The following is a 52,743-nucleotide window of genomic DNA, read 5'->3' as shown; positions in this document are numbered from 1 at the left end:
TCAAGTATTTGCTGAGGAGCTGAGCCAGTGACCCGGCCGTTCAGCGGAACAGCAATGTGGCAAGGGGACGTAACGTCTCCGTTCCCTCCTTCAGTCGGTCACGTTCGACGTTACGAATGGAGTCCCTTACAAAACGCCACATGGCTGTCTTCCAGCGACCCGTGTGAGTGATAAGCACCCTGTCGTGAGGCCAGCACGAGTGAGGGCCTATAGCTTACACAGAATACACTGGGTAGCTTATTCCAGCTGGACGTATGCTAGCAGGCTGCAGGCATCCACCAGGGTGGTGATATATAAGAACTCTGAGGTACCCAGCCCGCAGGGTGGAAGTTTAAAAGTAAAAGCTGGACTTTAGCTGGAGGGACCGGTTCTATCATGCCCTTTGCCAGTAGGGTCGTGACCTCCGCGCGCATGATAGGGGCATCTTTGCCCACCATTGTTGCGCGGACACCCCGAAACCTGGGGGGACGCCGGGTGAACTGAATCGCGTACCCGAGCCTGAGCGTCCGGATGAGCCAGCGGGAAGGCCTGGGGCGCTCTAGCCAGGCTCCCAGAAACCAAACCAGCGGGATCGGTGGGGCACCGTGAGTAAAGCAGAGTTTTTTTTAAAAGGTGTGGTTCCCTTTTAGGCAAGTTGTAAATAGATTTGTAAATGGAATTTTATATAATGATGAGTGTAATTGGAAATCCAATGTAATACATTTATATATATATATATATATATACACACATACATATATACAGGAGAGCACGGAGCACTACCAAGACAGGACGCCGAGCACCGAACACCCAAACCACCTCACAGCACCGGCAGTTCTCACACGGATTCTTTAATAAATGCACCCTTCGGGGAATTTACCCTCCTTTACGTGTTGTGTCCTACTTCACCCCGCCACAATGGTGGAAAATGCGTGCAACTCAGTGAAGTGGACACCGATGACACTACCCCTCACCACGTGCAACGAGTCAATTGGTTTGGATTTCTTTGTTTGTTTGTTTTTTCCACTCACAGTCTCTACCTGACAAATCTTCTCTGGTTCCCCAGGTGGCGCACCTCCCCCGACGATGGAAGAGCTGCTAAAACATGTCACCGTGGTGAGCATCCGCCAGCAACAAATCATGGAATACATGGCCGCCCGGCAGGGGGAATCCGAGCGAGAGTTGGCCATGCTCCCCCTGACCGGAGCCCCGTGCACTCCGCTACCAGACCCCCGTGTCCAAGCAACCCAGCTGCTGCCCAGGATGACTGCCCAGGATGACTGCCCATGATGACGTGACCCTTCGAGGGGATTGGGATGGATTTGGTCGGGCCGCTGCCAAAGTCCGCCTGGGGGCACGAACACATCCTGGTAGTTGTGGACTATGCCACCCGTTACCCTGAGGTTATCCCCCTCCGGAAGGCGACAACCAAGGCTATAGCCCAGGAGCTCTTCCTCCTTTTCAGCCGGGTCGGCATCCCGTCACAGATCCTGACTGACCACGGTACCCCCTTCATGTCCCGGATGATGGCAGATGTCTGCAAGCTACTGAAGGTACAACAGCTCCGCACCACGGTGTACCACCCCCAGACCGACGGGCTCGTCGAGTGTTTTAATCAAACCTTGAAGAAGATGCTGCACTGAGGGGCAGCCGAAGACAAAAGGGACTGGGACCAGATGCTCCCCTACGTGCTCTTCGGCATTCGGGAAATCCCTCAGGCCTCCACGGGCTTCACCCCCTTCGAACTGCTCTTCGGCCGACAGCCCCACAGACTGCTCGACGTGGCCCGAGAGGCCTGGGAACAACAACCGGCGGTACACCGAACCACCATCGAGCATGTGCGTGAAATGAGGGAACGGATTGATAGAGTGATGCCCGTCGTCCGGGAACATATGGTGTGAGCACAACAAGTGCAGCAACGCAGTAAATCGGGCGGCCCAACCACGGGAGTTCCAGCGGGGAGACCACGTCCTGGTCCTTGTGCCCACAGCTGCATGCAAGTTCCTAGATACCTGACAAGGCCCTTATACAGTCACAGAAAAAGTTGTCCTCGTTATGTACCATGTGCGGCAGCCCGGTAGGAGAAGATAGGCTCAGCTGTATCACATTAATCTGCTGAAGAGCTGGTCAGTCAGTTTCCGGATGTGTTCTCTCCCCAGCCTGGGTGGACCCACGTACTGGAACACGATGTCCGCACACCACCGGGAACCATCGTCCGGCAGCGGCCCTGCCGTGTCTCGGAGGCTCTGTGACACGCCATCGAGGAGGAGGTACAGGAGATGCTGAGGTTAGGGGTGAACGAACCATCGCACAGCCCATGGTCCAGCCCCATCGTCATGGTCCCGAAACCCGACAACACCCTCCGCTTCTGTAACGACTTCCGCCGCCTGAACGAGGTCTCCGAGTTTGATTGCTATCCGATGCCCCGCGTCGATGAGCTGCTGGACCGGTTGGTAAGGGCCTGGTTCATATCAACTCTCGACCTTACCAAGGGCTACTGGGAAGTCCCACTGACGGAACAGGCTAAACCTAAGACGGCCTTCTCCACCCCAAGCGGCCACTGGCAGTACCGGGTCCTTCCCTTCGGCCACGGGGCCCCAGCCACCTATATATATATATATATATATATATATATATATATATATATATATGTATATAAATAAATTGAAACCCTCAAATAAGTACTATATATATATATATATATATATATATATATATATATATATATATATATAGTACTTATTTGGAACAAGCGCGCTAATAGACAGAGCAGCTTTATCTCTGTCCAGTTTTCCTATCTACTGTATTAATCAATGCATATGTATTATACAGTACATTCATTGTGGAAGTTACTCTAATTATATTTGTTTTGATTACAGTTAATTGTTATACTTGAATATTATTTGTATATCTTTATTTGGTAGAGACACCACACACACATATGCGTAGCAGAATTTCTTCATGACATTTTCCTTTAGTGTTGTTCTATGATTAGACTTGTATTTACAGGCACAACAGTCACACTGGTGAATTTCACAAATCTTTTGCCTCTTTTGTTATTATTATTGAGAACTGGTGCAACTTGTCCTAAAAAAAAAGCATATTTCGTAAGCTTCTAAAACATTTCAGAGAAAAAAAAATTAATACTGCAAGAAAAAGTAATGCTGTGAATTGTTTTTTTAAGCTTTTAGCCAGTACCCCCATTCCCATGTGTTCCATGGGACACACAGCTGAAAGTGCTCTACCTAACTTATAATTGTAACAGTTACCTACTTCAGTGTGTTACAAACATAATTTTGGTGTCTTTGGAAAAAATACCCTTTAGGTTTTACTTTTTATCAACCAGATTTGATAATGCTCAAAAATATTAAAAGTTTTAGACACATACATAAAATACATGAAATGAGTCCTAGAGCATCCTAGAAAAGTAATGGTTTGAAAGTCACGTCTCATGAGTTTCTTTTTCAAATCTGAAGAAGATATCATGATAAATGAGACTCCTGCAAATATTTTTATAAGACTATGTCAAATCAACGTAAAACACACTTTAACATATATAAAAACTGTTGAAAAATAAAACAAAGAAAAAGACGATCGCTATAAGTACCGCCTCCATCAGCTGACAGGTGCGTCAGAGCGGGTCACGAGGGAGCGCAAAAATTCAGTGGACCCTTAGCTTTCTAACGGAACCGGGATTTACAGCTGTGGATGTGTTTATGAATCGTTATTACGACGGATCTGGTAATACTGTCTTTATAAGCTTTCCATTGAAAAACAGCGATCTGTCGTCGATGCTTGAGGCTTAAATCTTTTTATAATGATTCATAGTTTGTCAAGATTAAATTTGTCCCGTTTCATTTAATCTATTCGTAAACACTGACACGTGCGAGTTTAGGGGCTTTCAGGACGCCTGCATTCTGGTGCTGGCTAACAGGTTTATCACATTTGTGAATGAGACAAGCCATCTGCACATGCTCAGACCTGAGAGACCTTGAATGCAAACCACATCCTGATTTGCTCAAGATACAAGATCTGCTGTAATATTTGAGGATTTTACCAAATCAGCTCACCTGTTCAAATAGATCACTTCAAACTCCTAGACAAACCATGGATTTTGAGAACAGCAAAGAAGGATGTAAAAACTGCAAAAAGAATCGCAAACAAAAGAAGCATCTCAAACTAAGCAAGCCAAAGGCAGACGTGAAGAAGAAACCTTGGGGGAGAAACCATGTTCAGTCGTGTGTCCAGTTCTCCTCTGGCCTGTCGAAACCAAGCCATGCTGGTTACACGGGTATTTTTATAAAAAAATTTTCATTTAATTTTTCGTTTTAAAAACAATCTCCATCCACATGAAAATGCAAACGCATGCTATGAAGCACAGTCAAGAGCATGTCAAACCAACAGGTGGCTATATAAGCTCAACCATAAAGCCATGATGGCCAATCAGAAGCCTGAAAAAGTAGGTGGAAGTAACAGTAAGGCCCAATAAAATAAAATTTTCTCCAAATTCAATTTTTTCCGTTTTATTTTTTCTTGACCCTTTTTAATGGTAAAATTGAAATTGTATTAATCAAAAAGCACAGAATTATTGTTGCTTAATTCTGTGTTAAGTAACTTTATGGGGTGCTGGCACTGGAGGGTCAGGCACAGCAAAGCACTTTGGGGATGGCATGCTTGACTGAGGAACTGTCGGCGGGCTTGCCACATAAATGACTGGCTGATTTGATTTGGGAACAGCCGGCAGGATCGACACGGGAACAACAGGCTGATTTGACTGGTGAATGGCCGGCAGATGGGTCCTTCATCAGAGGCTTTCCAGACACCGGATGACTGCCTCCTTCCAGCCGAGGATCATGGTTCATTCCTCTATTTCATCTTGGAGGTATGAACGGGAAAAACAAAACACTTTAACAAATGGAAAAAAAATGGAGAGAAAACGTGCAGCTTACTTTCAGTTTGTGCCGGCTGTTCTTTCAGGATACACAGGAGCAAGGAACTAGGAGAAGCAGGAGTATTACCATCAAACAGTCTTAAATCACAGACGTGGAATCACATGGAGAGGAGGGAAATTACATATATAACAGCCGACAAAGGAGCTCTCATCTGTGAACACTATTTATTCACAGGATATGATGGGAAGACGAAGAACACCTGGAACTAGTGTTCCAAAGTCTTTCTGCTGGGAGACGTTGGGCTTTACATTCTGCAGGAGGGAATCTGCAGTTTGGAAAAAACAAAACAGGAAGATTACTTAGAATGGCTTACATATAGTTATCTCTACTTGTTAATCCGGGGTAGGATGGCACAGAAAAAGTGGTAACACTTTAGAACAAGGAACACATTCACTATTTTTTTTTTTTTTTTTTTTATTGTCAGTTCAATGATCAGAAGTACACAGATACAGTGTCAGACATACAAAATAAGAACAAAGCAAAATACAATGGAAAGGAAGAAGGAAAAAAAAAAAAAAAGGTCAAATGATAAAATACATTACAAGTACAGGGAATCACAAATTAGAGAGTCAAGGAAGGTTCTTTATATAATGCCAAAGAGGTGACCATATCCGCCAAAAGTCATCAGATTTTCGGTGCACGTCATATGTAAGTTTCTCAAGCGGGAGTAATATAGATATTTTAGACATCCACATTTTGAAAGAAGGAACCTGAGGAGATGACCATAATAGTAGTATGCATTTCTTTGCCAGATACACCAAAATTAAGAACATATGTTTCACATGAGAATCAAACACTGTCTCAACTCCAACAGATAACATGTACAATTCCAAGGAGAAACAAAACTGTAACCCAAAGAGTTCTTGTAAAAAGTTATGTATTTTGTTCCAAAAAGGGATGATTCTGCAACAGTACCAAAAACAGTGAAGAAATGTTCCCTTATGTTTTTTGCAATTAAAACATAGGCCAGTCGAATTTCTATAGATTTTCTTTAAACGTAATGGTGTGAGATAAATTCTATTGATGAATTTGTAGTTAAGTTCGTGAACTCCCAATGAATTACATTTAAAGTATAAGTTGTTAATTAGGGCGATCCAATCATCATTGTCAATTTCATGACCTAAGTCCTTTTCCCAAACGTTCTTCAAACTATCTAATGAGGAAGTACATGTATCAGAAAGGGCATCATATATCACTGAGATTATTCCCTTGGAAAAATTGTTTGTCACAATTTGTTCAATGGCAGTAAGTTTGAGTCTTAGTTTACAATTATCTGATAAAGGTTTTATAAAGTGACGCAACTGGAGATATTTGAAAAAGTTTGCTTGTGGTATATTATATTGACATGAAAGTTGTTGGAAAGATTTTAATGTATTCTCTAAAAAAAGGCAAGATATAGTTGAGATCCCTAATTTAGACCAGTCTGAAGAACACATTCACTATTAACTACTAAATTTTCCTCAATAAATAAATTGTTAAGTTTAAGTATTGAGTAGAATTAGGGATGTAGAATAAGGTAATATAGAAAGCATTAATATGTGCTTAATAAGTACTAATAATTGGCTAATGTTCTAGTAATATGCATGCTAATAAGCAATTAGTTAAGTGATCCTACAATAAACTGTTGCCGAAAAAGTTATACCTCGGATTTAATTCTTAAGATTAATTCTAGACACAGGTAACATTTTAAAGACAAAAAAATAATTAAAATTTTGCTAATTGTCATGCTATCATTAAATAGTTGGCAACTTACCATCAAAATAAAAATGCCACAGCATGACCCATCTGTTTGGACTGTAACATGAATCAATTCCATCATCTAATGATCCACATACATCAGTACTCGACATACAAAACACTATAATGTTGAGAGTCAACAAATAATAATAATAAAAAAAATCTTAACATTACAAAATAAGCAATACAAATGGGTAAAAGTGAACCAAAAATAAGTTCAGTAGCACCGATAAAACCAACAAGATTAAACTCCAATGCATAATCTATTCATGCCGCACTGCATGCTGGGTACCTTCAAGTCAAGTCAAGTCACCTTTATTTATATGGTGCTTTAAACAAAATACATTGCGTCAAAGCAACTGAACAACATTCTTTAGGAAAACAGTGTGCAATCAAGTCAACAATATCGCTGTAGATGAAGTGACCCCAACTAAGCAAGCCAGAGGCGACAGCAGCAAGGAACCGAAACTCCATCGGTGACCGAAGTGAGAAAAAAACCTTGGGAGAAACCAGGCTCAGTTGGGGGGCAGTTCTCCTCTGACCAGACGAAACCAGTAGTTCAATTCCAGGCTGCAGCAAAGTCAGATTGTGCAGAAGAATCATCTGTTTCCTGTGGTCTTGTCCTGGTGGTCCTCTGAGACAAGGTCTTTACAGGGGATCTGTATCTGGGGCTCTAGTTGTCCTGGTCTCCGCTGTCTTACAGGGTTATACTGGTCCTTTCTAGGTGCTGATCCAACATCATGTCTGGATACGTACTGGATCCGGGTGACTGCAGTGACCCTCTGATGGATCTGGTGGCTACGGTGACCTCGGAACAAGAGAGAAATAGACAAATATTAGCGTAGATGCCATTCTTCTAATAATGTAGCAACTATATTGGGTGTTATGCAAAGTGTTCCCGGTAATGGTTTACCTAATTAATGCAGCTTAAAAATCCTTTAACGGATTTGAATATTAGAAGCATATTAGTGTGTTATGTGTAAACCAGGTTAAAGAGATGGGTCTTTAATCTAGATTTAAACTGCAAGAGTGTGTCTGCCTCCCGAACAATGTTAGGTAGGTTATTCAGGTTATTATTAAACCATTCAGGTTTAAAAATATATATAATTATTTAATATATTGTTTTTATACTAGGGTAGGTGTTACATCCTTAGGGACGTTTAGTGTTTCTGTGTGTTTTGTTTTTCTCTTTTCTGTGTTTTTTTGCATCCCTCTTACTGTCACTAACAGGATGTTACTGATTTGCTGTTTTACCTGTCAATCATCTATGATGAGTTGATTGGCTGTGCCCTGTGAGGGCATGATCCTCATCATCCAGATGCTTGACACCTGGGGAAGCGCTATTCAAGGGAGACGCTGCTATTGCAAGGGAGAGACTTTTCGCCTTGTGATGTGGCCTGTTTTGCTTTGTTTGACTTATTTTTGTTAAGCGACTTTGTTATGTGAATATTGCCTGTTGTGACTGCCCTAATAACACCTTATGTGTGAGCTTTGAAAGTTTTAAACCGCTCTTTTAAGCTGGGAGGAGAGGGGCTTAGATAAGCATGTCACATGACATACATTTACACATTTAGATGGAATTTTGTCTATGCACACTAGTTTAGGGATTTGTTCCACCCTCTGTATTTTTGGTTTGGTTAGTTAGAGCAGCTTAGTTTTTCTTTTCTTTGATCTCTTAATTTTAGTTTAGGAGTAGATGGAAATGGTTTCGATAGTTTCCTTTTTGATTTTGTTATTTTATTTTGTGTGGCACAATCCAGGTTTACCTTTTGTTCTCCTCAGTTCCTAAAAAAAATATTTGTGTAAATATTATTTTTCTTTATTCCTATGTAAAATAGTTGTTTAACATTTATTAAATTAACTTTATGTGAATATTTCGTGTCTCTCGTTTTTCTAATTTCATTAAGTAATAGTGTTGACAGGTGCCTGGACTGGTTTAATGTTCCCCTTCTCAATCCCTAGATTGTTAACAGCCGAAGAAGGGTCGTAACAGTAGGCATAAACAATAAAGTAGGTTCTACACTATCAAGTCAACCCCTGAATATTGAATCAGTTTATAATAACTTGAAATAACCAGTTAATAGTCATTCATATTCAGTAAGAATACAATTGTCTAGATTGGCAATATGCAGGTAAAAATACGTTTTTTAAACATTACTTTAAAACTACATTTAAGCAGTAAAAGTACATTTAAAAAAAAAATTTTCATTCATGAATATAACATGGAAAATGAGACATGGTTAACAGTATGTCTCTTGGTTGAAAACAAGAACACTTCTAACATAAAAATGACATTAAATTATCACAAGGGATTTCCAGTAGATGGCAGCAAAGGACCAAGCATTAGCTTATTTGCTATATCCACTCCCTTTTATAATTGTTTTAGTGTGTTTTAGAATTTTTTTGGACTTAAGCATAGCAAGAGTATGAAATGTCATTAAATCTCATGATATTTAGATTAACTTTTAGATGTATTTACATGTACTTCCGGATGATGGCAACGCGTTCACAAGCAGTGGCTTCTCTCTGTCCCGTCATGGTGTTTTTTTGTTTTGTGAGTTTTGTATGCCTTGATCACGTCTACTTGTATTTATGCGCACAAACAGCTGTGATTGTTCTGCTCGATGGCAGCAGAAAACTCCGCACACGTCGAAGAGCTGCAGGACCTCAGTCTGCTCTGGAGGCCTTCACCATCACCGATCCCCGCTGCTGCATCTCGCCCACAGCAGAAGCGCCACAAGTGGCTTGAGAGGAAGCTGAATAGGGGTAAGTGCGGAGGTATCCGGGCTAGGCTAATTGCTAAACCACACAAGCCAGCTATCTCCACAATAATACTGGCTAACATACACACTTTGGACAATAAACTGGATTATATCCGATTACTTCACTCAACTCAAAGGACTGTAAGAGACTGTTTTGTTTTTGTGCAAATGGCTTTGCAACATGGCTGAGCCCCCTCCTCTTCACTCTGACCCATGACTGCACACAGTCACACAACTCCAACCTCTTCATTAAGTTTGCAGATGACACGACTGTGGTGGGTCTCATTAGCAGCCGACAAAAGACAAACTACAGGAGCGTGGTGTGCCACCTGGCCGGGTGGTGCAGGGACAACAATCTCTCTCTCTGAACATGGAGAAGACGAAGGAGATTGTTGTAGACTTAAGGGGAGCACACACTCCTGGGTTCCTGGGTGTGCACATCACAGAAGACCACTCCTGGACTGAAAACACCACAGCACTGGCCAAGAAATCAAATCAGCGTCTCTACTTCCTCCGCAAACTGAGGAGAGCCAGAGCCCCACCCCCCATCATGTACACCTTCTACTGAGGCACCATCGAGAGCATCCTGTCGAGCTGCATCACTGTGTGTTATGGTGCCTGCAATGTGTCCTGCCGAAGACCCTTCAACTCATAGTGAGGGCAGCTGAGAAGATCATTGGTGTCTCTCCCCTCTCTCCAGGACATTTATGGAACCCATCTCAACCATAAAGCCCTCTGCATTGCAGGTGATCCCACACACCCACCACACAGCTTCTTCAGTCTGCTGCCATCAGGGAGGAGACTGCGTTGATATTTGTTGTTTTTAGGTTCAGCCAATGAACAGTATTAATATTTAATAATACTAATAAAACCTGTCAATTAGACAACGTTATTATATTTTACTTTTCTGTCCCCCCACTTCTGAAATGATTGAGAATCACAATTTTTTTTTCAAATAGAGATCACATATCTCCCACTATTCTGAACACACAACTAAACAAAATAACATGTAATTTACTAAAATGTCAATTGATGCAGTATATTTATTTATTTATTTATTATACAAAATCTGCACCTATTCTGTGGATAATGAGATTTCTTAATTCAATTCTAATTTATTTGTATAGAGCTTTTTACGATACAAATCATTGCAAAGCAACTTTACAGAAAATTAAGTTTCTACATTATTTAGTAGTGGCTTATAAGTGGTGACAAAACAGAGAAATTATCTTTACTGAAGCAGCAGAAGTTAAGTAACAGATTGCAAACACTTCTGGCCCATTTTAGAGTGAACTAAATATGCAAGACTGGTTTTATATGTCTCTGTTTATAACAAGGTGTTCATCCTTTGCTGGGCTGTTTTATAAATAAATGGGGGCATAAATTAAAAGTATACCCACTTCTCCAGGCACCACTACACGACTGCTAATGTCAACCCATTTTTCATTCTCAGTCAGAATGCATTGTCTGTTTGACGTCATGATCGAGCGTGCTTGAGTGTCTGCTGCTGAAACTGTGGCTCCACATTTGTTTGATCGTGATTATTTGTAATTACAGATATTATATCACATAGATTTACATTACATTTATATTTAGTTATTTAGCATACACTTTTATCCAAAGCCACTTACAAATGAGAACAAACAACGAGATTACTGTCTAGACAGCTTTAATAATAATAATAATACATTTTTTTTGTAATGCGCTTTTCTTAAACCCAAAGCGCTACAGTAAAAAAGTAATAAATAAAATAAAACAAAACACCAAAAGCAATACAACAATTCATTAAGGAAAGTCTTGAATAAATGTGACTTAATCAACTTTTTAAAATCACCCAACGTTGGTGCATTTCTGACGTGCAGAGAAAGTACATTCCATAGCTTAGGGCTTTATATGAAGTCCCATGAGGTGCCTTGTATGTTAAAATAAGAATTTTAAAATCCATTCTCGCATTTACGGGAAGCCAGTGTAATTGTGAAAGAACCGGTGTAATGTGTTCACGAGGAGAAGTACAAGTGAGCACACGTGCGGCAGAATTTTGTATATACTGAAGCTTGTTCAATGATTTAGCTGGAAGGCCAGAGAACAAGGCATTACAATAATCTAATCTACTTGTTATGAAGGCATGTATAAGCCTTTCTGTGTCTGCAAAAGAGAGAAAAGGTCTAAGTCGAGCTATGTTTCTCAGGTGGAAAAATGCAGTTTTAGAGATGTGTTTTATGTGTGCTTCAAATGATAATTGTGGATCAAAAATGACACCAAGATTTTGCACCTGTGAAGTGGGCATTACCGTACAGGAATCAACAATCAAACTGACCTGCTCGGCCTTACGAGTAGCTGCCACTGTACCAATCTGCATCAGTTCAGTTTTGGAGCCATTCAGCTTCAGGAAGTTGTTATGCATCCAGATACTGATCTCTGCTAAACAACCACGCCAAGCTATTAATGAGCAATGGACATCAGGACTAGTGGTGATGTAAATCTGCGTATCATCAGCATAGCAGTGATACCCAAGACCATGTTTCCTAATGATCTGCCCAAGTGGAAGCATATAAATATTAAATAATATTGGACCCAATACTGAACCCTGAGGAACTCCCTGTCGAACAGGCACGGTATCTGATTTGTAGTTACCCAAGCCAACAAACTGGGCATGATTTGTTAAATAAGACCAAAACCAATTGAGGACAGCTCCAGAAAGACCCAATCAATTTTCCAGCCTGTCAAGCAGAAGATAGTGACATATAGTGTCAAAAGCAGCACTGAGGTCTAACAAGACCAAAATACTGCATGCACCTGAATCCGGCGTGATAAGATCATTTACGACCCTAATTAAAGCGGTTTCAGTACTATGCCCTCTTCTGAACCCAGATTGAAAAGGTTCAAAGAGACTGTTCAGAGCTAGATGATTACTTAACTGAACAGCCACAACACGCTCAAGAACTTTAGGCAAGAATGGGAGGTTAGAAATCGGCCTGTAATTGGATAAATCAGAAACATCACAACCAGTCTTCTTAGGGACTGGTGTAATGGCAGCTATTTTTAGTTCTGGAGGAACAATTCCAGAAGTCAATGACAAATTCACAATTGAAGTCATAAAAGGGCAGATTGATAAAATCTGATTTATATATTTGATACAAATATTGCAGCCAAGCCACCACCCTTACCCGAAGCTCAAGGCACGTCAATATATTTATATCCAGATGGGGCACACATGTTCAAATTAAGATAGTCATTGTCTTTATGCCAAGTTTCACTGAGACAGAGAATATCAATTTTCCTGTCAAGGATAGTGTCAGTGATAAGTGCCGTTTTATTGTTTATTGACCTCGTGTTGAAGTGAGCAAGTCGCATAGTGCTACAGCACACATTCGCCGCGGGTTTTTGAGAGAGAACCTCTGGATAGCATAGGTTACCATGGCTGATTCCACGGCAACCAGAAGTACGACGCAGCGAGTGCCTGCGGTTCGACCAAAATGCTGTGATTCCGGCACCGGCAGTAGAGCGACTCTGACGAGAGCCTCTATGATTATAACTAGGCCGGCGGAGGAGCTGCATGGAACTCAAAGTTTGTATGACGCTCATATCCGGATGGCCATGGTGTCCCAGGGACAACAGATCAGAGAGAGAGTACCTCAGCATGGTGAATTCCAGAAGTTCGGTCCACTGCTTTACGCTGGTTCCTGATAAAATCAGATCGCAAATCATCCAGTTGATCATATGAAGTCGCATGATACCATCCAAGAGTTGTTACACAGCCATTGCACACGGAGAACTTGACGCAACTCCAGTGACCCGTTTGATCTCACATGGAGACAGCAGCAACAGGCAGAGACAATGCAGGTGAATCACGGCAACCAGATGTGAGCAGCAGCAGATAGACCAGGGGGAAACACTAAAACGCTGGCTCAGAAAAGGTAAGTATATGGAAATCCAGCAGCAAGTTAAGACTCAGAAGAGTTTAAAATTAATAAAAATAATAAACAAATAAAATAAGGCAGGACAAGTGGCAGCCAAACGTGCGCCAACGTCCTCTCCGAAAACCGAAAAAGCTTTGTTAATTTATTTTTGCAGCAGTAGGTCCGTGCATATAATGAAAATAGTTAAAATTTACAAATACATTAACATACATTTAAAAAACAGAAGTAATTGCTGTTAGTGTTGTAGGTTTTTTTTTTTTTTCACTTAAAATGATTTACGAGTTTACTTACATTTTTTTAATGTGAAATGTAATATTGGTTACTTCAGTACTGTTGTACTTTTGTCTATCTCAACAAGGTTTAAAAGTGAGCCAGAAAAATGCTTTTTATTTGTCAACACAAAATTATTGCTAATGTGCATGACACACTGAATTATAAAAAAAATGATAAAAAAAAATAAATTCTATATAAATTATTCTATGAACATTTCTATGCTGTGAATGATAGACGCTCGTTTGAACGGGACTTTTATTTTGGTGTGGCGCTGTGACATCACAATGGTGCGCCGCGCTCCTGCATTTGTTGTGATTCGACTGAGGAAACGGTTTGTTGTTTTAAGCATTTAAAACGTTTAAATCACTGCCCCCAGACGGACTATTTATGTTGTTACAGTTGATGTAAAACGAAGCGCATCCACACGCGTTACAGAAAAGACGTGTCTCATTTCGCTCTTTATATCGTGAATCAGTTTATAATAAACATTAATTCAGTCACGGGTAAGTAGAGATGAATGAATTGCACCAAATGATGCTGCTTAACGTTCATCTGGGAAAACAGTGCATGTTTATCGCACTAGATTTGAAACGTAAATTGTTTATAAACATTTGACAACACAGGAGAATTCATCAGGTCTTTTTGTATTACTATAAAATCAGCAGTTTCTAGCCATGCAGCCTTACTCTTAGCTTTTATGTCAGCTGTACCGTTTATGGTTACGGTAGAACATTAAAACATTACAATCTAAAAAATTCAGAATTATTGTTCTATAATTCTATTGCGTTCCATCTGTTTAGTGCACAGCAGCGCTCGTTCACTTAAGCCTCGCCCACTCCTGACAGGAAAATGTATATTTCTTCATGACTTTGTAACATTTACAGGTGAAGAATATACCTGTGACATGTCCGTTGTACTCTGTCCGGAAAACACAACGTCTCAAATGCATTAAACAGCATAAATATTCACCGTTTTCCGTGGTGAATGGATTTGATCCATGATCGACATTAAAAGCTGCTTTAGAATAAGCATGAACATCAAATTATGTTGTCTCATTCAACCTGGATCAAACTATTGAGATTGCGTTAACTTAAATTGTCATTTATGAAACTGTTTTAGTCCCGATTGATTTGTTAGGTTATTTCAAGTCAGGTTTTGGACTTTAATCCCCGCTTTGTTAAGCGTCTTTTTATTTGGTAAACTTGTTTTATGAAACAGCCCCCTGATGTTGTCTTAAGTCGGGCGTACATGGTGGATCGTAGGTCCACGCACACGTCACAAGTAAGTTTATAGACGCGTTCGACTTGAAGCAGTGCTGCACAGAAGGATCCCTGTATGCCATTAAAGTAACGCGAGAGCGATAAGAGAGCACACGGATCCAATGCATTCGAATCACTCTTACGGTACTTTGATGTCATACAGGTGATCATTCTGTGCAGCGCTGCTTCAAGTCGAATGCGCCTTATATAACTGCTCTCTCATAACTGCATATAAAATATTGACACAACAGTAACAGCAATACATGGTTCTGTTTCATAAAACAAGTTTACCAAATATCCAGACTTAAATCTAAGTTATTCTGACTTACTGTCACATGAATTGCTTTGATAAAGCATAATTACTATATCTCCAGATCAACAATGTTCTGTACAGGTCTTTGCAAAGATGTTCATCATGTTTTCAAGTTTTACGAGGCGTGAGAATGTGAAAAAGCCTGTTCAGGATTCGAATTGAATAGGACTCCAAACCACATACGAATGTAGCTCGAAATGTATTTGTTTTGTACAAATCAAATTTTAAGTATTTCACTCCCATTCAAACTATCTTAATATGATCTGATTTAAATTGGATTTAATCTGACAGTGAGCAAGGCTTTAGTTTGGATTTATGTTTTATTTCTGTTAATTATTGTCATCTTAATCGTGACAGAGTGTCGAAGAACACCGAAAGTAAAGCTACTGAGATCCATGTGACGTAAAGATGGCGTCTATTAAAGAGGAGAGTGAAGACATTAAGATTGAAGATACTGAGGAACAAACAGGTTGGTTTTCAGTCTCAAAGCTGAACGCACTTATTTGATCCTTATTTAAATGTTACATTCTACAGAAATGAATGATTATTGAAAATTATCATATGAGTGTTTTTTTAAGTAGACACTCATATGATAAAAATTATACATTAGTAGCCCAAACAAAGCAAAACATTCTCAATTCACTCAGCCCTCCAATACCATTGTCATGATGCGGTCGAATACATAGGTCTTAAAACATACTAATGCTTGTCCACAAATGCTAGCATAATTTTTAAGCTATTATCCAAGATAATATTGTGTTGCATGTTACCAAAAGATCTAATGGCACTAGATGAGAGAAATAACTTTTAGCACATTTTCTGTGTAAAGATGGATATTAAAATTTGACTGAATTGACAAATACAGTTTCTTTGCAGAACTGAACAGTGACACTGTGAAACAGAGAACTGAACTGTGAGATGTTACTTTTTTGAAGTAAGGTTTGAAGCCTTGGTGCAAAATATAACATCAATAGTAACAAATAACGATTTTCACAAGTCCATATGATGGGCATAAAAATTTGATTGTCTTGCTTATGAAACACCCACTTCAGATTTTGAAGTGTCTAATTATGAAATGTGGACTTGAATCAGGTATGTTTGATTAGAGAGACGACTAATATACAGTGTTTGAGCTCCAGGATCAGGTTTGGGAACCGTAGATCTTACATATTGTAACATAACCATGTCAGTTAACTAGATTTGCATTTTCCAATTAACTTAACAATGACAGCGTACCTTTAGCACATCAAAAATAAAAAAATAATATTTATAGTCCATCACTAATCAGACACACCTTCATGTAATCTTCAACCAGTCCCAAAGATAAAGGGGCTGTTCACACCTGGTGTAAATGCTTTCGAGACTGATTTAAATCTGATTGCTTTTAAACCACTTCAAGAGGTGGTCTGGGACACATTTCAGATCAGTGTAAACTGGAACAGTGTAAATGCATCTGTTTGTTGAAACACATATATACATTTTACTCCTTCCAAAATGTTAAAATAAATGTGTGAGAGTGTGTTATAGGCTATATGGCATGTTATTATGTGCTTATGCATTACGAATCACTGCCCGACATGTAGCTAAGCATCTCTTCAGCAAGCCGATGAGCAAACTGCCGTGACTGAGACTGAGAGTAAGATGCAGACACTCACACAATCATCTTCATTAAAAGTAGTAAGACAAACTTATCTTTCCAGTGCTGATGCCGAGCTGTCTCCTGTTGTGGCTTTTGATCTTGAAATGAGCTGATAATTAGTTATATTGCAGTACTTATCTTTTGATTTCATTGACTCTGTTAAATTTAAATATAGCAAAGTGTAAAAATGGAAATATTTTAACAAATCAGATATCTGATAAGTAAAAATGCATGAAATGACCAGGTGTAAACAGGCCCATAGACTGTGTGGATGGAGCTAAACTCATCCATAAAACCAATGTAATTGGTTAGCTGGGTCAGTCTGTGCTGTGATTGGTTTGCTGGGCCAGTCTGTGCTGTGATTGGTTAGCTGGGCCAGTGCGCGCTGTGATTGGTTAGCTGGGCCATTCTGTGCTGTGATTGGTTAGCTGGGTCAGTCTGTGCTAGGATTGGTTAGCTGGGCCGGTGTGTGCTGTGATTGGTTTGCTGGGTCAGTCTGTGCTGTGATTGGTTAGCTGGGCCAGTCTGTGCTGTGATTGGTTAGCTGGGTCAGTCTGTGCTGTGGTTGGTTTGCTGGGTCAGTCTGTGCTGTGATTGGTTAGCTGGGCCAGTGCGTGCTGCGATTGGTTTGCTGGGTCAGTCTGTGCTGTGATTGGTTAGCTGGGCCAGTCTGTGCTGTGATTGGTTTGCTGGGTCAGTCTGTGCTGTGATTGGTTAGCTGGGCCAGTGCGTGCTGCGATTGGTTTGCTGGGTCAGTCTGTGCTGCGATTGGTTAGCTGGGCCAGTGTGTGCTGCGATTGGTTTGCTGGGTCAGTCTGTGCTGTGATTGGTTAGCTGGGCCAGTGTGTGCTGTGATTGGTTTGCTGGGTCAGTCTGTGCTGCGATTGGTTAGCTGGGCCAGTGTGTGCTGCGATTGGTTTGCTGGGTCAGTCTGTGCTGTGATTGGTTAGCTGGGCCAGTGCGTGCTACGATTGGCAGCACTCTGTGCCTCGTCGGGAAATGTCATGCCTCTTATCATAGTCACCTGTTTCGAGCTTCAGTTTAAATATTGCATCAAAATCAAATTTTCATCAAATTAAACCCGGACGATTTTAACTTATCTAAGCTCCTCTGGTTTGGGAAAGCTAGCGTGTTTCCGACTTAGTGATAACACTCATTGCCTACTCTAGTGCAGCTCAACAAGGTCTCTTCCCATTCATTGATCTTTGTGATATCACAAATCCCAGAAAATATGCGTTGTAGTCCAAATGAGTCATTGGTTGTAGTTTTTGAAAGTGATTTCTGTTAAATTAAATATCTCCTTTTTAATCTAATTTTGAGCATTGTAACTGCAGATCTTTTTTATGCTCAAACAGCAACATTACAGACTAAAAGTTGAAAAAGTGAAAAAAAAATAATAGGACCCCTTTAAGATCAGTCAAGTTTCTTTCAATTGTAACAGCTCAGACATACATTTTAATATTAAACCTAGTATGTAAAACCTGGAGAATAAATATCAACTGTATGCAAACCACATTTGGTTTTTGTAGTCACAGGGAGTAGGGCTGCTCCGATCACGATCGGACGATCGTTAATGCGCATCTTGTCAGTAAAGCCGGTTCGCTAATCAGCAGTAAATTCCCTCAGGTGCCTGATCATGATCAAAGCAGCCCTAACAGTGAGATTCCTGTATCTCTATTTTTTTTTCTTCATAAAATTTAACTATTCACTATTGGCAATTTCACTATTTAAGTGCCGTAATGTATTAAAAAACGGTCCGTCAGAGCGTTCGAGCAGTGCGTCTGCAGCAGAGCAGCGATCGTTTGCGTACTGAGTCTATTTTTGCTGTGTGGCACGCACTGAATTAAAGTGCCCATTGTTTACTGTAAAAATGAACATGGATTGACAAGAAAGTGCAGTAATTTCACAGTAAATGTATACAAATTAAAGCCTACTGTGTTTCACATGCAACACTTGCACTTTTATGCCATATGCACTTTTATGGAAGCAGAAAAACTAAGTTCATTAAGACCCGTAGGATTGCTTGCAATAAAGATTTAAATGCAAAAGGCACAAGAGTTGACTCTTTCTGTCAGTGGTGTTTTAATTTTAAATATTTGCGATATGCATATATCTTGCATATATTAGCGCCGACAGCCATATAACCCTGGAGCCCAAGACCGGGCTAAAATGTTTCCATTTACACTTTGTGATATCAGGATGTCTTTCAAATAGAGTAGAGGTGTGACCTCGGCATCCTGGCTAAATTCGCCCATTGGCCTCTGACCATCATGGCCTCCTAACAATCCCCATATCCGCTGATTGGCTTCATCACTCTGTCTCCTCTCCACCAGTAAGCTGGTGTGTGGTGGGCATTCTGGCATAATCTGGCTGCCGTCGCATCATCCAGGGGGATGCTGCACACTGGTGGTGGATTAGGAGATACCCCCCTTCTATATAAAGCGCTTTGAGTGCCTAGAAAAGTGCTATATAAATGTAAGGAATTATTAATTATTATTATTATTATTATATCCTAACAAGAAAAGTAGGCTAATTGTTGTTTAAATATTGTGTCGCTTGCTTGAGCAGCTTATTATAGAAACCTAGAAGTCAAATGCATGAATATTATGTTTATGTTTATTGAGTTTAAACTAATATGATTATGAAAGATTATTCCTGTTCTTTTATCGTTTTTCAAACGGCTCGTGGTTAATCGTCACATCCCTAATGTATATAAAATATATTATAGAACTTTATCGTGGTAATATACAGGTCCTTCTCAAAAAATGAGCATGTTGTGATAAAAGTTCATTATTTTCCATAATGTAATGATACAAATTAAACTTTCATATATTTTAGATTCATTGCACACCAACTGAAATATTTCAGGTCTTTTATTGTTTTAATACTGATGATTTTGGCATACAGCTCATGAAAACCCAAAATTCCTATCTCAAAAAATTAGCATATTTCATCCGACCAATAAAAGAAAAGTGTTTTTAATACAAAAAAAAGTCAACCTTCAAATAATTATGTTCAGTTATGCACTCAATACTTGGTCGGGAATCCTTTTGCAGAAATGACTGCTTCAGTGCGGCGTGGCATGGAGGCAATCAGCCTGTGGCACTGCTGAGGTGTTATGGAGGCCCAGGATGCTTCGATAGCGGCCTTTAGCTCATCCAGAGTGTTGGGTCTTGCGTCTCTCAACTTTCTCTTCACAATATCCCACAGATTTTCTATCGGGGTTCAGGTCAGGAGAGTTGGCAGGCCAATTGAGCACAGTAATACCATGGTCAGTAAACCATTTACCAGTGGTTTTGGCACTGTGAGCAGGTGCCAGGTCGTGCTGAAAAACGAAATCTTCATCTCCATAAAGCTTTTCAGCAGATGGAAGCATGAAGTGCTCCAAAATCTCCTGATAACTAGCTGCATTGACCCTGCCCTTGATAAAACACAGTGGACCAACACCAGCAGCTGACATGGCACCCCAGACCATCACTGACTGTGGGTACTTGACACTGGACTTCTGGCATTTTGGCATTTACTTCTCCCCAGTCTTCCTCCAGACTCTGGCACCTTGATTTCTGAATGACATGCAAAATTTGCTTTCATCCAAAAAAAGTACTTTGGACCACTGAGCAACAGTCCAGTGCTGCTTCTCTGTAGCCCATTTCCTGCACACGCCTGTGCATGGTGGCTCTGGATGTTTCTACTCCAGACTCAGTCCACTGCTTCCGCAGGTCCCCAAGGTCTGGAATCGGTCCTTCTCCACAATCTTCCTCAGGGTCCGGTCACCTCTTCTCGTTGTGCAGCATTTTGCCACACTTTTTCCTTCCCACAGACTTCCCACTGAGGTGCCTTGATACAGCACTCTGCGAACAGCCTATTCATTTAGAAATTTCTTTCTGTGTCTTACCCTCTCGCTTGAGGGTGTCAATGATGGCCTTCTGGACCGCAGTCAGGTCGGCAGTCTTAGCCATGTTTGCGGTTTTGAGTAATGAACCAGCGAGCATGACTCAACTTTGTGGTCATATGCATGTAAATTGTCTTGAAGGAACTCTCTCAGTTGTTTCATGACTTGTTCCATGTTTTCTGATGGTAAGCGGTCATGTTCTTGTGCATACTCAGCACTGTGCATGTCTGAGTGGTGCTGAAGTGGGTTTTGTTGTTGCTTACCCACACGAGTTGCTCTTGCATGAGTCAGGTGATCTGGTTAGGTTTCCAGATGTTCTTATCCTTTTGGTTTCTTGAGAAGCGTGGCTGGTCCCATGGATTTTTCCAGCAGTTGGGCTGAAAGCGGTCGTGGATATGAGCGTCACGTTCTCTGTGCTCTTGATGGAAGACTAGTGTTGTGATGCCACTGGGTGTTGACTTAGTTTGACTGGGCTGTCGATCTAGGAAGTTTCGTACCTCGGGACTGGACGTGGCTCTAAGGAGGTATAACCAGTCTCTGTCAGTCACATGAGGTCTCACTTCCAGATGAAATTGATATCTCGCAGGTAAGCCAGGATGTCGGGGCTCTCTGTGGAGTTCGGGTTGAACCTGCTGATGTTTTTAGACAGCTTGTTGAGGTCTTTGATCATCCCGTGTGCAGCTCCAAGGTCTTGGACGGGAGGTTTTCTTTCGTTGGCAGGAAAGGGTTGTGTGGCGAAGGCAGGTGAGGTTTTGGGTTGTGGCCCTTCGCTCCTTTCGTCATATGCCAGTTCTTGGATGTGGGACTCTGCTCTGCTCAGCAGTGATGAGGCTTAGAGAGGTTTCTCTTTCCTTGGCTCTTGTTTGTGCTTGTAAGCATATTGGAGTTCTTTTCTGACCATGTAGAGCTCATCGTTGGTATCGTCTAGTTGTTGGGTCAGATTGTCCGTTTCAGTTCTGTACCTTTCGAGGTGGTCTTTCAAAGCACTGATTTCAGAACTCTTGTTTCTGATGTCTAGCTTTGTTTTCTCCAGTAGCTGTTCGGCATACTGGAGTCTGTTTACCAGGTCTTTCTGAGCAGTCGTTGTATGTTGCTGGTCGAGCTGAGCTGCTGCCAGGGCTGTGCTTGAAGCTTCATAACTTGTTCCGTTGTTTCCTGCTCCCTCTCGCTGGGTGCTTTGAGTTGATCTTGAACTTTCACTTCCAGCTTGTCTATGCGACGTTGAACACGTGTCAGCTCCTCTTGAAGGTGGGTGATGTGCTTGTCGCTCAGTTTCAGCTGGGTTGTGAAGGCATAGCTTAGTGAGCTTATGATCTTGACTAGCTCCTCGTGATTATTGTTCTGGCTTGAATCTTGTGTCAGGAATCTTCTCAGGATTAGGATTATTATTAAAAATAATAACAGTTCAAATGTCTTTGGAGTGAGGCTGTCTGTCATGCCTCTCAGCCAAATGTTCACATCTTCCCCATGGGAAATGGGGTCTGCAGTCTGCGGCATGTTGGCACGCTAGGGAGAAGAGAGACTGACACAGATCTGTGTGGAGTAAAAGCCTATGTGTGGTGGGACAACTAAGTGTTGTATCAGTGATTGTGAACCACTAGTGAAATGTGGTGATGACTGTGTTGGTCTCAGGGTGTCTAAGTAGACTAGAGATGCAAAGACTTTGTCACTCTAAATGAGGAGGAGGAAAAGAGAGAAAGAGGTGAAAAACAAATTAAATGACAATCAAAATTTCTGTTTTTCAAATGAGGAAAATTATTTTCTCCAATTCAACGTTATCAAAACGGTAAACAATATTATTATAATTCTTGTTTTGGACTAAAGAATACAATAATAATTCTGATGTCTCTTTTCTTAGTCTGACAGGATTGACACCATACACCTTTCAGTTGGACGGCTCACCAGGGAGGCTGCGAAGGCGACAGTTGTTCAACACGTATCTCTATTAAATTGATCTCAACGTTGGATGAGATGTTAAAACTTGGATTGCGTTTCCAAATATAGGGAGGTTAGGAAGAACAAAGGAGAGGTTGATTACAATCAAAATTCATAAGAATGACTCATCATCTTTGGCACGATTTTGTATTTAATTCACTTAGAATTAATTGATGGTTCTTACATGTCCTACAAATGTAAAAGGAGAAGAGGAAAGTAAAGGAGAGAGAGGACAGAGATGATAAGTCTCAGTAGCGGTTATCTCAACTATAAGGAGGAGAGCATTGTGTTAGTTGCTGCACAACTAATCCAACAAAATAAACTTTAAGTGAAAGAGTTGTCTTTCTAATTTATTTGAACTCGTAGTGAGGGATAACAATGTCTAACAAGATCGGCAGTTTAAGACATTAACTTGTAAGCACAAAACACAAGATACTTCTCTTTTCAATATGAATAAGGCTTTATTAGATAAGTCTAAGACATATAAACTAATCTAACACATAAACGCACGCACACACACATTCACACAAGTTGCAGGAAGATCGAAAGTTAGGGAAAGATGAGTTTAAGAGAATGGAAATATGGAATCCCAAGTTTACAGCAATACGTTAAATTGCATAGACACGGACAACCATCAATCACTTAATTAACGCTCGCACTGAGTTCCTCAGTGAGGTTAAAATTATATTAGATACACCAGCACAAATGTCTGAGGATACATTGCCTTGGTTTCCTGTGAAAAAGGAATCCCGTTGAAAGGGGTATCCCGATGTCGCTGATTGGCTGGAAGTTCAGTAGTCGCTGAAGTGACGTCTTAGGAAGCCCCGTGGTGGGGCGTTGGCTGAAGGTGCAGTTGTGTGGCTGGTTAAAGTTGAACGGTCAGGCATCGGAGGCTCGACGTTACAAAACTTAACTCAGAACACGAAACTCTCAAACGGAAAAGAAAATAAATAAAGTTTGATGAGACTAGGTTGTGTTCCTTCTCATCGTGGATAAGTAGCAGCAGTCGTGCAGGCTGAAGCACGCTGGAACCGCGCTCAAATAACAGTGATGACTAAACAGCATGGCTAGAAGCTAAAAGCTAAAGCTAGGTAACAAAGCTACAAGCTAAAAGCTAAGAGCAGGCATGACTAATAGCAGCAGCAAGGCTAGAACTAAAAGCAGACATGGCTAATAGCAGCAGCATAGCTAGAGACTAAAAGCCACATGACTAATAGCAGCAGCCTAGCTAGAGACTAAAAACAAAGATTTTATGGTGTCCTGAGTATTTAAACTGGCCTGTTGGCCACACCTCAAATGTTGTCTTGACCAATCAGATATTGTCTTGGCTCGGGGGTATCATAAATCATATGTTTATCTTACCAAGCATGTGGTCCGAATTTTCCTGCCTTGCAGGGTCTAATTTTGGACATGATTCCTATTACCAGATTATGATATATTTGACAAATAAATGATTGTCAGGACAATATCAAGCAAGCAGATTAAATGAATATGGAGTGAAGCGATGGACTGATTCATTTATAAGTTTTTTTGAGTTCATTCTGGTCCATATATCTGTACAAAAAGCAGTTTCTTTGCCATTCTCATGACAAAGAGATGTTCTGTGAAGACAAGAGGTTTAAAGCCCCTCCCCCCTTTGGAATTTCAGTCTGGTTCTGCTAGGTGGGGGGAAGTCAATGGAAGTGTTCAATTACGAACAACAAATTTGACAAATTCTTCTGCGAATTAAAATTGTCAATAATTGTTCTAGTGGTGTTAATGTTGAACGCTGTTGTGTGAACAAGTTTGTTGGTTGGTTATCTTCCATGGGACTTGTGGCACAGAATGTTTTATGACTTCCTGAGGAATTCGGCTCCGTGTTTCAGACACAGCTTTGATAGACTCTTTAATTTGTCTGGTTCGACTCATTTCTGGTACACTGGGTTCAGGAATGGGTTCAGCCTCAGGAATCTTTTGCAGATGTTTAGAGTTAATTAGTTGATTCAGATGATTAGGTAAATAGCTCGTTTAGAGAACCTTTTCATGATATGCTAATTTTTTGAGATAGGAATTTTGGGTTTTCATGAGCTGTATGCCAAAAACATCAGTATTAAAACAATAAAAGACCTGAAATATTTCAGTTGGTGTGCAATGAATCTAAAATATATGAAGGTTTAATTTTTATCATTAAATTATGGAAAATAATGAATTTTTATCACAATATGCTTATTTTTTGAGAAGGACCTGTATACTATTGTGTGCATTCTGTCACGCCCACCAGAGGTTTTTGTTGTTGATGATGTTTACATGTCTATACATTTTGTTTGTTGCTTTGTGCCCATTAAACTTGAGTTAACTTGTATTTTTCTCTTTTCACCTTAGATCTGATGCCACTGAAAGACGAGAGTGAAGTACTTGATGAAATCAAAAATCATGATATCGTAACTGAAGAAATATCTGATAAAACTTCCTCACAAAAAAGTAATTTCACCTGCCAACAGTGTGGAAAGGGTTTCTCTTTAAAGGCAAGCCTGAAACGCCACATGGATGCTCACTCTGGAAAAAGGCCTTACGCCTGCCAGCAGTGTGGAAAGTGTTTCAATAGAAAAGGAACCCTTGAAGACCACATGAGTATTCACACTAAAGAAAAGCCTTACACATGCCCTCAGTGTGGAAACTGTTTCACTCAGCAAGGAAACTTTAACAGGCACATGAGAGTTCACACTGGAGAGAAGCCTTACGCCTGCAAACTGTGTGAAAAGAGCTTTACAACAAAACTAAACCTTAAGTATCATATAAACAGTCACACTGGTGAGACGCCATTTACATGTGATCAGTGTGAAAGAAGATTCCGATATAAGATAACCCTTAAAAGGCACATGAAGATTCACTTAAGAGAGAGCAGTTTTACATGTCATCAGTGTGAAATGAGTTTCTCAGACAGCAAAAACCTTACGAATCATATGATTACTCACACTGGAGAGAAACCACACATGTGCCTTCAATGTGGAAAGACTTGCTCAAACAATACAAATCTTGCTGTTCACATGAGAGTTCACACTGGAGAGAAGCCTTTCACCTGCCCTCAGTGTGGAAGGAGCTTCAGATTCATAGGAAACTTACAGACTCACATGAGAGTTCACACAGGAGAGAGGCCTTACATCTGCCCTCATTGTGGAAACCGCTTCAAATTTATTGGGAACTTTCAGGTTCACATGAGAATTCACACAGGAGGGAGGCCTTACAAGTGTCTTGAGTGTGACGAGAGTTTCACATATAAGAGAGACCTGAAACACCATCTGCTGACTCACTCTGGAAAGGATTTCTAGTGTTTCTTCAGTGCCAAGAGATTTACAAAATAGAGCAATTAAAAAAAAAATCACCTGCCATTCTGTCTAGAGAATAGCAAATTGTGAAATACAATTTGGCTCTGCAATTTAAATGGAACTAGAAAATACTAGTAATGCTGTAAAATGTCAACAAGTTTCAAATATGAATAGTTGTGAGTAGGGATGCACAATATTGGATATTTGCCGTTATTTTTCAACTACCGTATTTTCCGGACTATAAGTCGCACTTTTTTTCATAGTTTGGCTGGTCCTGCAACTTATAGTCAGGTGCGACTTATTTTTCAGAATTAATTTGACATGAACCGAGAGAAATGAACCAAGAGAAACATTTCTGTCTACAGCCGCAAGAGGGCGCTCTATGCTGCCAGAGATGCTGCTCAGTGTTCCTGTAGTCTGCACTGAAAACATAGAGCGTAGACGGTAACGTTTTCCCTTGGTTCTTGTTTCTAAATAAATATGACTTATAGTCCAGTGCGACTTTGTTTTTTTTTTAATCGTCAAGAAGTATTTTTGGACTGATGCGAATTATAGTCCGAAAAATATGTTAAATGTAGCCGATGCCAATATATTTTAATTTGTTTGTAAACAACACTAAGGCTCTCCTGTGCATTATGTACGAATTATTCTTTTTGTTGTTGTTTTTAAAAACTCTTATTAGAATTAAAAAACCATGAAGTTATTTTATAATTACAGTACATTGAGAGATTAAAAAATAACTGAATCAACTAAATCAATGGCTGCATTTGTTTTTTTAGATGGGAGGCAGTGGTAACCCTAACATTTTTCTAACAAGATTTTACATTTGTACATGGTCTAAAGCAAAAGAGAGGGATAAATTAGAGGTTAGATTAAAAGGAATAGTTCACTCCAAAATGAAAATGTCATTTCCTCACCCTCATGTCATTCCAAACCTGTATGAGCTTCCCCATTGACTTCCATAATAAGGAAAAATACTTTGGAAGTCAATGGGGAACTATAACTGTTTGATTACCAGCATTCTTCAAAATATATTGTTTTGTTTCCAACATAAGAAACTTATACAGGTTTGGATTGATTGGTAATCTGTTTAAAAAAAAAAAAAACATTACTCATCAATGTACAAATCTGTATATATCATAAGTGTCAGATTTGTGATGTAATTTAATTTTAATCATGTAAGCTATAGCTTCTGACCTTAAAATCAGAACATACTTGTAATAAAAATGCTAGTAACTGATGTCAATTGTTACTAAATTACAAGTAGGCCTGTAGCGCCCCCAAAGTAAATAAAAGACCTTAGCAGGCATTAACTACAGACAGGCAAATTTTGTGTATGCATTCTCAAAATAATCTAATCACCATTCAGCAAAATGTTCACTTCAAGAATGTTCACACTGCTGATATGATCTTATAGCTAGCACACCCTGAGCATGTGACTTATTTGTGTTATCGGCAAGGTATTTCGTCATAATTTTTCATACCAGGCCGATGCCGATAATTACTTTTTAAGCCATTATTGTCAAAGTCCGATAACATTCTGATAATATCGTGCATCCCTAGTTGTGAGATGGTCTATAATTGTGATTGTAAAGAGGTGTCTTTCATATATTTGATTCAGTTTAATATTTTGGAATAAAAATTTTCAAACAAAAACTTTGCTGTGAAATGGCAATGTAACCTGAATTAAATAATGAACATTGTGGTGCGTTATTTTAGTGAGAGAGTGCAAACAACAGCACATGTTGTCAGTCTGGACTTTAATATGGATATTGTTGGGGCTCATCTGAGGTTTATTTCAGAAAGCAGGTTTAACTTACCATCTACTAAACCCTGAACTCTCTGATTAACCCCAAATCTTCCAAATCCCAAAAAAAAACTTCTGTGTTTAAATTCATTCAACCCAGATTATGTTCCTAGTTAACGCGCAAAACATTCTCAACAGAGTGATGAATCGACAAGATATGTATTTTTATTGTCGAAATACATTATAGAAAATGCAGATAATCCATAATGTGAGATGATAATTTAACATAAAAATGTATAGTATAATAAATATATTACTTTATGTAACACATACTGGTTTAAAAAAAAAGTATAGCCTGAATGCACTGTAAGTCGCTTTGGATAAAAGTGTCTGCTAAATGCATAAATTAAATTAAAAAATTACATATATTAGTGCTTTATAATGTGTGTGTGTGTGTTGTATAGTATATTACATAACTATATTATAATAATTGTAATAATATATAATACTGTCCGTGATCTGTCATGCCCACTGGAGTCTCATCATTAGGTGACGCATGTGCTGATAGCACTGAAGTGAACTAACCCTGAATTAAAGCTGCAAGCAGCGATGAACGGGCCCTCGCACCCGTGCTCACCGCCATCATGTTGCTTTAGTAAAAAGGTGAACGTTGAGAAATATGCATTTAATGTCCTAAATATAAGTGGAATATAGCAAAGTATATCCCATATATGTGCCAATCTTACCGTTGCCAGCAGGTGGCGCTATCATTATAATGGAATATTGGCCTTCAGATGTGTTCAGGCCAGGACTCTTATCAAACATGTGAAGTTTGGGGAAGATTGAACATTTTATGCTTGAGTTACAACAACTTCTCTTGCTGTGGCAAGACATCAAATTTTGTCATGGCGCCATGGAAACGCCCTTTAACAAAAACTCAAGATCCCCAAAAGTTAACATTGCACACGCCTTTAGATTAGACTGACCACAAAATATATGTTAATCTCAAAAAAATGATAGGAGTAGTTTGTCGCAGCGTAAAACATGTCACTTCCTGTTGCCAATAGGTGGCGCTATGACTATAACTGAATGTGGGCATGTAGACCTGTTAAGGGCAGAACTTTTATCTAACATGTGAAGTTTGGGGCAGATTGGACATTGTATGTCTGAGTTACAGCAACTTCCTTTTTCATGGCGAAACATCGAAATTTGTCAGGCCACCATGGACACGGCCTTTAACGAAATCTAAAGATCTTCGCAATTTAACATCGCAAAGGGCTTAAGATTACACTGACCAGGTTTGGTGTTGATCTGAATAAATCTCTAGGAGGAGTTCGTTAAAGTACAACCCCTGAAAATGGCAAAAACAACGCCAATATTGCAGAGAAAATTCTAAATAACCGACTTCCTGTTGGGATTCGGATTTCGTACCAAGAGACTTTTTTGTAGGTATTGGTGTGTTACATGTGTATACCGATTTTTGTACATGTACGTGAAACATAGCTCGAGGCGCACTCTGTTGAAAGTGTATAGGTGGCGCTATCGAGCCATTTTGCCACACCTGATGGAATTTTGGCCTTCAGGTGTGTTCAGGCCAGGACTCTTATCACACATGTGAAGTTTGGGGAAGATCGGACATTTTATGCCTGAGTTATAACATCTTTTATTCCCATGGCGAGACATCGAACTTCGTGACGGCACCATGGACACGCCTTTTAACGAAAACTCAAGATCTTCACAACTTAACATTGCACAGGCCTTTAGATTAGACTGACCACATAAAATACATTGAGGTCATAAAATTTCTAGGAGTAGTTCATCGCAGTGTAAAATATGTCACTTCCTGTTGCCAATAGGTGGCGCTATGACTATAACTGAATTTGGGCATGTCAATCTGTTCAGGTCAGGAGTCTCATCAAACATGTGAAGTTTGGGGCAGATTGGTCATTGTATGTCTGAGTTATAGCAACTTCCTGTTTCATGGCGAATCATCGAAATTCGCCAGGCCACCACGGACACGCCCATTAACGAAAACTCAAAAGCTTCGCAATTTAACATCGCAAAGGCCTTCAGATTAGGCATACCAAATTTGGTGTTGATCTGAATGAATCTCTAGGAGGAGTTCGTTAAAATACAACGCATGGAAATGACAAAAATGACACAAAATTTGCTCATAATATTAGTAATAACTGACTTCCTGTTGGGTTTCGGATTTTGCTCCAAGAGACTTTTTTGTAGGTATTGGAGAGTTACATATGTATACTGATTTTCATACATGTACATGAAACGTAGCTCGAGGCGCACACCGTTGAACGTGTATAGGTGGCGCTGTTGAGCCATTTTGCCACACCCACTTCTGAAACCCATATCAGACGTAAATTTTCACCAGTTCTGAGGTGTGTCCAAAGTTTCATGACTTTTCGAGCATGTTTAGGCCCTCAAAAATGCGATTCATTTTGGAGAAGAATAATAATAATAATAATAATAATAATAATAATAATAATAATAATAATAAACGGAGCAATTCCAAGAGGGTCCTCACACCATCGGTGCTCGGGCCCTAAATATAACCTACTCCAGAGCAGGTCATGTTCAGAGAATAACTTGCTATGGCTACTTCCATAGCGTTACCTCTGTTTTTGGAACCAAAAGCTGAGTTTATGCACTTGCTTAAACATACCCGGGTATGTCACACAACCTGCTTTCGGGAACACCCCCTGGGGTGTATTCCAGAAAGCACAGTTAACTTACCTACAGCAAAACCCTGAACTTTCGGTTGATTAACCCAAACCTTGCTTACTCGAGGTATGTGGTTCCAAAAACGCGTCTGGGAGTAAGTTCATTAAACTCAGAATATGTTCCTGGTTAAGACTCGAGACATTCTCAAAAGAGCGACAAATCGACGAGACACTATGGAAATGGACACTAAGAAAAAGTCCGCCATGTTGTTTGTTTCTTCTTTTTGGGATGTTTTCAGCTTCCGTGAATTCTGGTCTGGTACAACGACAAACTGCAGTCAGGTCGAGACCACGAAAAGGAAGATGAGCATGCAGATGAGCTTCCATGAGACTGTTTCTGACACTTTGTGCAGTAATTCTTTGGTAATGCCAACCGATTGTTGCAGCAGCTGTCTGGGTGTCTGGTCTCAGATGAACTTGGAGGTGAAGATGCTGGATGTGGAGGTCCTGTGCTGGTCTGGTATACGTGGGTCTGCGGTTGTGAGGCCGGTTGGATGTACACCCAAATTCTCAGAAACACCTTTGGAGACAGCTTATGATCGATAAATGAACATTCAATTCATGGGCAACAGCTCTGAAGGACATTCCTGCAGTCAGCATGCCAATTGCATGCTCCCTCAAAATTTGCGACGTCTGTGGCATTGTGCTGTGATAAAACTGCACATTTCAGAGTGGCCTTTTATTGTGGGCAGCCTAAGGCACACCTGTGCAATCATCATGCTGTCTAAGCTTCTTGATATGCCATACCTGTGAGGTGAATGGATTATCTCGGCAAAGTAGAAAATATTTATATTTATATATGAATAATAGACCATTGAACTCCTTATTCATGCTGAAGCTTAGAACAAAATGTTCCCCAGCTTACCCCAGGTTCACACATAATCTGTATGTGGAGCATATTTTTTTCCGGGCCCAAATTAACGGATTGGAGCATAGGTCTTCAACTCTGCTCCTGGGCACCCACCCACTGCGTTCCATTCGGAAGGGCTCGTCCCTACATCCTAATCCCTTCAAAGGGTCCTTTGAAGTTGCAAGGTGGCCATGATTGTTTTCACTCCGAAGTGTTTAGAACTCACCCACTTTCTTGCCGAGTTCAGCTCCAGCCTTAATCATAAACACCTGAACCAGCTAATGAAGGTCTTCAGGATCACATAAAATTCATCTCATCTCATGCATTCATCTCAATTATGTATCTTTTTAAACATACTATGATCAAGGTAGTATATAGTCCACCACCATAGCTCAGCACCACCACCACCATCATTATCTGCTCACACAAATCAATTAAACAAAATTATCCCGGACGAGCCCCCAATGAATGTTATAAAACCCTCTTTAGAACTGGTAGAGAAAAGGGTTGCATAACATAAAGGACACATCAGACCTAAATGAAATGCTAGAACATTTATTTAACCCCTATGCATTGTTGGGGACATTTTCGTCCACTAGGGGGTAAAGTTGAGTGTTATTTTGGCCGCAAATTGAATGATTTTTGGTGACAAATCTCCTTTTGACATATTTTGGGAAAATGCTTTGAAAAAAAATAAAACTGAACTATACACTGTGGGCAAATTCACTACCCTTTCGTCAAAGGGATGACACCATATAATCATGCATTCTTGATGGTTGGTGGTTTTCCCTCATCATTTCCTTCATCAGTATAAAATACAAAAATATTAAAAATTAAAAAATGTAACCTTTTCAAATAGTACAATGATGGTAGTCCATTGGTTTTTTATCTAACACTTTCATGATTTGTTTATGAAGGGAATACACATGCCTAAGTGTAGTTACATCTGCTTATGACCATGTTGTTATACTATACGACAAGTGAGGGAGAATCAAAATATATACTATAAGAAGTGCAGCTGATTCAGAGAGTTTGTGCCTGATGTTTTTAACATTATTTATAACCCTTTTCACTTGTTTTTAAAAGAAAGGTGTTTGTCTATTACTATTCCTAAATATTTAACGTGTCACAAATTTGATTGCTTCACCATTAAATATTATATCTGGATTCACAGAGTTTTGTTTTCATGCAGTGAAATACGTGCATACAGTTTTACTTACATTTTGAGACAAACAAGACTCATGCAGCCAATTTGAGACTTTCACCATTGCAGATGAGAATTTGTTTGCAACTAGTTCTTTAGTTCTTGCATGAGTAAAAAACACAGTATCATCTGCATACATCCTAACATTTACACTTGGACATACTTGAGGCAGATCATTAATATAAATACTAAATAAAATCGTTCCTAAAATTGACCCCTGAGGAACCCCCATAGTAGAACTAGCAAATGAGGAGCATTTATCAGACACTCTTGTGCATTGGCTTCTATTGCTGAGGTATGATTTCATCCACATCAAGGCAGCATCTACTAAATTAAAATTCTGAGGTTTTGAAATTAAACAGTTATGATTCACTGTGTCAAATGCTTTTGCTAATTCTAAAAACACAGCTCCAACAACACCACCTTTGTCAAGTTGACTTTTAATTTGTTCGTCAAAATAACAATTAGCATTTTCAGTAGAATAATTTTTTCAAAACCCGAATTGCATTGGGTGTGGATTCACTTCACTTCCGTTTAAATAAGAAACTAATTGATCACAAACTACTCTTTCTGCCATTTTTGATGCAATTGAAAGGATACTTATAGGTCTATAATTTGATGGAAGAGTCCTATCACCTGCTTTAAAAATATTATTGACAGATTTATCAAGTGTGTTAGAGGTTTGCAAAGAATTGATTTATAAGTTTAAAAAAAATGGTGAATCAGTATCATAAACATCTTTAGACCTGGACCCTTTTAGATTATCAATTATATTCAATACAACGGATTTGGAGTCATTTTCAATAGTGAAGACAGGCGTTTCATTGTTTATAGGTTAATATAAATCTCCTAGCCAGACTCTGTACAGAGTTCAAGAAGAAGGAATAAAAAAATGTAGCAATTTTTCTTTATCTTCTATTAATTTCAATTGATCTGGTGAACTGGTTCAAGAAGAACCGGTTAAAAATCGAATGATTCGTTCGCGAATCAGACATCACTACACTGCAGTGTTGTGAATGCGCTCAGAAGTCGTAGTTTTTGTTATTTTTGGACAAAAATGTATTTTCGATGCTTCGACAAATTCTAACTGACCCTCTCATGTCACATGGACTACTTTGATGATGCTTTTATTACCTTTCTGGACTTGGACAGTATACCGTACATACATTTTCAAAGGAGGGACAGAAAGCTCTCGGACTAAATCTAAAATATCTTAAACTGTGTTCTGAAGGATGAACGGAGGTCTTGCAGGTTTAGAACGTGGAACGACATGAGGGCGAGTCATTAATGACAGAATTTTCATTTTTGGGTAAACTAACCCTTCAAGCTTTAAAATGAGCTTGTCTTTCGGACAAGTAAATGAATCATTCACTTGTCTGAGTTGAAAGATTGTTACATTCGGGAGCCCAGGGAAACACAGGAGACGAGAGATCCAAACGCAGTGTGAGTTTAATGGGTAATCCAATATCAGAATCCAACAAGCAGGGGGTCAAAATCAAAAATAAATCCAAAACAAACAGGGATAGGAACAGGAACAGGAACTCGAATTTAGGAATGCGAGGAAACTGGGTGACGGAAAGTAGGGACTCCATGAAAACAAACAGAAACAGACCGATTAATATAGGCAGGGTAATGACTATCAAGTGAAGACACATGAATGCAATTAACATGAGTGCAATTACTGTGATGAAGGGACAAGGCTTTGTGGGAATTGTAGTGCCTGCGGTGAGGTGCCTATGGGGAAGTGAGACCACTAGTGGAGACTCAGGGAAACAGAGACCAGACACCGTGACATTACCCCCTCCTCCACGGAGCAGCTACCAGATGGTCTGTTCCGAACACAAGAACAGACCAAGGAACACCGAGACCAGGAGGGTGGTGGAGCGGCGGAGGACCAGGGGGAGGGATGGAGGGCCAGGTAATATAGGGAAACAGACAAGAAGTCGTAGGGCCAGCTAATATAGGGAAACAGAGACAAGAAGTGCAAAAAAAACGAGACCAGGAGGGAGGTGGACCGGTGGAGTATCAAAGGGAGGGACGGAGGGCCAGGTCCATAGATGGAAACAGAGAAAAAAAAAAACACAAGTCCAGTAGGGAACAGAAAATTCAGTGGCCCAGGGCCGAACCGACAGGGCAGGAATCCAGAGTGGAGCAAGGCGGATTTGGAGCCATGCGGTCGAGACAGAAGCTCACCAGGGCGGCGCAGAAGACCACCACTTCCGTGCGGTCGAGACAGAAGCCCACCAGGGTGGCGCAGAAGACCCCCACATCCATGCGGTCGAGACAGAAGCCCACCAGGGCGGCGCAGAAGACCACCACAGTGGGATCGATGACACAGGAGAGCAAGTCTGGTTAGGCAAGCCTGAAACAGAGAACATGAACAAGTTAAGGGTGGCCTCCTTGGCCACGATAGGATCAGTCGAGCGCTCAAAGAGTTCGGCTGAGATGTGACGAGGCTCTGGAAGTTCCGCAGAGACGGGGAGAGGCTCTGGTAGTTCAGCCGAGACGTTGAGAGGCTCTAGTAGTTCAGCCGAGACGTAGGGAGGCTCTGGTACTTCAGCAGAGACGTGGAGAGCCTCTGGTAGTTCAGCAGAGACGTGGAGAGGCTCTGGTAGCTCACAGAGACGTGGAGAGGCTCTGGTAGCTCAGCAGAGACGTGGAGAGGCTCTGGTAGCTCAGCAGAGACGTGGAGAGGCTCTGGTAGCTCAGCAGAGACGTGGAGAGGCTCTGGTAGTTCAGCAGAGATGTAGGGAGGCTCTGGTAGTTCAGCAGAGACGTGGAGAGGCTCTGGTAGTTCCGTGGTGTTTAGACTGGAATCAGGAAGCTCAATGGTGACTTGACTCTGCTCATGAAGATCAATGGTGACTTGCCTTTGCACATGAAGCTCAATGGTGACTTGACTCTGCTCATGAAGATCAATGGTGACTTGCCTTTGTCCATGAAGATAGTCGGTGACTAGACTTTGGCCATGAAGAAAACTGGTGACTTGACTTTGCCCATGAAGATCATTGGTGACTTGCCTTTGCACATGAAGATCAATGGTGACTTGACCTTGTCCATGAAGAACACTGGTGACTTCACTTTGTCTTTGAAGATCACCGGTGACTTGACTTGACTACTTAGGTCTAATTGTGGTAGTGCTTAACTCAAGAGTATCGACGATGACTTGACCTGATTCTGGAGTGTCGACGGTGATTGACCTGACTCTGGAGGGTCAATGGGAACCTGACTCGACTCTGGAGGGTCAACTGTGGCTGTCATCTTGTGCAGAGGTGCTGGACAGGTGGCCATCTTGTGCCATGACTCTGGACCGGCAGCCATGGCGCTGGGCCGGCGGCCAACTTGTGCTGTGGCGCTGGGCTTGCGGCCATCTTGCGCCGTGATGCTGGACTGGCGACCACCTTGTGCTGTTGTGGGATGTTTTAGGTAGAACACGAATTCCCGGAAATCAAAAGCGTCAAACTGATCCATTTCCTTTCTAGGCACTGGGTCATCCAGACCGGTGTTGAAAATGTCTTTTAGGGCCGCATCATTATATCCCATACCTTTCGCCAGGATCCAGAACACTTGTGCCATACCACCCACATCATTCCCCTCTTGGCGGAGGGTGGTTAATTTTATGAATTTTGTTTTCCGCTCCACCATACTGGCTGGGGAACGGGAATGAAGTCCCACACCGCTGGATCTCGACATGATGGAGACCTTCTGTTACGATCGGGAACCCATGGAAACACAGGAGATGAGAGATCCAAACGCAGTATGAGTTTAATGGGTGATCCAAAATCAGAATCAAACAAGCAGGGGGTCAAAACCAAAAATCAATCCAAAACAAACAAACAAACAAACAAACAGGGATAGGAACAGGAAATCAAATTTAGGAACGCAAGGAAACTGGGTGACGGAAAGCAAGGACTCCATGAAAACAAACAGAAACAGACCGGTTAATATAGGCAGGGTAATGACTATCAAGTGATGACACCTGAGTGCAATTAACTGGAGTGCAATTACTGTGATGAACGGACAAGGCTTTGTGGGAATTGTAGTGCCTGCGGTGAGGTGCCTGTGGGGAAGTGAGACCACTATTGGAGACTCAGGGAAACAGAGACCAGACACCGTGACAAAGATTAATTGTCAGGGGGAAATTTTTTTTTTTTTTTTGGCACAATGTAATTTATTCTGAAGCTGTCTCATCAGTGCTCTATCAGGTATTACTTTTATCAGCATATTTTTTATATTTCCCTTAAATTGATTGCTGTTACACTTTTTAACTTTATTAAGGATAATATTTTCCTAAAATGATTAAATGTAAGTCACCATTCATTGAATTATTATGTTTGATCAATACTTTAAGTTAGAATAATAAGACATTATATAGTTGTAACTAGTGTTGTCACGGTACCAAAATTTCAGTATTCGGTACCGATACCAGTGAAAATCCACGGTTCTAGGTACCAATTTCGGTACCAAAGCAAAACACAAAAATATGCTAATTAAAATTAAAAAACATTTTATCACTAAAAATAAAACCAATGCCATTCTTTATACTTATTTACAGTTTTGTTTAAAGTTTTTCAACAAGTTTTATAATATGAAAAACAGTAAACAAGTTTCACCCAAATTTAATTTGTCTTTTAATTTATGAAATTTAAACACATTTTATTTTTGGTAAATAAAGGGGATTTGTTATTAAAATTAAAACATTTATTTTTTTCAACATTAGTAGCAGTATCACATACATTTGACTAAATAATAGTAATATTTAGTAGCACAATGCCTTTATATAAAAATGAACTTTTAATGAATGCATATTTGTCATTTTAACTGAACTTAAGACTGGTGGTGATGCTTAAGATATTTTTAGTCATTGAGGGTTTCTGTAAAAAAAAATAGTTATAGATCATATGAATTATTATTAAAAGATAATACTGCTACTAATTCTCCTACCATACTAACAATATACAATGCACTATGGATTGATGAGCTGCTGGGTTCATGAATATTAATCACGTTGTATGCATTCGGTCAAACTGATTTGCTGAAATCAAAACAGGGACGTTAATAGTGAACGCCAGCCAATGAAATTGCCATTTGCGCATTAGCTCCGCGCACTACTGGAAAAACCGGCATATCTTCTTCTTGATATATGTAAAAATATATATAAATATATATAAATACAGTGGGGATCGAAAGTTTGGGCACCCCTTGCAGAATCTGTGAAAATATGAGTAATTTTCAAAAAATAAGAGAGATCATACTAAATGCATGTTATTTTTTATTTAGTACTGTCCTGAGTAAGATATTGTACATAAAAGATATTAACATTTAGTCCACAAGACAAAAAAATTGCTGAAATTATTAAAATAACCCCACTCAAAAGTTTGGGAACCCTTGGTTCTTAGTACTGTGTTCTGTTACCTGATGATCCTCGACTGTCTTTCTGTTTTGTGATGGTTGTGCATGAGTCCCTTGTTTGTTCTGAACAGTTAAACTGAGCAGCGTTCTTCAGAAAAATCTTTAAGGTCCTGCAGATTCTTCAGTTTTCCAGCATCTTTGCATATTTGAACCCTTTACAGCAGTGACTGTATGATTTTGAGATGCATCTTTTCAGACTGAGGACAATAGAGGGACTCAAACACAACTATTTAAAAAGATTCAAACATTCACTGATGCTCCAGAAGGAAACAAGATGCATTAAGAGCTGGGGGGGGGGGGGGGGGGGGGGTGAAAACTTTCGGAATTTGAAGATCAAGGTAAATTGTACTTAATTTGTGTACCGGGAAACACACAAGTATCTTCTGTTGCTTACGAAGGGCAGAACTAAATGGAAAACAACTATATTTCAACAAAATAAGAAAAATTTGGCCATCTTCATCGTGTTCAAAAGTTTTCACCCCCAGCTCTTAATGCATCTTGTTTCCTTCTGGAGCATCAGTGAATGTTTGAATCTTTTTAAATAGTTGTGTTTGAGTCCCTCAAATGTCCTCAGTCTGAAAAGATGCATCTCAAAATCATACAGTCACTGCTGGAAAGGGTTCAAATATACAAAGATGCTGGAAAACTGAAGAATCTACAGGACCTTAAAGAGGTGGTGAAATGCTATTTCATGCATACTGAGTTTTTTACACTGTTAAAGAGTTGGATTCCCATGCTAAACATGGACAAAGTTTCAAAAATTAAGTTGTATGTTTGAAGGAGTATTTCTGTTCCAAAAATACTCCTTCCGGTTTTTCACAAGTTTCGGAAAGTTTTTTTCGAGTATGGCTCTGTGTGACGTTAGATGGAGCGGAATTTCCTTATATGGGTCCTAAGGGCACGTCTGCCGGAAGAGTGCGCGCTCCCGTATAGCAGAGCACTGAGAGCACAACAGACTTCACTGATCAGAGCAAGAGCGTCGCGAATTGTCACAAAAGGAGTGTGTTTTTGGTTGCCAGGGCAAGACAACTCTGCACAGATTACCAAAGAAAAAACAGCATTAAGGGACCAGCGGATGGAGTTTATTTTTACAGAGCATCAACGGAGTTGTGCAAGTGTTTGTGTTTGTTCCCTGCATTTCGAAGATGCTTGTTTTACAAACAAGGCCCAGTTTGACGCCGGATTTGCATATTGTTTATTTCTTAAGGATGATGCAATCCCAACGAAAAAGGGTCACGATTGTGTGTTGGAACCACAGGCGGTGAGTAAAACTGCTTAAAATATCTCTGCCTCCTTGTTAGTGTGTCCCCTCCCATCGGAGACCGGGGTTCGAGCCCCGCTCAGAGCGAGTCGTTGCGAGTCGTTGCTGCTGCTGCTCTCGTTCAGTTTCAGCCTTCACAGCTGTCACAGCTTCCAAACGCTCTCAACACAAAAGCCTACTGGCGCTCCTGATTCTTTAGCTCCGCCCACACGTCACGCCTCTAGCCGGTCGTGTTTTTCCAGGAAAAATCGGTACAGACTATCTTTCTCTTATGAATATATTAAAACTAAATACTTTTTGGAGTTATGAAGGATGCAGTACTACTCTATAGGTACTCAAGATTAACAGGATATTGAGTGAAAACGAGCATTTCACTCAATCAGCACAGGCCTTCCTGTTGAGACGTCACTTCCTGTTTGTTGTTGACGGCTGAACTGCACTTCTAGGTGGTTGTCCTGCTTCTTCAATAAACAAGCTACAGGTCGTCCAAAATGCAGCAGCGAGAGTCCTTACGAGGTCAAGAAAATATGATCATATTACCCCAATTTTACAGTCTCTGCACTGGCTACCTATTAAGTTCCGCATCAGTTACAAATTATCATTACTTACCTATAAGGCCCTAAATGGTTTAGCTCCAGCGTACCTAACTAGCCTTCTACCACGTTACAACCCATCACGCACCCTAAGGTCACAAAACGCTGGACTTTTGGTAGTTCCTAGGATAGCAAAGTCCACTAAAGGAGGTAGAGATTTCTCACATTTGGCTCCCAAACTCTGGAATAGCCTTCCTGATAATGTTCGGGGTTCAGACACACTCTCTTTGTTTAAATCTAGATTAAAAACACATCTCTTTCGCCAAGCATTCGAATAATGTATCTTTTTAATTGTGAGTGTAGTTGCATCTGATCAAAGGTGCATTTTTATTCATTAGCTTGGGTTAAACTAATTTTACTTTGTTGGATCAGCAGCTATGCTAATGATGTCTGTATTTGTTTCTATGTTTTGCCACGGGATTCACATCCCGTGGTAACTAGGATTTACACAAGCTCCAGTCTGGATCCAGAACACCTGAGAAGAGATGATGCTGACCCTCAGAGGACCCCAGAAGATGCTAACCCTGAATGAACAAACAGAACTAACAATTATTCCTAAATGTGTGACTTAATCATATAATAACTTAATTAATAATATTGATAGTTCATCGTCTAGCTGACTACGTCTTGTATTATTATTATTTTTTAGTTTTTCTAAAATCCTGTCAAATGTGCACAAACTACTAGCTACTACTAAATATTGTAGAAACATAATTTTCTGTAAAGTTGCTTTGTAACGATTTGTTTTGTAAAAAGCGCTATACAAATAAACTTGAATTGAATTGAATTGAATTTCACCCCCCCTTTAAAGATTTTTCTGAAGAACGCTGCTCAGTTTAACTGTTCAGAACAAACAAGGGACTCATGCAGAACCATCACAAAACAGAAAGACAGTCGAGGATCATCAGGTAACGGAACACAGTACTAAGAACCAAGGGTTCCCAAACTTTTGAGTGGGGTTATTTTAATAATTTCAGCAGTTCTTTTGTCTTGTGGACTAAATGTTAATATCTTTTATGTACAATATCTTACTCAGGACAGTACTAAATAAAAAATAACATGCATTTAGTATGATCTCTCTTATTTTTTGAAAATTACTCATATTTTCACAGATTCTGCAAGGGGTGCCCAAACTTTCGATCCCCACTGTATATAAAAATATGAATAATTCTAAATGAACTCCATTATTTTGACAGGAGAAGACAACAAAGAATATAGTTTACATGTAGCGTGTCGATTCAGCGTGGTAAGACTCTCGCTCTCTCTCTATTTGCATGTGTGAGAAACAGCGCTATCAGTAAAGCAACGGTGAGTCGTGCGCATTCACAAAGAGTTTACAGAGCATCAAATACAAGTGCGCTGTGCATCCATTGAGATGAACTGAAAAGTTCAGATCGCTTGATGGAGAGAGAACTCTGAAGCTCAGATGCTGAAATTAATGCAAGCGTCATGCGCTTCAGTCTATGTAGTAAACAAACCCGCATGTCTCTGGCATTCATTAACACGGATTCATATTTCAAACAACTTTTGCGGCTTAACATTTACTGATATTGGTCTATATGGAGATATGATTTGATTAATTTATGCTAATTTTGACAAATTCCGTGACTGTCCATATTTTCATAGTTTCATTGTTATGACTGGATTTTGGGATTCCGTCCTCTTTTTCTGCTTCGCGGAAATCATAGCGCTGTATGTGTCAAGAACCGGGTGTGAACCGGACCACGGTACTACCGGTACTTAAAGAAACCTGGTACCGTCACATTTACATTTTTTTAGTACCGACTTGGTACCGAAGTACCGGGTCTTTTGACAACACTAGTTGTAACTATTTAAATGAAATCAGTATCAACAAAATCCATCTGTCCACTGCAGATAAAACACAGAAACTGTGACATTTAGAAGTATTTACTCAAGACTGTTGAATGAAGATAGGTTTCATAAATTAATTTACTCAAAATTGCAAATGCATAAATAATGTTATTAGATTAATGTTTTACCTTTTTGACATACAAATATGAAATGTTGGCAAAATTCAATGATACTTTTAAATATGAAATTAAACCACCAGTATGTGGTGACAAGCCACTGTCTTGGTGACTGTTTATTTGAATTCTTGCCTATATGGAAATAAAGACCAGTAATGGTAAAATCAAGTCAATCAAGTCAAGTCAATCTACAACAATAAGCAATTTTAACGTCTGGTGTGGACATTCCAGTTAATAGTAATGCAAGCGTGCACATCCATTACAAGCACCGTCCAGCATCCCTCAGCAGATTAAAGTATTAGACTTGGCTGCTTACATGAATATTGAGTACTCCTGCCCTGAGTGCAGCACATAGTTTAGTAAAGTAACAGTAATATGAATACCGAGTACTCCTGCCCTGAGAGCAGCACATAGTACACTAAGAACAGTAATATGAATACTGAGTACTCCTGTCCAGAAAGCAGCGCATAGTACACTAAAAATAATATTAATATAAATATTGAGTTCTCCTGCCCTGAGAGCAGTGCTACTGTTAATACTTATGTTAACTGACTGATGAAATGTCACAGGAATATGAGTTCTGTTATTGCTCATATCGATTTCACAGATGACGTGGAAGCATTGGAAAAGCATGTTTTACTCCAGTTACCACATAAACAGTTTTGGTGCAAACAACTGATGAAGGAGTCAAGTGAAAATGTATGCTATATGATATTTAGTACATGGTTATTTGTTCTATGTATATTTGTTTGCCAATTTGTCACGGTTGGTAAACCGTGATCTCGGGATGTTTACACTTTGTGGTGAATTATGTGTGTTCCACATCTGCACTGATTAGTTGTGGGCGTCTCCGTTAATTGTATCAGCAACAGCTGCCACTCATTACTCATTCACTATATAATGGCTTGTCTCACGTCTTGTGTTTGTGAGATCATTGTTCTATGTTGATGTGTTTTCCCCTTCGTCTGGCTATCAGTGTTGTTTTGCGTTTGGATGTCTGTGTTTCCCCAGAACCTCATCCACTCTTCGCACGGTCACTCAGCCACGGACACTTACCTTTGGCTCTATTCCCCGCAGTTCCTGTGCCACTCTCTCCTGCTGCCTCACGCTGTCTTCATCTGGATTACTCACCATCTCTCCACCATCATCTGGACTTCTCACCGCTTCACCATCCCCTCGGAGTATCGCTGTCTCATCATCATTGTTTGTTTATGTACCACCGCTATATCATCTCATTAAAACTGTAAACTTGCTGTTGCTTCCAGACTGTCCTTTCACCAGCCGTCACACAATTATCTTACTAAATGCTAAAGATGTGGTGTCTTGTACAGCTGGTGTGTTCATCTGCTGCTGCTTTTCTGTCAGCTTAGTATGGGCAAGTTTACTTCTCTTAAAATGTTCCACCAAGGTCCTTGCAGCTCCCAAAGCTTTGCTGACACTGGTCTCTTTAAGATAAATTTTACAATAAGCTGAAGTGTGTCCACTACAATGGACAGAGACCCAATTATGCTTCTCTGCCAGCACTTTCACTGCAGCCACAACATTTGATCCAGTGTCATGAACGACTGCTTTAATATTTTTCATTGAAATGTTGAATTTTGTGTCAACGTTTTCCAGCCATGTTGCATATGTCGTTCATTAAGAGGCATTGTTACAAGTGTGAGTCTTCATTTTCCAGTCCTCAATGATAATGTGCACCAAGGAATGCTTCTGTTGCAAGGCTAATCCAAATGTCAACTGTCAGTGCAATGAAGCTTTTTCCTTTCTGAATAGTTTCCTTAACTTTTAAAAGACATCAGAATATTTGTTAAAATGTTTATTAATTTTATTTTATTAACTAACAATAAGTAACTGAGCAGTACATTTGTCACAGTATTTATTCTTTTTTAATGCAAATAAATTAAACGCGTTGAAATAAACATTGAGATTAATAAATACTGTAGACGTATTGTTCATAATTAGTTCATGCTAATTAATGTAGTTAACTAACGTTAACAACTGAACCTTATTGTAAAGTGTAACCGTAGATTGTTCCTAAAACATGTATTTGCAATTTTACATTGTGTAGGTTTACTTGACATCTCCTTTTGTAAGTCGTCATGAATATAAAACAAAATAAAGGCAAGTAATTATTAGGGCTGTCAACTTTAGTCGTTTAGTCGACTAATCGGTCGATGCCATGTCAGTGGTAACAGACAACGCTGTCAACATGCTCTTGGTGGAATTACTGAAGGGATCCTATCATTGGCCAGACGTGAGCTCCTCACTTTGCAGTTAAAAAAAATCACTTAATTTTCAAAGAATTGTGTTATTATTATAGTTTTATTTATTATTGATGTTTTTTTGTTGTTGTTTTATAAATACTCTATGACAGTTGTTTAATAAATGTTCAATCAAAATGCAAAACAACGCGTCTTTTTTTTTTTTTAGTCGACTGATCGTTGCGCGGACAGGACTTTAGTTGACTAAGCATTTCTTTGGTTGCCTACAGCCCTAGTAATTAGACTAATCACTTAACTTTCTTATAATCACTTTGCTCTCCAATAATACCTAAAAGTGTTACGATAATCAAAACAGTCATGATTCATAAGCTCGATAAAGCTTTATTCTATGCAAAAAAAAAAAAAAAAAGTTTTTTCACACCTTTCCGCCTCCGCTCTGTGGCCAAAGTATTTTCATTATGTTGAAAATATCACAGTTCTGTTCATAATGTTGTTTCATTTATCTTGCAAAGATTACTGACACAGGAACTCACATGCTTTATGTATTGTTCTTTTCTTTTGCCTGCACCATTACTTTGCATTACTCAAAACAATAGTGTCCCTAGTGGCACTGCTCAGTACATTTCTCTCTCTTTTGCAACAATCAACTAGTAAATTAAATAAACCTTTCAATAACATATTTTTTTCTTCATTTTCTTCAACATTCTTCATTCATCTGTTGTGATGTGATGAAGTTCTGGTAGGGCTGTTTTGACCTTGGTTCGAATGATGGTGGGTGGAGTTAGTGCAAATAGCGTCTGCTAACAAGGCGGGCTATTTACACAGACTGATTTGTTTATCATGATCTGACTCCAAAACAATCTAAATTCTTTCCCTAATCTACCTTTTTTTTTCCTAATTCTTCTGCTGTGCAAAAACATCCTTACCACCTTACATTTTAACCAGAATTTGGAGTTTCTATGCTTTTTGTTTATAGTTGGAATCTCTGTATGAAATTACTGATTTCCGTGATGAAATCATCATTTTTATTTTATTAAAGTTATATTCAGGATGAACAAGCTCTGAATGAAACATGTAAACACCAGATTACAAAGAACAATTATGAACAGTTACCATTCCACAACAGAGTATGACAATTTTTCAGTTTGTTTATAACCTTTTAACAAAGAAATGTCTTTAAAGCAAACAGGGGAAAAAAATCAGATTTGTAGCATTTCTAAAATGTTTTTTTTAAGCCTTTGCCTTCAGGAGTAAGTGTGCTCCACTGTGCTGTAACAATATTTCCTGCAGTGGAAAAGACACTCTCTGCAAAGACACGTTGCAGGAATGCATAAATACCATTTTGGAGAGCAGTGACAACTTTTTGAGATGCCACCAGCTAAGGGGGTTTTCAGACAGAGAGAGTGGTGGGGTACTACGATATCTGGTAATCTCCTCTTCAGCTATGGCTACAATCTACAGGGTGATTGATGATGGGGTGTAACTGAAGCATCAGAGAAGGTCTGTCCCAGCAGACTCTGAAGCAAAGATAAAGCTCTTCTTTTCAAGCAGAAGAACAATATATGCACTGCTGTAAATGGAGTAAAACCATAAGCTAAATTTTGTCATTTATTATCACAGATACTGAAGAATTACCTCTTGTAAATTTGAAGCTTCAATAATCACTGTTTTGTATGTTTCCACTCTCTTTCCTTCGGAAAGAAAGCAGTCTTTTAAAGCGTAGTTCAAGAGCTGCATATTTTTGAAGAAGACTTGTTTACTGCTCAGTGGTGTACCTTTTGCTGATTTCCTCACTGATGACCCTCTTTATCTCCCTGATCACTGATGTCCCCTCAGTGTTTTCTTGTCCTGGATCAACTTTAAATGCAATGGAGCAATCAGACATATTGTGGAACTGCTCTCCGCTGATATTAGAAGTGTGGCATCTTGAACAAAAGCCGCAAGCTTCCACTCACCAGTAATGCAGTGTGCCATAATGGTGACATACGATACTGTTGTAATCGATGTTCAGGCATCACATGTTATTGCCAACCTTTTGTCTTTTGAGACAGGTTGATTCAGAATAGTTAAAAAAAGAATCGTGATGAATATATATTTTTTCAAGCGCAAGTGCCTTCAGCGCAGCTCTAAGAGTTCTGTGTTCAAAACTCATTATAGTGGAGCGGCTAAGTGATATAATCGTTCAGTTTATGATACAAGTGTGAAAATTGGCATAAGCAGTCTCCATGGCTCACTTGACAAAAAAATTGTCAGAGCCACTTGAAATTTCAAAATGGCGGCCATTTTTCAAGATGGCGACACCTTAGTGGAGCAGTTAAGTGATCTAGTGGTTTATTTGGAGATACAAGCATGAAAATTGGCATGAGCAGTCTCTGGTGGTCTCTAAACAATAAGCCAGCCACAGCTAATTGAAATTTCAAGATGGCGGCCATTTTTCAAGATGGCCACCACCTCAGTGGAGCAATTAGGCTTAAGAAATCATTTAGTTGGTGTCAGTGGTGGTGGTGTCACAACCACTGAAGGCATGGAAGAAGAGGATACCACATGTTTTCTTTGGTCCTATGGCTGAAACCACCTCATGTATAGGGATCCATCTTGTCTTCTCTCCTTTGCCAAACGTTACCCACATTTTCTCCAGGCCAAGTTGCATCAAAGACGGCATAACAGAAGTGGCTATGATTAAAATGTCTGTGTCATTGGCATCAATCATCAGGGATTTGTGTCCTTGTTACACTGCATGCTGGGCATGAAGGAAAATACGCTTGTCTGCCTCTTCATTACTACACGGGGCTACTGCATCCAGGTTAGTAGTCTGGTTGCTAACAGCATCTTCTCCCTTCGTCACAATGACTATATTGGCTGTTTTCATTTCTGTTACTTTATCAGCAAATAAAATGGAATAATTCCTGCTTGTTGTTTTCATCCCGTAGGAAGCTTTTCCAGTTTGAAGGAGTTTTGCCTGTGCCCGTTACTTTCCTTCTGATTGCTTTTCCCCATTTTGACCTTGCCTCAGACTTCAGACTGGACTTCCAGTAAACATCGAACACAATGTCCGTCCGCTTGTATGTATGGCTGTATGTCTCTATTTTTGGAAGTATGTCATTTATTACACATTCATCAAACGTTTTGCTTGAACGTGGAGGCAGTGTATTCACCATAGCTGATCCATCCACTATAAGAGCATCTGATTCTGTCTTTTTTTTCTGGCAATGTCACTTTTGCTTGTAGTAAATTAGCCAGGTGTGATTTGGTACACGTGTGGAGTTTCCCTCCATCACTGAGAGAGGCGGGAGCTGATTGGTTCTCATGCATGAAGAACTCTTGTAAGTCACACTGCCTGTTCTGGCAAGAGATGAATAGTCGGGAGAAAAGTTGGTAGTCACCCTTAAGTTCCATCATCTTGGAGTTTGTTCCACCTACAACTGGCTGTTGCTTGAAGAAAGTTGCCATATTTTCTTGATAGGCTTGTAGAAAGAGCATGGACTGTCAAGGCTCTGTAGATCTGTCACAAAAGACTTGAACTGTTCTTTGCCTTGCTGGTGATGTACTGCTATCAGCTCAGCTGAAATTACATCAACAATGTCCTTTGTGTCCAACACAAGCAGATAATCTGTTTCTTCCATGAAAGGGTTACCCATTTCCCGAATCACTGATGTGAGTCGTTTCACTTTCTCAAAAAATGCTTTTTGAGCAGCCTCTGTTTGTTCATGGTGATGATTACCTTTCTTCATATCTTTAGCTCCTGACGCAGCTTCATAGTTCGCAACTAGACGGCTCACTTCTGGACCTGCTAACATCCATCTTCGAAGAGCTGATGGGTTCTCTGTCAGCCCGACTGCTCCCCATCACCTTTGATCACAGCATTGAGCCATTCATGAGCTTGATCAATTTTCACTGCAGAGAAAGCCCTATCTGACTTATGTACTACAAAGTTACCCATGTGGAACTCTGCAGCCACTTCTGGGGGTTGCTCCTCAATGCACATCATGTCTTGAAGGTGTATTGGAAGCCATCGAGAATAATTTACATTGTTGTTTGCAAAAAAGTATGGAACAAGTTCAAACAGTGACTCACAGTACAGTCTAAAGTTACCTTCTCGAAATGATCGGATCAAAATAAGAATGGTCAGCTCCATCCTATAAATGAGAAACCAGAACTTGAACTGTGGACTCTTCTGCTCCGTGCACGACACCTCAAAAGTGGTGTAAGTGTTGTCAGGTATCTCCTCCTTGTACGCATTGTATGCATCTTTCATGAGCTCATACAGACTGCATACTGTTATCTGATGTGCATATCGTTTTCTAGTTACACTTGATGCTGAAATAAATTAATCTGCTGTACCAGGTGAGGCTACCCCCACCTCAACGAGAGCACTAGTCCATCCACTGTCTTTGAGTTGCGTTCTGATAGATTTAAACACTGTCATTTCAAAATGTAGACCTCCAAACATGATCACATATTTGTCTTCTCCATATTGCTCTGGCCAGTGCCATTGGATCTGCTTTACAAGAGCATATAGTGGCTGGTCAGCAGCTATGACTGGCGTTTGTCCTTGATTCAGGAATGCTACTGTATCCCTAACTTTGTCCATAACATGTTTTATTGTTGCGACAGAGTGGGCTTGGTCTCGGAAGAGGGGAAGTAGTGATGTAATGCTGACATTAAATCCCTGGCTCCTCCTTTGGGATGCATGGTAGGCTGACCATGTTATAGTGGAAGAAGCATTGACTTCTTGGGTTAGGCTAACCTTCTCCAGCCATTCATATTCAGGTGCAACGTTTCTGCTGAATACAATGAGGGATACCAGTAAAAAGCTGAGCTTTTGAGGCTCTGCTCTTGCTTGATGGCATTGAGATGGTCTCGCTCTCTGTTGTACAGTCCAACGAGACAGGAAGGGTGGTATTTAAATTCCTGTGCAACAACATCACCAACAATAAGCTTTGCAAGGAGCTTCATGTCGCTTAGATTCCTGGCACATTCATTGACTCTTTCATTAAGTTTCATCGTCATTACTTCTCGTAAGGGGGACATTGCACTCTTATCTTCACATATAAAGCACAAAGCTTTCGAGGGCTGGGATCCTCTTGGCCTCTTGACATGGATATCTTTGGTATCTTCAGTGTCTTTAGCAGCACTAGATGCTCTCTTTTGGGCCCTTTCCAGCTTTGTGTTATTGAACATAAGTTTACAGCTTGAATGATATTTTTCTCTGTTTCTTGTCAATGTGTTTTCTATGCCATCACCTTCATCTAGTCTGTTGGACTAAGTAAGATAGGCAGAGCATTGATCTTATGAAATAATGGAACATTTCTTGCAATGGTATCATAACCAGTACGATCATGCTCTCTGTTGAATAAACTTGGATGAATGAGTTTTTCCTTGGTGTTTTTCCAGTTAGTTATCTCAACAGTTATGATGGCTTCTGCCATGTTTACAGCAAATGTATAGGAAGAGGTCGAGGGTTTATCCTTTTACCAACTTTTACTAAGCACTTTGATGTATGGGATACAACCAAGTTCATGCCTTAACCCTACACTTAGTCCGATCGTTCATCCAGTGCCGTTTATATCCTGTGAGATCTGTACACCATCCGGTTAACTAAAACCCCATTAACCTTGGCTTGGCTTTCCCGCGCTGGCACAAACTGTCAATTCAGGTGCGGCTATCTAACTGTTTTGGGGTAGATTAGAAAGCATTTGGGATACTAACTTTACAATTAGCTGACATTGAACCGCATTCTGAGTTTAACAGCAGTGATATATCACCAGTGTGCCCTGGTAGTGCAGATGTTCACACTTGTCTAATCTATCTATAATCAACAAATCAACACAACTGTATTTTGATGCCTTAAAAGTTTCTCTTTAGAATACCAAATTGTACTTAATGGAAAAAAAACAATACATTTCTATTGGAAAATTGATCTTTTGAGGATCCAGGGGTCGGCCATCTTGAAAATAGAAATTTCAAGTGGCTAAGAGTGTATTCTTGTCAAGCAACCCTTAGAGACTGCTCATACCAATTTGCATGCTTATGTCATTAACTAAACAATTATATTGCTTAACTGCTCCACTAAGGTGGTGGCCATCTTGAAAAATGGCCAACATCTTGAAATTTCAAGTAGCTGTAGGTGGTTTATTGTCAAGTGACCCACAGAGACTGCTCATGCCAATTTTCATGGTTGTATCACCAAATAAACCACTATATCACTTAACTGCTCAACTAAGGTGTCTGCCATCTTGAAAAATGGCCGCCATCTTGAAATTTCAAGTGGCTTGGACAATTTTCTTGTCAAGTGACCCATGGCGATTGTTCATGCCAATTTTCACGCTTGTATCATAAACTGAACGATTCTGCCGAACATAAGCACTTAGCCGCTCCACTATTAGGCTAAAGCTTGCTGCAAAAACTCAGCAAAAGTAATTATCATGAATGTGTCGGGGGGAAAAATAGTAAATTGATATTCGAATTGTTTATTAAGTAGTGTTTTCTGAGTAAGATGCGCAAGGATGAACTTGCCGATCCTGGCTATCTCCTCATTGGACACACCTTTAGAGGGAAATGCATGTTTACGGAATGCATAATGAAAGAATTTTTATTTTTTATTTTTGTAATTCTTTTGAGCTGTAATATAAAGCTCTCTCTCTCTCTCTCTCTCTCTCTCTCTATATATATATATATATATATATATACATTATGTCTGTGAGGCATGTATTCGCTGAGTTTCAGTTCAGTTTTGTGATGCGCTCCTGTTCAAGAATGTGATGGCAGAAAGTGCATCATGATTGTTTTCTTTATTTTACAAAAGCACAATGTTTTGTTGATTATTGCTAGGGCATACAAATAAAAGTAGACTCTTTACAGTTCCGAATGATTTATTACTCTTACGAGCAAAAATAACAGCATATTTAAGTTCCACTGGAGAAAAAAAAAGTGATCGCACTGGCGCCTCCATGTCCTGCAAAGTGCACCTGAGCTTCCACTCTCCACACAAACGATTGGATATGTGCCTAACAGTGCACATTTATCTAGGCTTAACGTTTAAACTAACATTGTTATATGCTTGAACTGTTTTATATGTATATAATTTATTTTATAGCAAGTTGTGATGGTTCGAGAAGGCTAAATTGATCAAACATAGGCTGTGATCAACTTACTGTCTGCTGGTGGCGCTTGGTTATTACTTTAAAAAACAAAAACCTAGGCTGCATTTAACAAACAAAAAATTATCCAAACATTTTTTCTAAATGACAAGGCCAAGAATTCTGATAAGCTGTCAGACACAAGTGTCTCGTGCTTGGGCTTATATTTGAGTATTGCAGTTTTAAATATAATTAGTATTGTTCTTAACATTCTTTTTTATTATCTACTTTTGTTTTTTGATAATTTATTGTAAAACTCACATTTTAGATAACAAATTGCAATTTTTCTGATTATTTGTGTGTGTGTGTGTGTGTGTGTGTGTGTGTGATTTGAAATGGATAATTTTCCCCAAATCACACCTGTGCTTTCCATCAGAGCTGCAAGTGAGCGGTTTTTCAGAATAATTTCTTGCCATAATCTGCTATCTGTCACACAGTATTTCTGAGAAAATGCTTCTGTTATTGCAATGCTAAATTTCCTGGCAAGGATGTGTCCAGGAAAAATGGCACAAATAGTCACCCTAGGTAACTAAATATGCAGTGGTAAGTATTGCCATGCTTCTTATTCAGCTCTATCTAGATCAGGGGTGTCAAACTCAGTTCCTGGAGGTCCGGAGCCCTGCAGAGTTTAGATTAAACCCTAATTAAACACACCTCTCCAACTAATCAAGTCCTTGGGGCTTATTTGAAAATGGCATGGTATATGTGTTGCAGCAGGGTTGGAACAAAACACTGTAGAGCTCCAGACCTGGGGTCCGTTCTTCGTACGTCGCTTATTACATCCGAGATCAAATGACACATCCAAGATGATATCATCGTGCTAATCCTGATCCGGCTAATTGGGTTCTTCGAACACACCTGTTGTGTATGATTAGTATCGCTGGATTGAGTTATCGGAGATAATTGCGCGTTCATGTGTTGGCTTAAAAAAGGAGATACAGTATTGTTCAAAATAATAGCAGTACAATGTGACTAACCAGAATAATCAAGGTTTTTCGTATATTTTTTTATTGCTACGTGGCAAACAAGTTACCAGTAGGTTCAGTAGATTGTCAGAAAACAAATGAGACCCAGCATTCATGATATGCACGCTCTTAAGGCTGTGCAATTGGGCAATTAGTTGAAAGGGTTGGTCACATTGTACTGCTATTATTTTGAACAATACTGTATGTATCAATACTCGAAACCATGATCAGCAGTGCAGCGATTGGCTGGTGGCAAGACGGCAATGTAATGACTTCATATAATTTAAACTGACACCCAACTAAAAACTTGACAAATTTCTGGACTTTTATAAGGAAACAGCCAAGCAAACAAAACTACATAAATGTTATATTAGATACATGAAACATATAATAGATACATGTTTTTATTTTATTCGAATTTTTTTTCATTATTCCCAATTATTTAGATTCGCAATTTATAATAGTTGTGCAGTCTTTACATTTTTATTTCAATGTAGAAATTATCTATTCATTTCATTTTATATTTGGACAGAATTGTTACGTGACGGCATTAATGAGTTTCTTAAGGGTCAATATCATGTTATCTGCATCTCCTGCGCTCATCAAACCACTCCTATAATAGCAGTCATCACTCAAAATAATGGACGACTCTGTTATC

At 39.8% G+C, this 52,743-nt stretch overlaps 1 protein-coding gene and 1 long non-coding RNA gene across 4 annotated transcripts; both read left to right on the top strand.

The window, feature by feature from the left end:
- The first annotated feature begins 2,730 nt into the window (after positions 1-2,730).
- LOC127952343 (uncharacterized) lies at positions 2,731-5,493 on the top strand. Its single transcript, XR_008152922.1, has 2 exons — positions 2,731-4,861; positions 4,957-5,493. It is a non-coding gene; the product is annotated as an uncharacterized LOC127952343 (long non-coding RNA).
- An 8,367-nt stretch (positions 5,494-13,860) lies between these two features.
- LOC127952323 (gastrula zinc finger protein XlCGF8.2DB-like) lies at positions 13,861-28,140 on the top strand. 3 transcript variants are annotated; one of them, XM_052550724.1, is made up of 4 exons: positions 13,922-14,126; positions 15,553-15,664; positions 16,072-16,129; positions 25,023-28,140. In XM_052550724.1, exon 4 carries the CDS (start codon positions 25,028-25,030, stop codon positions 25,967-25,969), a length of 942 nt encoding a protein of 313 aa, XP_052406684.1. In that variant the 5' UTR covers positions 13,922-14,126; positions 15,553-15,664; positions 16,072-16,129; positions 25,023-25,027; the 3' UTR covers positions 25,970-28,140. The 3 variants fall into 3 exon arrangements, with proteins under 3 accessions (XP_052406683.1, XP_052406684.1, XP_052406682.1); XM_052550723.1 differs by lacking the exon at positions 16,072-16,129 and having other exon boundaries at positions 13,861-13,954; positions 25,023-28,139; XM_052550722.1 differs by lacking the exon at positions 16,072-16,129 and having other exon boundaries at positions 25,023-28,139.
- Positions 28,141-52,743: the final 24,603 nt, after the last annotated feature.

The sequence above is a fragment of the Carassius gibelio genome, chromosome B3, assembly GCF_023724105.1.
Source record: "Carassius gibelio isolate Cgi1373 ecotype wild population from Czech Republic chromosome B3, carGib1.2-hapl.c, whole genome shotgun sequence".
In the NCBI taxonomy this organism is placed as follows: Eukaryota; Metazoa; Chordata; class Actinopteri; order Cypriniformes; family Cyprinidae; genus Carassius; species Carassius gibelio.
The sequence above is the reverse complement of the archived record's forward strand: the minus strand, read 5'-3'. Positions and strand labels throughout refer to the sequence as shown.

Coding starts and splice junctions, on each gene's coding strand:
- LOC127952323 (XM_052550723.1), top strand. CDS start 15,604: ATGGCGTCTATTAAAGAGGAGAGTGAAGACATTAAGATTGAAGATACT. Junction 15,665..25,022: donor AGATACTGAGGAACAAACAG/GTTGGTTTTCAG, acceptor TTTTCACCTTAG/ATCTGATGCCACTGAAAGAC.